General features: G+C 49.8%; 2 protein-coding genes and 1 non-coding gene across 3 annotated transcripts; all 3 read left to right on the top strand.

The window, feature by feature from the left end:
* Positions 1–1,166: 1,166 nt before the first annotated feature.
* Positions 1,167–10,620, top strand: FABP7 (fatty acid binding protein 7). The gene is made up of 4 exons (XM_029047717.2): positions 1,167–1,365; positions 3,316–3,488; positions 5,570–5,671; positions 10,261–10,620. Exons 1-4 carry the CDS (start codon positions 1,293–1,295, stop codon positions 10,309–10,311), a joined length of 399 nt encoding a protein of 132 aa, XP_028903550.1. The 5' UTR covers positions 1,167–1,292; the 3' UTR covers positions 10,312–10,620.
* Positions 10,621–19,617: 8,997 nt separating this feature from the next.
* On the top strand, positions 19,618–57,368 carry SMPDL3A (sphingomyelin phosphodiesterase acid like 3A; the record flags this gene model as incomplete). The annotated part of the gene is made up of 8 exons (XM_029046429.1): positions 19,618–19,684; positions 30,811–31,024; positions 31,973–32,117; positions 40,596–40,692; positions 47,129–47,307; positions 48,771–48,951; positions 54,471–54,595; positions 56,912–57,368. Coding segments are annotated over 8 exons (1,341 nt in total), but the record flags the coding sequence as incomplete, so codon positions are not given.
* A 12,186-nt stretch (positions 57,369–69,554) lies between these two features.
* On the top strand, positions 69,555–69,692 carry LOC114809277. The gene has a single exon (XR_003757065.1). It is a non-coding gene; the product is annotated as a small nucleolar RNA SNORA7 (small nucleolar RNA).
* The last annotated feature ends 1,430 nt before the right edge of the window (positions 69,693–71,122 follow it).

The following is a 71,122-nucleotide window of genomic DNA, read 5'->3' as shown; positions in this document are numbered from 1 at the left end:
CTTCTCTCTCCTTTTCCCTCTTCCCCTTCCCTCCCCTCTTCCTTGTCTCCCTGCCCCCTCTCCGTCCTGTCCAGCCTCCCGGCGGATCCTAGCTTTTCCCGGGAATAAGGGCTGCAGTGTTCCCAGTGGGCTACCTACTCTGCCTACCCGGTGGCCTGAGCCAAAAGCTAAGCGGCTTGAGTCTCTCAGTCCCCATCCCCCGACCCTCCCTCTGTTTTCTATATCTCCCCCCTTCCCTCCCCTCCCTCTTTCCATCTCTCCCTTCCCCCCACTCTGTCGCCTCTTTCCAAGCCTCCCGTCCCCTCTTCCCCATCCCCCCAACCCCACAGCACCCCTTCCCTCTCCCCCCTCTCCAAATTGTCTCTTTCCCCCACCCCCAACCCCACAGCCCCCATTCCCGCCTCCCCAAACTGTCGCTTTCCCCGTCCCCAACCATAAAGACCCCCATCCCTTCTGCCGCCTCCCCAAATTGTCGTTTTCCCCGTCCCCAACCATAAAGACCCCCATCCTCTCTCTCACCTCCCCAAATCGTCCCTTTGCCCATCCCCCAACCGTAACCCCCCCATCCCCTCTCCCCCTCTCCAAATTGTCCCTTTCCCCAATCCCCCGACCCTATAGACCCTCCCCCCCTTCCCCCTCAGATAGTCTCTTTCCCCATCCCCCAACCGTAAAGCCCCATCCCCTTCCCCCCCTCCCCAAGTTGTCCCTTTCCCCATCCCCCAACCCCACGGCCCTCTATCCCCTCTCCCCGTCCCTAAATTGTCCCTTTCCCCATCCCTCAACCCCACGGCTCTCCATCCCCTCTCCCCCTCCCCAAATTGTCCCTTTCCCCCCTCCCCGAGTTGTCCCTTTCCCCCTCCCCCAACCCCCCAGCCCCCCATCCCCTCTCCCCCTCCCCAAACAGTCCCTGTCCCCCACCCCCCAACCATAAAGCCCCATCCCCTCCCCAAAGTGTCCCTTTCCCCAACCCTAAAGCCCCCCCATCCCCTCTCCCCAAATTGTCCCTTTCCCCCCACCCCCATCCCTCCTGCCCAAACTCCCCCGATCTCCTAGCGAGCCGCGGGCGGGCGGGACGGAGGAGGGGGCGGAGTTTGCGGGGCCTGGTCCTCCCCCCCGGCCCGGCCCTCCGGCCCTCCGGTCCATAAGAAGGGCTGCCGGGGAGCGGAGCGGGCGGCCAAGCACCGTGTGAGAGACCCTCGCCGCCCGGAGCAGCCCCCCAGAGCCCCCAGAGCCCGCAGAGCCCGCACCGCGCAAGGCCAGAGCATCACCCCCGGGGAGGGAGGGCGTCGAGGATGGTGGAGGCTTTCTGCGCCAGCTGGAAGCTGACGGACAGCCACAACTTCGATGAGTACATGAAGGCTCTCGGTAGGTGCCCTGGCCGGGGGTGGGGGGGGTGGTGGGTGGGCGTGGCGACCCCCCCAGGCCCGAGCCCCCTCCCTCCCACCCCTATCCCCGGCCATCGACCCGCCGCCCTACACGCGGCCTAGCCCGCGGAGCCCGGCCTCTGATCCCGGCTCCGCCGGTTGGCCGCCGGGTCACCTTGGGCGAGCGCTGAACTGATGCCGGCGTCGTCATTATCATCACTTGTTATTATACGTGTTCCGGGACTCCCGCCACGCACGCGAGGGGGATTCCATCGCGCGTGACCGGGCGCACCCGTCGTACGCGGCCTAGCGGACGCAGCCCGGGCTCCCACCCCGGCTCCTCCGCTCGACGGCCGGGTCACCTTGGGCCCACGCTTAACTAATGCCGTCGTCGTTGTCGTCCTTCTTCTTATCCTACGTGTTCTGGGACTCCCGTCGTGCGTGTCCCGGGGATCCCGTCGTGCACGATCGGGCGCACCCGTCACACGGGGCGCGGCGGATGGAGCGCGGGCTCTAACGCCGGCTCGGCCGCCTGCGGCCGGGTCACCTTGGGCGACCGCTGAACCGATGCCGTTGTTCCCGTCATGGCTGTCCTGGGGATTCCATCGTGCGTGACCGGGCGCGCTCATCGCGCGGCCTAGCGGACGGAGCCCGGGCTCTGATCCCGGCTCGGCCTCTTGGCTCCCGGGTCACCTTGGGCAAGCTCTTAACTGATGCCGTCGTTATCTTTACTATTGTTATCATTATTATCATCATACGCCTTCTGGGACTCCCATCATGCGTGTCCCGGGGATTCGATCATGCGTGACCGGACACGCCCGTCGTACGTGGCGTGGCGGATAGGGCCCGGCCTCTAATCCCGGCTCTTCTACTCGTCTGCTGGGTCACCTTGGGTACATCGCTTAACTTCTCCGGGCCTCGATTCCCTCATCTGGAAAATGGGGATTGAGACTGTGAGCCCCGCGGGGGACAGGGACTGTATCCAACCCCTTTTGCTTATATCCACCCCATGGCTTAGTACAGTGCCTTGCACACAATAAGCGCTTTACTAATACCATTATTATTATTATTATTACACTTGTTCTGGGACTCCCATCATGCATGTTCCGGGGATTCCCATCACGCATTACCTGGCACACCCATCCTACGTGAGGGGGGCTCCCATCACGTGTGTCCTGGCACTCCGAGGGTGGGCTGCTCCACTCGAGGCCCCTCCCAGGAGTGTCCCGGCACACCTCCCGCATGTCCAAGAACACCGATCATGTATGTTCTGGGGTCCCATCGTCCGTGTTCTGGGGCTCCGAGGGCGAGCTGCTTCACGCGAGGCCCGTCCAGGCATAATCTTGGTACCTTCTTCGTGCATGTCCTGGCAAACCTAATAACGCATGTCCTGGCACACCCGTCGTGCATGTCTGACCACACCCATCGTGTATGATCCGGGGCTCCCATCATGCATGTTCTGGGGCTCCGAGGGCAGGCTGCTCCCCGTGAAACTCCTCCAGGCATAGTCCCGGCAAACCCACCATGCGAGTCCTGGAACACCCGTCGTGAATGTGCCGGAATCACGCAGGCTCTGGGATCAGACCCGTTGTTCTGGCTCTCGGCCTGCTCCCTGGTGGTTTTTACGTCGTGGAGGTCTTCATTCACTCTTTCAATCGTATTTATTGAGCGCTTACTGTGTGCAGAGCACTGTGCTAAGCGTTTGGAAAGTACAATTCGTCAATGCATAGAGACAATCCCTGCCCACAGCGGGCTTACAGTCTAGAGTGCGGGAGCCCCGGGGACCATTAGCCCAAGGAGAGGGTCGGGGATCGGGGTCGGGGATCGGGGTCGGGGTCAGGGCTGGGGTCGGTGGGTTGTCGGGGGCGATTCTCCCCGGGGCTGGAGCGGGACGGAGGGTGACGGGCTTGTGTCTACCCCCCCGCCCCCCGCCCCGACCCCGTGGGCCCAGGCGTGGGATTCGCCACGCGGCAGGTGGGGAACGTGACGAAGCCCACGGTGATCATCAGCCAGGACGGGGATCGGGTGGTCATCAAGACCCAGAGCACCTTCAAGAACACGGAGATCTGCTTCAAGCTGGGAGAGGAGTTCGAAGAGACCACGCCCGACGACAGGACCTGCAAGGTGCGCGACCGGCATATTTGTTTCTACCGATGCCTTTGTCTACTTGGATTGATGTCTGTCTCCCCACCTCTAGACTGTGAGCCCGTTGTGGGCAGGGATCATCTCTCTTTATTACTCTATTGTAGCTTCCCAGGTGCTTAGTACAGTGCTCTGAATGAATGGTTCTTCCCCACCAAGAACTGAGCCGAGCTTCTTGGGCATCCCTGCCCCCCTCAGTCTCTTCCTCACCTTCCCCCTCCTCCCACCTTACCTTATCTTCCTCCTCTCTCCTCTCTCCTTCCCCCCTTTCCACCTTCCCCTTCTCCTCCCCTTCTTCCCCCCCTCCCCTCCTTCCTCCTCTCCTCTTCTTCTTCCTCCGCTCCTTTCCTCCCCTTTTTCTTCCTCCCCCCCTCCCCCTTTTCCTCCTCTCCTCCCCCCCTTCCTCTTCTCCTCCCCTCCTTCCTCCTCTACTCTTCTTCCTCCTCTCCTTCCCTCCTTCTTCCACTTCTCCCCTCCTTCTCCCCTCCTTCTCCCTCTCCTCCCAACCTTCCCTCTCTTTCTCTCTTCCCCTTTTCCACTACCCCCTCTCTTCCCCACCTCCCCACTCTTCTCCTCTCCTTTCTCCTCTTCTCTCCCTCCTCTCATCCCCTCCTTTCCCCCTCCTCCCCTCCTCCCTCCTCTCTTCTTCCTCCTCTCCTCCCCACCTTCTCCCTCTCCTCCCTACCTTCCCCCCCTTCCCCTCATTTCCCCTCTCCTCCCCTCCTTCCTCTTCTCCTCTCATCCTTCCTCCTTTCCTCCCTCCCTTCCCTCCTTTTCCCTTCTCTTTCCCACCTTCTCCTGCTTGTTCCTACTTTCTTCTGTATTAAGAGAGGATCCCACTCTGATTCTCCAGCGTATCATTTTGTTTCTTATTTCCCGCAGGGATTCTGTGTTGTCTCTTTCCCCACACCATTTCCTCACTTCTCTCACCTGATCTGTTTTCGATCCTCAACATGGAAAAGTGAAGGGGCATCTTTCAGAGAAGCTGGGGCCAGAGCAGACGGGCCAGCAGAATCTTGCCCAATCTGACTTTGAATGCAGAAAGGCTTGAGGGCAAATACAAATTTTGTTGTTGTTGTTGTGGTTGTTGTTGTTTATTTTTCCTGGAATGAGATTTCCCTAGATTTCTTAGTTGAAGTAAATGTTAGTCTGGAATTCCACTGCTTTTAAATCTATGGGTCATGGTCACTAATAATAAGGACAAGCAAATTTAATCAAAAATTGATCTTTATTTGAGTAACAACAGTGCTCTCGGTGCCGGTCCAGACATCCTTATTAGTTGAAGCAGCACGGCGTGATGGATAAAGCACGGGCCTCGGAGTCAGAAGATCATGAGTTCTAATCCCGGCTCTGCCACGTGTCTGCTTGTGTGACCTTGGGCAAGCCACTTCATGTCTCTATGCCTCAGTTACCTCCTCTATAAAATGGGGATTGAGACTGTGAGCCCCACGTGGGACACGGACTGTATCCAATCTAATTTGCCTGCATCCGTCCCAGCGCTTAGTACAGTGCCTGGCTCATAGTAAGTGCTTAACAGATACCATCATTATTCTTATTGAAGGCTGTTTTTAATGATGCTTTACGGAAGAGATCACCTGAAGAACTCTCTTCCCTCCATTGAATAAGCACAGCAGTCCAACCTGTCCTGTCTTGTCTTATGCCGTCGAGTCGTTTCCGACCCGTGACGACTCCACGGACACATCTTTCCCAGAACGCCCACTTCCATCTGCAATTGTTCTGGTAGTGGATCCATACATTTTTCTTGGTAAAAATACGGAAGCGGTTTACCATAGCTGCCTTCCGCGCAGTACACTTGAGTCTCCGCCCTCGACTCTCTCCCGTGCCGCCGCTGCCCAGCACGGGTGAGTTTTGACCTGTAGCCGATGGCCTTCCCCTCGCCAGCCACTGGCCAAGCCAGGAAGGGAACGGACGGGCCTCTGCTCGACTCTCCCTCCCTGAGTCGAGACTGGTAGAGGACTGGAAACTCTCCAGGTGCCACCCTGAGAGGGGAAAGAGGTCTGTGCTAATACCATATTCATTGTGTATCTTTTGTTCCTCTACAGTCCGTGGTGACTTTGGATGGAAACAAACTAGTTCACGTGCAGAAATGGGATGGAAAAGAGACGAACTTTGTTAGAGAAATTAAGGATGGCAAAATGATTATGGTAAGTAAATGCGGGTTTGTAGCATAAGACGACCAGAAAGAGCCTCTCCTTATTCAAACATAAAAGCAACAATCTGTCGTTTTCACAGATGACAGAAAGTGGAAATTTTGCAGTTGGTTGTCGTTTCTAAAGCAGGCCAAATCAAAGATGTTTGGAGACCATCTACATCCTAGAGAATCGAGCACCTACCGTGTGCATAACTTACATATAGTAAGCGCTTAATGGATACCATCATCATCATCATTAGTACTAGACTCTTGCGAAAATACGATAGACTTAAAAGACATGATCCCTGCCCTCACCATCTAGTTGGGGTGGGGGTGGGAGTCGTGGGGAGTGAACAATTCCCCTCTTCAAAGCCCTGCTGAGAGCTCACCTCTTCCAGGAGGCCTTCCCAGCCTGAGCCCTCCCTTTCTCTCTGCTCCTCCTCCCCTCCCCATCGCCCCTACTCCCTCTCTCTGCTCTACCCCCTTCTCCTCCCCACAGCACTTGTGTATTTATGTACAGATTTATTATTCTATTTCATTAATGATGTGCATATATCTATAATTCTAGTTCTTTATACGTATCGATGCTATAGGTGCCTGCCTACCCATTTTGTTTTGTTTTCTCGTCTGTCTCCCCCCTTCTAGACTGTGAGCCCGTTGTTGGGTAGAGAGTGTCTCTATTTGTTGCTGAATTGCAGTTTCCAAGCTCTTAATACAGTGCTCTGCACACAGTAAGCGCTCAAAAAGTACGATTGAATAAATGAATGAATGAGAGACAGACACTAAAATGCATTATAGATGGAAAGAGGAAGCACATGGATGAGTACTTGAATAATAAAATATGTAAGCAATGTAATTAGCGCTCTGGGAGGTTGAGAGCATTACAGTGCCTAGGATGCAAACCGAAATAGGAAATTAATAGAAATTTTTAGAATAGATTGATCACAGATGAATTGTGAAGGAATGTGAGATCCTAAGAGAGCTCTCTGGCCATTCCAGTTGCTTGTCGTCCCCAGTAACCAGAGGGAAGAGACCGTTCATTCGTACCCTCACACTCAGACGTGGGCACCGCCCCTTTCCGAATCTGGAGCCGTCGTGGGCAGAGCTGGGTTTGATAGATGGAGGAGTGAAAGAAAAGGAAATATTTTACACCCCCTTCATCTCTACGGGACAACCACGAGTGCACCGGCTCTCTACAGCCTCAGGTCTCAGATCCTGAGATAATCACCCACCTTTCGCCCGGTGCTCGGTGGGGGCACCTTGGGCAAGTTCCTTCCCTTCTCAGTGCCTCAGTTACTTTATCTGTAAAATGGGGAGCACTGCATTAAGCACTTGGGAAGTACAATTCAGAAACAGATAGAGACAATCCCAACGACGGGCTCACAGTCTAGAAGGGGGGAGACAGATAACAAAACAAAACAAAACAAGTAGACAGGCGTCAATAGCTTCAATATAAATCAATAGAATTCTAGATATATGCATATCATTAATAAAATAAATAGAATAATAATTATGTAAATATATACACAGGTGCTGTGGGGAGGGGGGTAGAGCAGAGGGAGGGAGTTGGGGCGATGGGGAGGGGAGGAGGAGCAGACGGAAAGGGAGGGCTCAGTCTGGGAAGGCCTCCTGGAGGAGGTGCGCTCTCAGAAGGGCTTCGAAGAGGGGAAGAGAGTTAGTTTGGCGGAGGTGAGGAAGGAGGGCGTTCCAGGTCAGAGGTGGGACGTGGGCCAGGGGTCGACGGCGCGACGGGAGAGAATGAGGCCCAGTGAGGAGGTGAGTGGCGGCAGAAGAGCAGAGTGTGTGGGCTGGGCTGGAGAAGGAGAGAAGGGAGGAGAGGTCGGAGGGGGCAAGGGGATGGACAGCTCGGAAGCCAAGAGTGAGGCATTTTTGAGGACTTTCTGGGCGTAGGGCACTGTATTAAGCGCTTGGGAGAGTATGACACAACAATATAGCAGACACATCTAGAGATGGAAACTGTTAATCGGGCAGTTTCTCAGTCTAATTGGAAGGACTGTAAAAGGATGTAAGCTCATAGTCCCAGACATTTCCATCACATAGGCTTCCTCCAGTTGTTCTATCTAGCCTGCCCCAGAACCTTCCTTGATGGGTTGAAAACCCAGGTGGGCGATTTTTTCTGCTATCTGACCACCTGGCGTTGGGGAGACCATGAAGAACTTGACCTTTCGGTGCCCCACGAAGCCCCAGGCAGGGTTGACCGAAGTGGAGCTCTGTTCTAGGTGCTGAGAACAAGCAGTCAGATACCAGTCTAAAACGATCTGGGGGAACCTCTCGCCCACTGCTCCCAAGAGAATCGAAATTGCCAGCGGATCGCCAAGTTCTCATCCTCAACTAACCCCCCGATACCTTCAAAAGGAAGCACAGAGTCACAGCAACGGACTGTGTGGTTCTGGCAAAAGCGGAATCTCAATGAGTCAGAAGGACCTGGATTCTAGTCCTGGCTCCACCGCCTGTCTTCTGTGTGACCTTGGGCGAGTCGTTTCAGTTCTCCGTGGCTCAGTTACCTCATCTGTAAAATGGGGATTATGAGGGTGAGCCCCATGTGGGACAGGGACTGTGTCCAACCTGATTACCTTCTGTCTACTCCAATGCTTAGAACGGTGCCCGGCACATAGTAGGCGCTTAACAAATCGCTTAAAAAAAATCCTCTGGCAGCACTGTATTCGGGAACTGCTAATTCGAAGACCCGCATGCTCCACTACTTTTTCATTTTAGGAAATTGAGTAGAACAGATTCTGCATGCTCTGCTACTGGAGGGGACCACCTCAGTGCTCTGCAAGTGCTCAATAAATACTACTATAGATGCATGGGAATGCCAATCCTCTAGACTGTAAGCTTGTTGAGGAAAGGGGACGTGTCTGCCAACTCTGTTATATTGTACTCTCCCAAACTCTTGGGAGAGTGCTCTGCATACAGGAAGCATTCAATCAATATGTTTGATTGATGGGGGTGATATCTAGCAGGACAGTCATCCCACTGTCCTCTGTGGGCAGGTCACTTAACTTCTCTGTGCCTCAGTTACCTCAACCGTAAAAGGGGGATTAAGACCGTGAGCCTCACGTGGGACAACCTGATGACCCCGTATCTACCCCAGCGCTTAGAACAGTGCTCTGCACATAGTAAGCGCTTAGCAAATACCAACATTGTTGTTGGATAGTCTTGGCCTGGATGGACTGTGGGACTGACCTAGGACGGCCTCCCTCGAGTCCTGCGTTCTTATGTAGTATGTAAGCCCGCAGAATATAGGTATGTAGTATGTAGTATGAAGTCAACTTTCCCTGCCTAAGCCCTCCTTTCCTCTTCTCCTTCTGGCTTCCCAGTCACTCTGACATGCTCCCTTTGTTTGTCCCACCTCCCAGTCCCTCCTTTCCTCTTCTCCTTCTCTCTTCCCAGTCCCCCTCACTTGCTCCCTTTGTTTATCCTGCCTCCCAGCCTCTCAGCACTTGTGTATGGATCTGTCCTTTATTTTCTTACATTAATGTCTGTCCCCCCCCAGACCGTAAGCTCGCTTTGGGCAGGGAATGTGTGCGTTGTATTGTTATACTGTACTCTCCCCAGCGCTTAAGGTGGTGGTCTGCACACAGAAAGCACTCAATAAATACGATTGCTTGAATGACTCCCTGAATAATGATGATGATACTAACGATAATGATGTTATTTGTTAAACCCTTACTATGTGCCAGGAACTGTACTAAGCGCTGGGGTGGACAGTCAGAGGTCGTGGGTTCTAATCCCGCCTCCGCCACTTGTCTGCCGTGCGACTTTGGGCAAGTCGCTTCACTTCTCTGGGCCTCAGTTACCTCATCTGTAAAATGGGGATTAAGACTGTGAGCCGCATGTGGGACAACCTGATTACTTTGTATCTACCCCAGTGCTTAGAACAGTGCTGGCACATAGTAAGCGCTTAACAAATACCAACATTATCATACAAGCAAATCGGATTGGACATAGTCCCTGTTCCACCTGGGGTTCACAGTCTCAATCCCCATTTTACCGATGAGATAACTGAGACACAGAGAAATGAAGTGATTTGCCCAAGGTGACAAAATAGAAAGTGGTGAGGTTGGGACTAGAACCCTTGACCTTCTGAGCCCTAGACCTGTGCCGTATTCACTACGCCAGGCTGCTTCTCTTCAGTAATAATAATAATGGTATTTGCTAAGTGCTTACTATGTGCCAAGCACTGTTCTAAGCGCGGGGGTAGATACAGGGTAATAAGCTTGTCCCCCGTGGGGCTCACACTCTTAATCCCCATTTTACAATGAGGTAACTGAGGAACAGAGAAGCGAAGTGACTTGCCCAAGGTCACATAGCAGACAAGCGGCAGAGGCGGGATTAGAACCCACGTCCTCTGACCCCCAAGCCTGGGTTCTTTCCACTGAGCCAAGCGGAGAAGCAGAATGACCTAGTGGAAAGAACACAGTCCTGGGAGTAGGAGAGTCTGGATTTTAATCCTAGCTCCACCATTTTCTTTTTCATGGTATTTGTTGCAGCGCTTTCTAAATGTCCAGCACCGTTCTCTGTCCACTACGTCATGCGGCCTCAGCTGCGATTGAAATGATTGGGTTTATGTGTTTTCAGACACTCACCTTTGAAGACGTGGTCGCCATCCGTCACTATGAGAAGGCGTAGGAAGTGGCTGGAACCGTGTCGGGGTGAATTTCTGCCGGACGAGCTACGGTTCCCACAGAAGTGTCACCTGACGCTACCGACCCCAGGGGGGTCGGGCCCGCTGTCGTCGTGCAAGGCAAACTGAGGAGGGGCGGGGGGAATTTGGGGGAGTTCTATCACAAAAATTGGAAAACTCTTGATCTGCAATGTAGAGGGTGTTTTACAACTTTTTATCAAAATGAAGCACATCATATTTGTACAATTAAGGGGAATTTTTTTTACAATTTTTATGAATTCAAATTGAGCGAATAAAAAAACCTTTGACATCTGTGGGATTCTTTTTCTTTCTTTCTGAAGAAGACATCCATATGGTAGGAAAGCAGGTCATGGAGGTGGGTTATAGCACACACATTATTCTGATGGTGGTTTACATTTACATCCAGGAACATTTGTGTGGTATGTTTTCTTCTTTCTTTCTTTCTTTCTTCTTTCTTTCTTTCTTTCTTTCTTTCTTTCTTTCTTTCTTTCTTTCTTTCTTTCTTTCTTTCTTTCTTTCTTTCTTTCTTTCTTTCTTTCTTTCTTTCTTTCTTTCTTTCTTTCTTTCTTTCTTTCTTTCTTTCTTTCTTTCTTTCTTTCTTCCTTCCTTCCTTCCTTCCTTGCTTTCTCGCTTTCTCTCTCTCTCTCTCTCTTTCTCTCTTTCTCTCTCTCTCTCTTTCTCTCTTTCTCACTTTCTCTCTCTCTCTCTCTTTCTTTCTATTGTATTTATTGAGCACTTACTGTGTTCAGAGCACAGTACTAAGCGCTTGGGAGCGTCCAATATAACAACAAACAGACACATTTCCTGCCCGCAACAAGCTCCACTCCTGTCCGTACTTCACTCTGCTAACCCAGATCATTTTTGAACGAAAACATTTAGGACGTCACCCCAGTCCTCAAAAAAATCCGGTGGTTGCCCATCCACCCCCATCTCAAAGAAAAACTCCTCACCATTGGCTTTAAAGCTGTCCATCCCCTTGTCCCCTCCTACCTCACCTCCTTTCTCTCCTTCTGCAATCCAGCCCTCACACTTTGCTCCTCTACGGGCTTCCATCTGGCCTATCTCGCTGCTGACCCCCACCCATGTCCTGCCTCTGGCCTGGAACGCCTTCCCTCCTCAAATCCTCCAGATAATTACTCTCCTCCCCCTGCAAAGCTTTATCGAAGGCACATCTCCTCCAGGAGGCCTTCCCTGACTAAGTTCCCCTTTTCCTCTTCTCCCATTCCCTTCTGCGTCACCCTGACTTGTTCATTTTGCTCTTCCCCCCGCCCAGCCCCACAGCACTTTTGTACCTATCTGTAATTTATTTGTATTGATGTCTCCCTCCCTCCCTCTAGAGTGTGAGTTTGTTGTGGGCAGAGAACGTGTCTGATTGTTGTAGTATTGAACTCTCCCAAGTGCTTAGTACACTGCTCTGCACACCACAGACACTCAATAAATGAATCTGTGCTGAATAAATATGATTGACTGACTGTAAAATGGGGAATAAGTCCAACTCCCTCCTACCTAAACTGTGAGCCCCACATGGGACGGGGACTGTGTCCAACCTGATTACCGGGTATCTAGGCCAGTGCTTGGAATAGTCCTTGCCACATAGTAAGCGCTTAATAAATACCGTCATTATCATTATATATGGAAAGGTCCTCACTACACTGCTAAGCCCCCAACTGACACCTCATCTAGGCCTGGAATAATCAGAAAATTGTGCTTCGGATCAGGAAAGGCAGCCCAGTAATGTAAAGAAGCATAGACTTTTATCTGCCTCAAATCAGTCTTGTTAAGAGTGATTTATTTGTCTTTCGCAAAGTTAAAAAAACAAACAAATCTTACACTTTGGGCATCGAGTCCCCCTTCCAAACTCCTTTAAAAGAATAGGCAGCCCGATGCGGCTGAATTAGATCCTCAAGTTACAACACTGAAATAATAATGTTGGTATTTGTTAAGCGCTTACTATGTGCAGAGCACTGTTCTAAGCGCTGGGGTAGACATAGGGAAATCATGTTGTCCCACGTGGGGCTCACAGTCTTAATCCCCATTTTACAGATGAGGGAACTGAGGCCCAGAGAAGTTAAGTGACTTGCCCACAGTCACACAGCTGACAAGTGGCAGAGCTGGGAATGTTAAAGCGAAGGGGTGAGAAATTCACTTCAGAAAATACTGTGTGCACAAGACAATGAAACACAAAAGCAGGAGGGGCCGAGCAGAGATCTGAGAAGCCCAGGTTTCATGATAATTGTGGAAAAGACTTTAATCAACACAAAGCATGGTTTGGCTTGTAGGATTTGGGGTTAAGGTGACACTTGCTACTGAAAAGCCACTGATCCGTCTTCTGAGTCCATTTTGAAAATAAACATTCAAGCAGGTGACTATTCCGGTCACTTAGGCATAAAGGCTCCCGGGTACCATGGAAGGTGAATTGTTATGGGTGAAAAATACATTTTGACGTCAATGACCAGCCCCAACTTTAGAGAAAGAGCTTTACTTTAGAGAAAGTAAGGGAGAAAGAGTGGGAAAAGCAATTACTTTCTCCTAGGAGTATAAATACTCAAGCTAGAAGAAGAGACTGCTGATTATTTTTCATGTCCATAGTTACAGGCAAAAATAAAATATAGCTGGTAGGGTCCACAGTTCATTCATGCCTTCATTCAATCATATTTACTGAGCGCTGACTGTATGCAAAGCGCTGTACAAAGCATTTGGGAGAGTACAGTGTATCAATAAGGAGAAATGTTCCCTGCCCCCAAAGAGCTTATAGTCCAAAAGAGGGAGACAGATATTAATATAAGCAAATAAATTACATATTTGTACATAAAGGTCATGGGGCTGGAAAAGGGGATGTTTTAAAGGGAGCAAGTCAGGGTGAAGCAGAAGAGAGGGAAAGAGGAAAAGAAGGTTTAATCAGGGAAGGCCTCATGGAGGAGATGAGCCTTCAGTAATAATAATAATAATAATGTGGATATTTGTTAAGCGCTTACTATGTGCACAGCACTGTTCTAAGTGCTGGGGGAGATGCAGGGTAATCAGGTCGTTCCACGTGAGGCTCACAGTTAATCCCCATTTTACAGATGAGGTCACTGAGGCCCAGAGAAGTTAAGTGACCTGCCCACAGTCACACAGCCGACAAGTGGCAGAGCCGGGAGTCGAACCCACGGCCTCTGACTCCGAAGCCCGGGCTCTTTCCACTGAGCCACGCTGGGAGAGTCATCGACAACATGTGAAGTACTTACCTTTTTGTAGTCAATCAAACGACTGACGGGTGTTTATGAGAGGCCAAGGGAATTTCTGGATTTCTACATAACTAGCTGGCTTTTCTATAAAACATGACCTATTCCACCTGTGTTTTCCCTTCCAGAGCTCAGTACAGTGCTCGGCACCCAGTCGGCATTTAATAAATGCCGTTGGTGCTACTGGCAATCAGGGAATGTGACTGTTGTTATCTTGTACTCTTCCAAGCACTTAGGACAGTACTCTGCACACAGTAAGCACTCAATAAATACCAGTTATCATCTCTAAATCCCGTGGAGAAGCAGCCCGGGAGTCAGAAGGATCTGGGTTCTAATTCTGACTCCACCACTCTCCTGCGGAGTGACCTCTGTGCCTCAGTTCCCTCCTCTGTAATAATAATATTGGTATTTGTTAAGCGCTTACTATGTGCAGAGCACTGTTTTAAGCGCTGGGGTACATACAGGGTAATCAGGTTGTCTCACGTGAGGCTCACAGTCTTAATCCCCATTTTACAGATGAGGGAACTGAGGCATGGAGAAGTTAAGTGACTTGCCCACAGTCACACAGCTAAGTGGCAGAGCTGGGATTCGAACCCACGACCTCTGGCTCCCAAGCCCGTGCTCTTTCCACTGAGCCACGCTGCTTCTCTGTAAAATGGGGATTAAGACTGTGAGCCTTACAAGGGATATGGACTGTGCCCAACCTGATTGATTGTGTGCAGAGCATTCATTCATTCATTCAATCGTATTTATTGAGCGCTTACTACGTGCAGAGCACTGTACTAAGCGCTTGGAGTGTACAATTCGGCAACAGATAGAGACAATCCCCGCCCCACAATGGGCTCACAGTCTAAACGACCATATTAAGCGTTTGGAAGAGCACAATACATTGAATCTAGCCCAATGCTCAGTACATTCATTCCATAGTATTTATTGAGCGCTTACTATGTACAGAGCACTGTACTAAGCGATTAGGAATGTACAATGACTTGCACATAGTAAGCATTCAACAAATGCTATAAAAAAGCACTGGGTGCAGACTATTGCATTTCTCGGCCTGAAAATTCACTAGGGAGAGATGCTGCCAAAATTTCGGCCGTACCCTCGTGGGAAGAAGACAGATTTGTCGTCGCTAGCTTTAATCCCCATGGCAACCGGTGTATTTGGCTCAGATATGAGAGAGGAAGACTTATTTTGTCCCTCCCGGATGAAACGTGTGAAAAAGCGGGCTGTTCTAAAAGGTGGAGGCCGTGGATGGACAGGAGTTGAACCGAGATGGGTAGGTACTTTGTGAACTCCCAGGGTAAAAGCGGTGAGAGAGTAGCATTTCTCTCCCCAGCCCACTGGACACGGTCAGTGTGACGGTCACCCTCCGTCTAACGGGCAGGGATGGGTCGAGGCCTTTGCCACGATGAAATCCGCCCGACGGCTGGGACAGGTCTGAGGGATGTCTGAAAAACCAAGATGATTGAGCGGCGTGGCTAGGGAAGCAGCGTGGCTCAGTGGAAAGAGCACGGGCTTGGGAGTCCGAGGTCATGAGTTCGAATCCCGGCTCTGCCACTTGTCAGCCGTGTGACGGTGGGCGAGTCACTTCACTTCCCGGTGCCTCAGTTGCCTCATCTGTAAAATGGGGATTAAGTGTGAGCCTCACGTGGGACAACCTGATGACCCTGTATCTATCCCAGCGCTTAGAACAGTGCTCTGCACAGAGTAAGCGCTTAACAAATACCAACATTATTATTATTATTATTATTATTATGCTGTGAGCCCCATGAGGGACCAAGACTGTGTCCAACCTGATTAGCTCGTATCTACCTCAGTGCTTAGAATAGTGCTTGACACATAGTAAGCGCTTATTCATTCATTCAATAGTATTTATTGAGCATTTACTATATGCAGAGCACTGTACTAAGCGCTTGAAATGTACAAATCGGCAACAGATACAGTCCCTGCCCATTGACGGGCTTACAGTCTAATCATTCATTAGTACTCATTGAGTGCTTACTATATGCAGAGCACTGTACTCAGCGCTTGGAATCTACAATTCAGCAACAGATAGAGACAATCCCTGCCCAGTTATGGGCTCACAGTCTAAACGGGGGCTTAACATACACAATAATAATAATAATAATAATGATAATAATACTAAAGAGCAAGATTTCCAGAAGTAATGTGGCCTAGTGGAAAGAGTATTCATGAGCCTGGGAGTCAGAAGGATATGGATTCCAATCCCAGTTCCTCCACTTGTCTGCTGCGTGACCTTGGGCAAGCACTTAGCTTCTCTGTGCCTCAGTGACCTCATCTGTAAAATGGGGATTAAGACTGTGAGCCCCATGTAGGACAGAGATCGTGTCCAACCGGATTAGTCATATCCTCTAGATTGTAAGCGTGTTGTGGGCAGGGAATGTATCTGTTATATCATTACATTGCACTCTCCCAAGCGCTTAGTATAGTGCTCAATTAATACAATTGACTAACCGACCTACCGCAGCACTTAATATTCATTCATTCAATAGTATTCACTGAGCACTTACTATCTGCAGAGCACTGTGCCAGAGTGCTCGGCATGTAGTAGGTGCTTAATACACGCAAAAAAACTCCAAAGAACCCCAACAAAACTGGCTGTACTGAGCAGTGCATTTTGTCCACCAGCCCCCAAAATCTTTTACAGTCATTGATGACGGCGCTAAACTCTGCTGTGGGAAGGGGTAAAACATGGCCAGGTTAGTCATTTGAAGATAAAAAAAACAAAATCTTTGAAAGCTTATGCTTCTTACTAGTGAAATGTTGACTAGTTTTTAGTGAGCAGCAGCTGGGAAGTAGCTGGGGATTGCCATTTGCCCAAATGCAGCATGGCTTAATGGGAAGAGCCCTGGCCTGGGAGTCAGAGGACCTGGGTTCGAATCCCAGCACTGCCACTTGTCTGCTGTATGACTTTGGCCAAGTCGCTTCACTTCTCTGGGCCTCAGTTCCCTCATCTGTAAAATGGGCATCAAGACCGTGAGCCCCATGTGGGACAGGGACTGTGCCCAACCCGATTTGCTAGCATTCACCTTCGCACTTAGTACGATGCTTTGTAAATAATAAGTACTTAACAAATACCATAATTATTAATATTCAACCAAATTCATTTTCCTCAAGCATATAATAATGGCATCGGTTAACTGCTTACTATGTGCGAAGCACCGTTCTAAGCGCTAAGAATGAAAGTTCCTTGTAAATAGGGAACTTGTCTACCAACTCGATCACGTTGTCCTCTTCCAATCGCTTAGTACAGTAGGTGGTCAATAAATAGCATCAGTGATTGTGGAAAGAGCCCGGGCTTGGGAGTCAGAGGTCATGGGTTCTAATCTTGACCCTGCCACTTAGCTGTGTGACTTTGGGCGAGTCACTTCACTTCTCTGGGCCTCAGTCACCTCATCTGTAAAATGGGGATGAAGACCGTGAGTCCCACGGGGGACAACCTGATTACCTTGTATCCTCCTCAGCGCTTATTATTATTATTATTATTATTATGTGGCTATATGGGCGTATGCACTTTAGTATTCAATCAACTGTATTTTTTGTACTGAGTACGATCGATCGACTTACTGCACTGAGGACTTGGGTCAGTACCATATGACAATATAATAGAATGGGAAGACACATTCCCCGCCCACAACCAGCTTACAGTCGAGGGGAGGGAGACGGACGGTAATATAAATAAATGAATTGCAGCTATGTCTATAAGTGCCGTGGGGCTGAGAGAGGGGTGAATAAAGGGAGCGAATCAGGGCGATGTAAGAATAATAATAGTAATAATAATTTGGTATTTTTTAAGCCCTTGCAATGTGTCGAGCACTGTTCCAAGCTCTGGTTGGATAGAAGGTAATCAGGCTGTCCCATGTGGGGCTCACGGTTTTAATCCCCATTTTGCAGACGAATGGATGGTATTCGTTAAGCGCTTACTATGTGCCAAGCACCGTTCTAAGAGCTGGGGAGGAATACAAGGTAATCAGGTTGTCCCACGTGGGGTTTACAGTTTTATTCCCCATTTTCCAGGTGAGGGAACTGAGGCCCAGGGAAGTGAAGCGACCTGTCCAAAATCGCACAGCCGATCAGTGGCGGAGTCGGGATTAGAACCCACGACGTCTGACTCCCAGGCCCTGGCTCTTTCCACCGAGCCAAGATGTAGAAAGGAGTGGGAGAAGAGGAAAGGAGGGCTTAGTCAGGGAGGGCCTCTTGGAGGAGATGGGCCTTCAGTAAGTCTTGGGAGGCGGGAAGAGCGATCTTACGTCGTTTATTATAATAATGATGGTAATTAAGTGCCTACTCTGTGCCAAGCACTGTTCTGATAATAATAATGTTGGTATATGTTGAGGAGCGGCGCGGCTCAGTGGAAAGGGCCCGGGCTTGGGAGCCAGAGGTCATGGGTTCTAATCCCGGCTCCGCCACTCGGCAGCTGTGTGACTTTGGGCCAGTCGCTTCTGTGTGCTTCGGTTCCCTCATCTGTAAAATGGGGATCGAGACTGGGAGCCCCACGTGGCACCACCCGATTACCTTGTATTCCCCCCCAGCGCTTAGAACAGTGCTCGGCGCATAGTAAGCCCTTAAGAAGTACCATTCATGCGTCTCTAAGATGGGGATTAAAACAGGGAGCCCCACGTGGGACCACCTGATTCCCTTGATTACTATTATTATTAAGCGCTCACTAAAGGTCGCGCCCCTCTGCCGTCCAAGGCCTCGTCCCCAAACACCGGGCCCCGCTCCCCATCCCCGATGACGACGATGGCATTTGTTAAGCGCTTACTTTGTGCCAAGCACTGTTCTAAGCGCCGGTGGGGGGGGGGGGGTAGAAGGTAACCAGGTGGTCCCACTTGGCGCTCACAGTCTCAACCCCCTGATGCCGCCCCCCATCCCTGATCATGAGAAGCAGCGCGGCTCAGTGGCAAGAGCCCGGGCTTGGGAGTCAGAGGTCATGGGTTCTAATCCCGGCTCCGCCGCTTGCCGGCTGTGTGACCGTGGGCAAGTCACTTCACTCCTCTGTTCCTCAGCTCATCTGTAAACTGGGGATTAAAACTGTGAGCCCCCCGTGGGACCACCTGATCACCTTCTATCCCTGCAGCGCTCAGAACAGTGCTCTGCACAGAGTAAGCGCTTAACAGATACCACATTATTATTATTATGCCACTTGTCAGCTGTGTGACTGTGGGCAAGCCACTTCTCTCGGCCTCAGTGACCTCCTCTGTAAAATGGGGATGAAGACCGTGAGCCCCACGTGGGACCACCTGATGCCCCCGTGGCTCCGCCAGCGCTCAGAACGGTGCTCTGCACATAGTAAGCGCTTAACAGATACCACATTATTAATATTATGCCACTTAGCTGTGTGACTGTGGGCAAGTCACTTCTCTGGGCCTCAGTTCCCTCCTCTGTAATATGGGGATGAAGACCGTGAGCCCCACGTGGGACCACCTGATGCCCCCGTGTCTCCGCCAGCGCTCAGAACGGTGCTCTGCACATAGGAAGCGCTTAACAGATACCACATTATTATTATTATGCCACTTGTCAGCTGTGTGACTGTGGGCAAGCCACTTCTCTGGGCCTCAGTGACCTCCTCTGTAAAATGGGGATGAAGACCGTGAGCCCCACGTGGGACCACCTGATGCCCCCGTGGCTCCGCCAGCGCTCAGAACAGTGCTCTGCACATAGGAAGCGCTTAACAGATACCAACATTATTATTATTATTATTATTATTATTATTATCCCGCCCCCCCATCGCCGATCCCGCCCCCATCCCCGATCCCGCCCTCCACCCCCGATCCCGCCCCCGTCCCCGATCCCGCCCTCTGCCCCCTGTCCCGGGGCCTGCCCTTCCCGGCCCCCTCGTCCCGTCCCGTCCGGTCGGGTCCCCCCCCGCCCCCGTCCCCCGTGTGTGTCGGCGGGACCATGCGGCAGCGGGGAGCGCCGTCCGGGGGCCCGCCGCCCCCCTCGGTCCCGGCCCCGGCCCCGGTCCCGGTCCCGGTCCCGGTCCCGGCCCGGCCCCGCCTCCGGCTCCCCGGCCTCCCGCTCCTCCTCCTGCTCCTGCTGCCGCCGCCGCCGCCCACCGCCCACTGGCCCTCCGCTCACGCCGAGCCCCCCGCTGCCCCCGCCGCAGGTGAGGAGGCTCCCCCGGACCCCCAAGCCCGCACCCAGCTTGGGCCGCTCCGATCTGGCCCCGTCCCGTCCCGTCCGGCCCGGTCCCGTCCGGCCCTGTCCTGTCCCGCCCCCGATCCTGTCCGACCCTGTCCTGTCCGGTCCCGTCCTGCCCTGTCCTGACCGGCCCTGCCCCGTCCGGCCCGTCCGGCCCTGTCCCGTCCGGTCTTGTCCTCTCGGCCACGTCCTGCCCTGTCCTGTCCTGTCCTGTCCTGACCTGTCCTGTCCGTCCCTGTCCTGTCCGGCTCTGTCCCGCCCGGTCCTGTCCCGTCCTGTCCGGTCCTGTCCTGTCCTGTCTGTCCTGTCCGTCCCTGTCCTGTCCGGCTCTGTCCCGTCCGGTCCTGTCCTGTCCTGTCTGTCCTGTCTGTCCCTGTCCTGTCCGGCTCTGTCCCGTCCGGTCCTGTCCTGTCCTGTCTGTCCTGTCTGTCCCTGTCCTGTCCGACTCTGTCCTGTCCGGCTCTGTCCCGTCCGGTCCTGTCCTGTCTGACATGTCTGTCCCTGTCCTGTCCGACTCTGTCCTGTCCGGCTCTGTCCCGTCCGGTCCTGTCCTGTCTGTCCTGTCTGTCCCTGTCCTGTCCGACTCTGTCCTGTCCGGCTCTGTCCCGTCCGGTCCTGTCCTGTCCTGTCTGTCCTGTCTGTCCCTGTCCTGTCCGACTCTGTCCTGTCCGGCTCTGTCCCGTCCGGTCCTGTCCTGTCTGACATGTCTGTCCCTGTCCTGTCCGACTCTGTCCTGTCCGGCTCTGTCCCGTCCTGTCCTGTCCTGTCCTGCCCTGTCCTGTCTGTCCCTGTCCTGTCCGGCTCCGTCCTGTCCGACTCTGTCCTGTCCGGCTCTGTCCCGTCCGGTTCGGTCCTGTCTTGTCCTGTCCGGTCCTGACCTGCCCTGTCCCGATCTGCCCTGTCCGGTCCCTCCCGGGCCTGTCCTGTCCTGTCCGGCTCTGTCCTGTCCGGCCCTGTTCCGTCCCGTCCGGTCCTGCCCTGTCCGGCCCGGGATGGACTGGCCCTGTCCCGGGACCCCGGGAAGCCTCGGACCCCTTCAGCTGCGCCCTGGGCTCCTCATTTTCCGCCGGGGGTCGGGGAGGAGCCGGGGGGTGGGGAAGGTGGCCCCCTCCCTCCTCTGCTCGGTCGCCCCCTCCTCTGCCCTCCCCGCAGACCACCCCTGTTGGCTGGCCCCTCGCCACGGAGACCGTGACCGTCACGGCTGTCGGCCAGAATCCTAATCCCGCGACGACCCCTGCCGCTGCCCCGCCCAGGGACCCCCGGTCACCCCCTCCCCACCCTCATCCCCCTCGTTTCACCCCATTTCTTTGCAAAGAAGATGAGGGAGTGGTGGGCTTCCCCCTCCCTCTCCCCTTCCTCCCCCAGCGAGGACGTCCCTGGCTCTGACCTCTGATCCCCCCAAAGGAGATGATAATATAATAATAATCATGGTATTTGCTAAGCCCTTACTATGTGCCGGACACTGTACTAAGCACTGGAGCGGAGTCCAGCAGATCAGGTTGGACCCCCATCCCCGTCCCATATGGGGCTCACAGTCTTCATCCCCATTTTACAGATGAGGTAGCTAAGGCCCAGAGAAGTGAAGCGACTTGTCCAAGGTGACACGGCTGACGAGCGGCAGAGCCGGGATCAGAACCCAGGACCTTCTGACTCCCAGGTCCGCGCTCTATCCACCGCACCGTGCCTGCTTCTCCCCATTCATTCATTCAATGATATTTATTGAGCGCTTACTACGTGCAGAGCAGTGTACTAAGCGCTTGGAATGTACGAATCGGCAACAGATAGAGACGGTCCCTGCCCACTGATGGGCTTACAGTCTAATCGGGGAGACAGACGGACCAAAACGGAAACAATAGCAATAAATAGAATCGAGGGGATGTACATCTCATTAATAAAATAAATAGGGTAATGAAAATATTTACGATCGAGCGGACGAGCGCAGTGCTGAGGGGAGGGGAAGGGGGGGTGGAGGAGCAGAGGGAGATGGGGGGAAAAGAGGGCTTAGCTGAGGGGAGGTGAAGGGGGGGTAGAGGGGGGACAGAGGGAGCAGAAGGAAAAGGGGAAGCTGGGTCTGGGAAGGCCTCCTGGAGGAGGTGAGCTCTAAGTAGGGCTTTGAAGAGGGGAAGAGAATGAGTTTGGCGGAGGTGAGGAGGGAGGACGTTCCTGGACCGCGGGAGGACGTGGGCCGGGGGTCGACGGCGGGATGGGCGAGAACGGGGGACGGTGAGGTGGTGGGCAGGCGGAGGAGCGGAGCGTGCGGGGTGGGCGGTGGAAAGAGAGAAGGGAGGAGAGGTAGGAAAGGGCAAGGCGATGGACAGCCTTGAAGCCTATGCCAGGCCCCAGCCCCCGGCCGCTGCAGAAGAAAGTCCTCTTGGGTCCGGCCCTTACTGGGAGACGAGCAGGGAAGCCTGCGGCCCGGTGACTCGACCGGGGCCTCGGACCAGTTTCCCAACCGCGGTGGGAAACATGCGCTCGTTACTCCGCGGTGGGAAATTGCAGAAGCTATTTTGTGGAAGCTGGTTTCTTTCCGCCCCCGTCGTTATCTGGCTGCCGCCCTCCCTGAGGAAATAATAATAATAATCATTCATTCATTCATTCATTAGTTTTTATTGAGCGCTTACTATGTGCAGAGCACTGTACTAAGCGCTTGGAATGAACAATTTGGCAACAGATAGAGCCAATCCCTGCCCAGTGACGGGCTCACAGTCTAAATGGGGGAGACAGACAGCAGAGCAAAACAGAATAAAACAGAAATAAGACAACATTATCAAGATAAATAGAATCAAGGGGATGTATACCTCATTAACAAAATAAATGGGGTAATAAATAATAAATACAAACGAGCACAGTGCTGAGGGGAAGGGAGAGGAGCAGAGGGTGGGGGGAGCAGAGGGAAAGGGGGGCTCAGTCTGGGAAGGCCTCTTGGAGGAGGTGAGAATAATAGCAATGAAATAGTGGTATTTATTATTAGGGTATTTATTAAGTGCTTACTATGTGCCAAGCACTGGGTAGTTACCAGGTCATCAGGTTGTCCCACGTGGGCTCACACTTTTAATCCCCATTTTACAGATGAGGTAGCTAAGGGCACCGAGAAGTTGTGTGACTTGCCCAAGGCCACACAGCAGATGCGTGGTAGAGCTGGGATTAGAATGTGTGTCCTCAGACTCCCAAGCCCTTGCTCTTTCCACTAAGCCACGCCGTTTCTCTATTTGTTCAGTGCTTACTGTGTGCTGGGCACTGTACTAAGCGTTGGGGTTGGATACGATCCCTGTCTACGTGGGGCTCCCGGTCTTAATCCTCATTTTCCAGATGAGGGAACTGCGGCTCAGAGAAGTGAAGTGACTTTCTCCAGGTCATGCAACAGACAAGTGCTGGGGTCAGGATTAGAACCCATGTCCTTCTGACTTCCAGGCCTGTGTGCTGTCCACTAGACAACTCTGCAGTGGTCGGTCTTCCCATGCCTGGGACCAGAACCACTGCCCTCCTAAAATGCCCAGGAGGGCCCTACCACTCCATCCCCCCAGGGCTTGCCTGAACAACATAAAGAGCCCGGGAACCATTCATTCAATAGTATTTATTGAGCGCTTACTATGTGCAGAGCACTGTACTAAGCGCTTGGAATGTACAGTTCGGCAACAGATAGACATGCTGGGTTAAAATGGCAGCGGCCCAGGGGTGCCTTTTGAGGGCACTGTCCGGACAGTGCCGTGCCCTCAAGTCGAGGCCTGGCATCCCTTCTGCTTTCCCCCGGGATGCCCCAAACAGTGCGGCGTCCCATGCAGCTCCCTCTGCTCCCCTCCGCTCTCCTGGGGCTGTTCCCGTCCACCTCTCCCTCCTCTTCCCCAGTCTCCTGCCCCGACTCAGCCTATGAGCAGATTCTCCTCACCTTCCGTGAAGTTGTCTGGCTTGCTCTCGGTCCTTGGGGCAGGCGGCCCGGGAGAAGGTGGGGATTGGCTGTGAGCAGTTCACTCTCTAGAGGCTCAGATGATAGCCAGGACCTGTCCCTCTAAGCTGACGTGGTCTCTGTGGAGCCATTGGCCGGATAGTCCGGGCCCTGCCCCGTCCAGGAAGTGGCAAAGTAGCCCAGGCCAGTACATAGTGGCACATGTTTTGTCCCCCTCTTCCCCTCCCTCCCCCTCTCTGGGTGAGACGGGCCTCCTCGGTGGCTTCATAATAATAATGATGATGATGGTGCTTGCTACGCGCTTACTATGTGCCAAGCACTGAGGTAGATACAAGTTAACGAGGCTGGACCCAGGGGGGTTCACAGTCTTAATCGCCATTTACAGAAGCAGGACCGGAGGCCCAGAAAAGTGAACTGACTTGCCCAAGGTCACACAGCAGACAAGCGGCAGAGCGGGGATTAGAACTCGGGTCCTTCGGACTCCCAGACCCGGGCTCTTTCCACTAAGCCATGCTGCTTCCTGCAGCAGGGTTTTATCTCTGACCGGCTAGGAACTCCACGCTCGGGAATCTCGAGCCGGACTGGGCTCTAAGAGAAGGGATCATTCTTTCGTTCGTTCGGTCGTATTTATTCATTCATTCAATAGTATTTATTGAGCGCTTACTATGTGCAGAGCACTGTACTAAGCGCTTGGAATGACCAAGTCGGCAACAGATAGAGACGGTCCCTGCCCTCTGACGGGCTTACGGTCTAATCGGGGGAGACAGACAAGAACAGTGGCAATAAAATTTATTGAGCGCTTACTGTGTGCAGAGTACTGTACTAAGCGGTTGGGAAAGTACGATACAGCAATAAAGAGAGACAATCCCTGCCCACAGCGGGCCGCAGGTATCTTGGCAGACCCTTCTAGGATTAAAACCCAACCTTCTATTTCCACTCTGTCTTGTGGTAGTCCCAGAAAGTAGCATTAACGTCATTTTGGGGTCACCCCACCCCTCCCATAAAGCTTGGTCATGACTTGTTTCAGCCCCGCAAGCCTCAGGGGCTGGCAGTAAACTCACTGTAGGCCAGGAATGTGTCTGTTCTATTGTATTCTTTCATTTATTCATTCGTTCCATCGTATTTATGGAGCGCTTACTGTGTGCAGAGCACTGTGCTAAGCGCTTGGGAAGTACAGTTCAGCACCGGATTGACGATCCCTGCTCACAACGAGCTCGAAGTCTTAGAAGGGGGGAGACGGACATCAAAACAAGTAAACAGGCATCAACAGCATCAGTATAAAGAAATAGAATCAGAGACGTATATACACATCAGAACAGGTGAAACAGGAATTAATATAAATAAATAGAATTACGGATACGCGCATATATACACAAGTGCTGTGGGGCAGGGAGGGGACGTAGAGCCAAGGGAGCGAGTCGGGGTGAGGTGGGGGGAGAGGGGGAGCTGAGGAAAAGTCCAAGCACTCAGAGTGCTCCGCACACAGTAAGCGCACAGTAAATACGAGTGATTGACCGGCAGGTCCTTTTCGTGTCCCACCCAAGGGCCGGGATGTGTTTGGGATGACATGTTCCGAGGACGCCTAGAAACCGGGTCTGGATAGTCCTGGAAGACAGGTAGGCCTCCAGATGAATCTGGGTGTATTTAAGAAAGATAATTACAGTAATTCCATACTGAACCCCGGTTTTCTCATCGGTACAATGGGGATAATGAAAGTTACTCTCTCGTAATATTTCTGAGGCGTTCTTATATCTTTCAAGGAAACCCACCCACGCGGGTGTCTTCATACCTCTCATTAGTCAAATTACCCGAGGTGTCTCTTCCCTGAATCACCCAGCTCTTGAGCCACGGGTCAGGCGGATAGCAATTTCTCCTCACTTTCTGTGTGCTCTTGTGCTCGTGGGAAGGGATTTCTTTGAAGCCCAGGGTGAGGGGAGAGCCACCTGTTCTTGGAGCTTTCTAGTTCGTGTCCTTCACCCCTTCCAGGCAGACCCCCTCCTCTCCGTCCCTCACTCTTGGCTCTCCCGCTTGCAACCCGCTGCTCACGCCTTTTCCTCGTGTTGCAATACCATCTTCTCCTCCACTTCACTCAACCACTTCCCTCTCCTTCTGCAAATCTGACTCAAAAGCCTCCTCCTTCCCCTTGTCTTCTTCATTTTCATTCATTCATGCATTCAATCTTACTTATTGAGCACTTCACTTTCATTCATTCGTGCGTTCAATCTTATTTATTGAGCGCTTACTGTGGGCAGAGCACTGTACTAAGAGCTTGGGAGAGTACAATACAACAATAAACAGACACATTCCCTGCCCACAACGAGCTGAAGGCCTAGAGAGCGTGTACTCTCCCAAGCGCTTGTACTCTCCTACCTTCTCCTCTTCCAACTCATCTCTCCCTTCCCGGGCATGCCATTCCCTCATTCATTCGTTCAGTCAGATTTATTGAGCACTTACGGTGTGCAGAGCACTGTACTAAGCGCTTGGGAAAGTACAATACAACAATAAACAGTGACATTCCCTGCCCACAACCAGCTCACTGTCTAGAGTGGGGGAGATAGACATCGATACAAATAAATGAAATGACAGATGTGTACAGAAGTGCTCTGGGGCTGGGTGTGGGGAAGAGCGAAGGGGTAAATGAAATCACAGATACGTACGTAAGTGCTTCGGGGCTGGGTGTGGCGAAAAGCAAGAGGATAAATGAAATTACAGCTATGTCCAGAAGTGCTTTGAGGCTGGGAGACGGGGAGAGAAAAGGGAGCAAGTCAGGGTGCAGAGGAGAGTGAGAGATGAGGAAAAGAGGGGCTTAGTCTGGGAAGGCCCCTTCGATAAGGTTTTGAAGTGGGGGAGAGTGGTTGTCTGCCAGGTTTAGATTGGTTGTCTTTTCCCGAATTGTCCATTCTAAGCGCTCAGTAGAGTGCTCGGCACATAGTAAGCGCCCAATAAATACTATTGAATGAATGAATGAATTTAGAGGAGGGAGGGCGTTCCAGGCCAGAGGCAGGATGTGGGCGAGGGGTCGGCGGGGAGAATAACTGGCGGCTTTGAGGAGGGGGAGGGCGTTGCAGGCCAGAGGCGGGACGTGGGCCGGGGGTCGGCGGCGAGACGGGTGAGATGGAGGCACGGTGAGAAGGCTAGCATTAGAGGAGCGAAGTGTGCGGGCTGAGCTGTAGAAGGAGAGAAGCGAGGTGAGGTAGGAGGGGACCGCCTCAGCTCTCTTCTGTCATTATCTGTGAAATTGTTATAACTTATTTTTGTCATTATCTAGCATTGTTCTTCCTACTTAGACAGCGAGCCCCATGTGGGACAAGGACTGTGTTCGACCAGATTGACTTGTATCTACCCTAGGGCTTAGAACAATGCTCGGTTCATAATAATCACTTCACAGATACCATGAATAATAATAATGATAATTTTTTTCCATCCTCTCACCTTTAATTATTTGGGTTTTTATCATTTTTGTTAATTGGCGCTTTCAACGTCACCCTATCTACTCAACTAAAGTCGCTTGCTCCCCTCTCCTTTCACCCATCTGGTACCACTAACCCAAAGCCCTGGATCACCTCCACAGCCCTCTTCCTTCACTCCTGTGCACAAGGTTCAGAGCGCTGCTGGCAGAAATCCAGATTTCAGTCCGAACTTCCTCCACCTCGAATTCGTATTTGTCTGCTTTAATTCTTCCCCCTCCTCTTCCGGACTATATTTTTTGTCCATCCTTATTGACTCCCAGGCCCAGTGCCCTTGCCGGTTGCTTCAGACGTTTAACTCCCTCCTCAAACCCCTCGTCCTCCCACCTCCCCCATCTCTTGCCTCTAATGATGTGGCCACGAACTTAATTGAGAAAATTGAAACCATCAGGTCTGAGCTTCCTAAAATCTCCCCAGCTCCTCTCCAGTCCTTCCCTTCTCCTGCCCCGTCTTCAACTCTTCCGTGGTCATGGGTTCGAATCCCGGCTCTGCCACTTGTCAGCTGTGTGACTGTGGGCAAGTCACTACTTTTCTGTGCCTCAGTTCCCTCATCTGTAAAGTGGGGATTAAGACTGTGAGCCTCATGTGGGACAACCTGATTACCCTGTATCTGCCCCAGCACTAAGAATAGTGATTTGCACGTAGTAAGCGCTTAACAAATGCCAACATTATTATCTTTCCCAGCAGTACCTCTGGAGGAGATCTCCTGCCCTCTCTCAAAATCCACCCCCTCCATCTGCACCTGCGACCCCTTCCCTTCTCACCTTATCGAAGCACTAGCTTTCTCCCTTCCTCCTTCCCTGACTGCCATCTCCCACTGTTCATTCTCCAGTGGCTTTCCCCTCACTGTTTTAAAGCATGCCCATATCTCCCCTTCCTTGACCCCACGGCTCCCTCCAGTTATCATCCCGTGTCCTTCCTACCATTCCTCCCCAAACTCCTTGAGTGAGTTGTCTACATCCTCTGTCTCCAGTTCTTCTCCTCCAATTCTCATCTTGCCAAATCTAATGGCCTCTACTCCGTCCGATCTTCGATCGCTCAGCTGCCTTCGACATTGTAGACCACCCCCTTCTCCTGGATTCGTTATCCAACCTTGGCTTCTCTGACACTGTCCTCTCCTGGTTTTCCTCCTATCTCTCTGACCTATTTCATGGGCTCCTCCTCTGCCTCTTACCTCCTAACTGTGGGAGTCCCCCAAGACTCAGTTCTGGGTCCCCTTCTATTCTCCACCCACTCCCTTGGAGAAGTCATTCTCTCCCGTGGCTTCAGCTATCATCTCTATGTGGAGAGTTCCCAAATCGACATCTCCAGCCCTGCTCTCTCTCCTCTGCAGACCCTCGCTTCTTTCTGCCTTCGGGACATCTCTACTTAGATGTCCTGCCGACATCTCCAAATTTAACATCTCCAAAACGGAATTTCTTATCTTCCCACCAAAATCTGTCCTCCCTGAGACTTTCCTATCGCCGTAGACGGCACCACTATCCTCTCTGTCTCGCAAGCCCGTAGTCTTGGCGTTATCCTCGGCTCATCTCTCATTCAACACACATAGTTGATGTCAACGAAGCCCGTCAGTTCAAGCTAGAGACCTCTAAAATCTGCCATCTCCTCCCCATCCAAACTGCTATAATCCGAGCGCTTATTCTATCCGGCCTTCATTCCCGCCTCAGCCTCCTCGCTGACTGCCCAGCCGCCTGTCCCTTCCCCACTCCAGTTCGTGCGTCACTCTGCTGCCCGGATCATTTTTCCACAAAACCTTTCAGTCCATTTACCTCACTTCTCAAGAGTCTCCACTGGTTGCCCATCCACCTCCACATCAAACAGAAACCCCTTACTATTGGCTTGAAAGCAGTTAATCACCTTGTCCCCTCCTAATTTAGCTCCCTGCTTTCTTACTACAACTCAGCCTGCACACTTCGCGCCTCTAATGCCAGTCTACCCACTGTACCTCGATCTCGTCTGTCTCGCCGCCGACTACTCGCCCACGTCCCGCCTCTGGCCTGGAATGCCCTCCTTCCTCATATCTGACAGACGATCACTCTCCCCACCTTCAAAGCCTCATTGAAGGCACATCTCCTCCAAGCGGCCTTCCCCAACTAACCCCTCATTTTTCTTCTCCCACTCCCTTCTGTATTTCCCTTGTACTTGGATCTGTACCCTGTATGCACCCCTCCCTCATCCCCACAGCACTTAAGTACTTATCTAATTAATTCTATTAATTCATTTCTATTAACGCCTGCAAATTCGCCCTGGGCAGGGAACATGTGATCCAAATCTGTTATATTGTACTCTCCTAACTCTGCACCCAGTGAGCGCTCAATAAATCAACTGATGATTATAGTGGATAGAGCATTGGGCCGGGAGTCAGAAGGTCATGGGTTCTAATCCCGGCTCTGCCATTTGTCTGCTATGTGACTTTGGGCAAGTCACTTCACTTCTCTGGGCTTCAGTTCCTTCATCTGTAAAATGGGGATTGAGACTGTGAACCCCACTTGGGGCAGGGATTGTGTCCAACAAGATTTGCTTGCATCCACCCCAGCACTTAGTAGAGTGCCTGGCACTTGGTAAGTGCTTAACAGATACCATCATTATTATTAATATTATTATCTGCTTGTAGTCCCATTAGTCCCATTGAGAAGCAGCGTGGCGCAGTGGAAAGAGCACGGGCTTTGGAGTCAGGGCTCATGAGTTCGAATCCCAGCTCGGCCACTTGTCAGCTGTGTGACTGTGGGCAAGTCACTTAACTTCTCTGTGCCTCAGTTCCCTCATCTGTAAAATGGGGATTAAGACTGTGAGCCCCACGTGGGACAACCTGATTCCCCTGTGTTTACCCCAGCGCTTAGAACAGTGCTCTGCACATAGTAAGCGCTTAACAAATACCAACATTATTATTATTATTATTAGATTTTAAGCTCAGCGAGGGCAGGAATTATATCTCAAATGTCTTCTGGATAGTATTCAAGTGCCTAGTTTATTACTCTGCAGACACCAAGTATCCAGTAAGGTATTCCACAGTACTTGTTTTGATGTATATATATCCGTAATTCTATTTATTTATATTGCTGCCCATTTGCTGGTTTTGATCTCTGTCTGCCCCACTTCTAGACCATAACCCTGGTGTGGGCAGGGATTGCCTCCCTTTATTGCTGAATTGTACCTTCCAAGCGCTTAGTACAGTGCTCTGCACACGATAAGCGCTCAGTAAATACAACTGAATGAATAAGGTGCGCATCTAGTTCAGGGATCTGCACCTCACAGGTGCTCAGTCAATGCAGCTGTTAGCAGCTGATGCTAACCTCTTCCATCCAGAGCACTGACTAGTATCCCAGGTTGTGGTGTTGGGTTGGGGGAGAGTGAAAAAGGCCCAGATAGAAGAAGATCCTGCTTTCCCCACATTTCTCACCCCAGGAAGCAGTATTTCCTAGTGGAAAAACTATGGACCTGGGAGTGAGAGGATCTGAGAGTCTAATCCCAGCTTGCTGCGTGACTTTGGGCCGATCATTAAGCTTCTCCGTGCCTCAGTCCTTCCCTTCTCCTGCCCCAACTCTCCCATCTTTCCCAGCAGTCTCCTCAACTGTGAAATGGAGATTCTCCATCCTAGTTAGACCAGCAGGCCCGCGTGGGACGGGGACCCTGTCCGACCCGGTTATCATGTGAGAAGAGCGCTCGACGCATAGTGAGCGCTTAAGGAATACCCTGATTCTGATTCTCCCCTTCTGGCAGGTCAGTTCTGGCACGTCTCGGACTTGCACTTGGACCCCACGTACCACCTCACGGACGACCATACCAAAGTGTGTTCTTCGTCCAGGGGCGCCAACGCCTCCAACCCCGGGCCCTTCGGGGACATCCTGTGCGATTCTCCTTATCGCCTCATCTTGTCGGCCTTCAGTTTCATGAATCGCTCGGGCCAGCCGGCCTCCTTCATGATATGGACGGGGTGAGTGATCCCGCCCCGGCGACAATCCGCCGCGCTGCCCGGGCGACGTTTAGCCTGCTTCCCGGACATTCCCAAGCTCTCCTGGGAAATTTAATCGTGGAGAGTTTATCCCTGTTTCCCCTCTAGTGTGCAAGCTCCTTGTGGGCAGGGATTGTGTCTGTTCTATTGTACTCTCTCAGGCGCTTAGTACAGTGTTCTGCACACAATAAGCGCTCAATAAATACCACTAAATGATACTTTTCTAAAGCCCTTGAGGAAATGATATCAAAGAAAGGAGTAGTACTGCGCACAGTCATCAATCAATCGATGGTATTTATTGAGCGCTCACTAAGTGCAGAGCACTGTACCGAGCACTTTGGAGAGTACAATATAATGGAATTAGGGTTCCCTGCCTGTAACGATCTTACAGTCTAGGTGGGGAGACAGTCGCTAAAAAGGATAAGTAAGTAATTTAGAAGCTGCACAGTCTAGTGGGAAGAGCACGGGCTTGGGAGCCAGAGAACCCGGGCTCTAATTCCGGCTTCGCACTTGTCTGCTCGGTTGGGGCTCCTTGGGCAAGTCACTTCACTTCTCTGTCCCTCAGTTATCTCATTTTATAGTTGAGGAAACTGAGGCACAGAGAAGGGACGTGACTTTGAGCCCTATTGGGAATTAAGACCGTGAGCCCTATTGGGACAGGGACTGTGTCTGGGTCTGACCCAATTATCTTGCCTCTACCCCAGGGCTTAGTACAGTGCCTGGCACATAGTAAGCGCTTAACAGATACCACAATTATTATTATTATTACTATTACCATCAAAATTTATAATATGTCATTTAAAGATTTGGACAGAAGCGCTGTGGGGTTGGGAGTGGGACAGATATCAATTGCCCAGGGGTCACAGATCCAAAGTGAGATTGAATAATTGATGGATTGATTGATTGATTGATCGAACGGTGTCCTCCCAGGGACAGCCCTCCCCATGTGCCGGTGCAAGAACTGTCCACCAACACGGTCATCAGCGTCATTGCCAACATGACGGCCACCATCCGGAGCCTCTTTCCTGGCCTACAGGTGTTTCCCGCCTTGGGAAACCATGACTACTGGCCCCAGGTAAGTCAGGCAGCCAGCCAGTTGTATTTATTGAGCGCTTATTGTGTGCAGAGCACTGTACTAAGCACTTGGGAGAGTACACCATAACGATAAACAGACCCATTCCCTGCCCACGACGAGCTTACAGTCGAGAGGGGGAGACAGACATTAATATAAATGAATAAATTCCAGGTGTGGACGGAAATGCTGTGGGGCTGGGATGGTGGGGATGAATAAAGGGACCGAACCAGTGGGACGCAGAAGGGTGTGGGAGAGAGGAAAGGAGGGCTTAGTCAGGGAAGGCCTCTTAGTCTTCACTAAGGCTTTGAAGGTGGGGAGGGTAATTGTCTGTGACACGAGGCGGGAAGACTTTCCAGGCCAGAGGAAGGACGTGGGTGAGAGGTCGGAGGTGAGATGGAGGAGATCGAGGTACGGTGAGAAGGTTGGCATTAGAGGAGCGAAATGTGTGGGCTGGGTTGTAGTAGGAAAGTAGCGAGGTGAGGTAGGAGGGGGCAAGGCGATGGAGAGCTTTAAAGCCGACAGGAAGGAGTTTCTGTCTGATGAGTATTTAATCACGCTACTACTCGTAATAGTGATGCTTGGGAAGCACGTACTACGTGGCGGGCACTATACTAAGCACTGGGATAGATACAAAATAATGAGGTTGGACACAGTCCCTGTCCCACACGGGGCTCCCAATCATATCCCCATTTTACAGATGAGGAAACGGAGGCACAGAGAAGTGACAAGATGGGAGTTGTTAGAGGGCCCAGTGACCCACAGTAGACATCCCCGGCTCGTCCCATTGCTTAGAGTTTGGATCTGGGAGTCGGGAGACTTGGGATCGATATTTTCGGCCCGCGCTGGGACCTTGGGTGAGTCACTTAATCTCTCTGGGTCTCAGTGTCCTCATCCGTAAAATGGGGATCGTCGTACTTGCCCCTCGGGGAGGTAATGGGGGGGAAATGAGATCGCTGATGTGAAAGTCGTTTGTGCAAATAAAAGACTGAACCTGTTCAAGCTGTTGTTACTGTTGTAGTGCTTGTTTTGGAAAAGCCTAGTGAAGGCTGCAGTCGTGAGCATAGGGTAATGCTGTGTCTTCTGAGTCATTAGTTGAATGGAAGATAGCGCGGAGGCGGTTTCGCAAGGTTCCTTTTAAGGTTGGGAGAGGTAGGGAGCAACTTACCGTCTTCTCTATTCTCCCACTCTCTGTCTCCATCTCAGCCATTCGGTCATATTTATTGAGTGCTAACTCTGTGCAGAGCGCTGTACTAAGCACTTGGGAGACTACAGCATAGCAATCGACAGACACATTCCCCGGCCACGATGAGCTCACCGTCTGGAAATTCCCGTCTCCTTTCCCGTGACCTCCTGCCCCACCTGCCCTGCCCTCTGCTAGCCCTCCATGGAGGCTCTGTCTCTGTCTCCACTCGGCCCCATTTCCCGGGGCTCCAGCCGTGGCCAAGAGGTGACGGATTCCACGCCCCGCTTTCCGGAGCTGCACATCTCTAATTTAATTATTTCTATTAACGTCTGTCTCCCCCTCAAGACTGTAAGCTCGTTGTGGACAGGGAATGTGCCCGTTTATTGTTATGCTGTACTCTCCCAAGCGTTTAGTACAGTGCTTTGTACACAGTGAGCACTCGATCAGATCGACTGAATGAACGAATCAACGAGCTGGAGGGGCCGACCCAGGGGGGTGGGCCCCGGGGGGACTTCTGCGGACCACCACGCCCGTTCATAGCCAGGGTCCCCTTCGGCAAGCCTTTCATTCATTCAGTTCATTCAATCGTATTTACTGAGCACTTACTATATGCAGAGCACTGTGTTAAGTGCTGGGAAAGTACAATTCGGCAACGGAGACAATCCCTACCCAACAACAGGCTCACAGTTTACGCAGCCGGTCACCGCTATAGCAGCAGCAGCAGTGGGACAGTCAGTCCTCTGGATGCCCAACTCATTTATTTGGACTTCATCCGAACTACATCCTCTCCCCAGCCTCTTCTGCTGGAGGAGAAAAAGGGGAACCAGAGGCAGCGGGGCCTAGTGGACGGAGCACGGGCCCGGGAGTCAGTAGGACCTGGGTTCTAATCCTAGCCCCGCCACTTATCTGCTCGGAGACCTTGGGCAAGTCACTCTGCTTCTCTGGGCCTTAGTTACCGCAACTGTATAATGGGAATTAAGATGTGAGCCCCATGTGGGACGGGGACTCAGTTGAAACTGATTTGCTTATATCCACCCCAGCGCTTAGTACCTGGCGCATAGTAAGCGCTTAATAAATACGCCTATTATTACGGAACGAGGAAGGGGGTATAGAGGGGAGCAGGAAAGAGCCCATCTAGTTGCAACTTGAATAAACTAGCAGTGCCAACTGCCCTTCTTAAATCCAATCCCTAGCCTGTGAGCTCTCTGTGTGCAGGGCATGTGTTTGATTTATCTCGGATTGGAGTTCCCTTTCACACCCGTCAGCTTCCAGACTGCTTCGCCTGGAAGGTGTCCTAAACCAGCAGAGACCATTTACGAGGCAATGGGTGGGGCGGCTGTGCGCTTGTGTGCTGTGGTGTTCGTGTCCACACATTATATGTCACCTTCATTAAACAGTCGGTTTCTCAAACTACAGCACGCCTTCCATTCATTCCAGCTTAATTTCTGATGAAATCCTCCTTGCCCATCTCAATCTCTGATGAAATCTTCCTTGCCCATCTCAACAGACGGTGCTAGGCCCTTGCTTCCCAATCCACCCACCAGTGGTATTTATTGAGCGTTTTCCGAGTGCAGAGTCATGTAGGAAGCTCCCACGCCCTTTCGGTTTGTCCGCTAGTGATGCTGCTGCTCTAACCGGGGAGCCGATGGCCCTGGGCTGGGGGGGCAGAGCCATCCGCAGAGTCGGCTACGGAGGGCCCCGGTAGGAGCAGCCCAGAGAGCTGTTTATATCTGCTAGCCGCCCAGTGGGAGCCGAGCGGGGATCGACCGGGGACGGAAGGAATGAAAGCCGGTGATGTCGGAGAGCAGAGGGCGAGGCGAGGCTGCTAAAGGCTCATCAGGGACAAAGATCTCAGAGGAATCGATGAAAACCTCCCCTCCTGCTCTCCCATGGCAGAAAATGACCACGCCAAACACCCAGCAGGAACCACTTCACTCTCAGTTTCTGGGCCCGCGGGTAGAAGATCGTGACCCTCTGAATACCGACCCGGTGATTCCGCTGAAAAATCAGCCCAAGGTTTGGATGGTCTTCCCTGAAGTCCTCCCAAAACTACGACTTGGGGGATTTTTTTTTTTTTGATCATATTTATTGAGTATTTACTGTATACGAAACACTGTACTAAGTGCTTTTTTGATCATATTAATTGAGTATTTACTGTATGCAAAGCACTGTACTAAGCGCTTGGGCGAGTACAATAGACTGTGAGCCCATTGTCGGGCAGGGACCGTCTCTATCTGTTGCCGAACTGTACATTCCAAGAGCTTAGTACAGTGCTCTGCACACGGAAGCGCTCAATAAATATGAATGAATGAGTACAATATAACAAAGTTGGTAGATAGGCTCCCTGCCAGCGGTGAATTTACAGTCTAGAGAGGGAGATAGGCATGGATGTAAATAAATCAATTATGGATGTTACAAAAGTGCCGTGGGGTAAGGGTGCTAATCCGAACGCGAGGGTGACGCAGAAGGGAGTGGGAGAAGAGGAAAAGAGGGCTTAGACAGGCAAGGGTCCTTGGAGGAGACGAGCCCTCAGTAAGGCTTTGAAGTGGGAAAGGGTGATTGTCGGATATGAAGAGGGAAGGCAGTCCATTATCCACGCCATTCCCGGGTCAATCCCTTGGTCCATTCAACCCGGACCTTTTTTTTTTAAATTTAAAACCTTTTTGTTAATTATAATTCATAGTAATAATCATTATGTACTTGTTAAGCACTTACTATGTACCCAGCACTGTTCTAAGCACTGGGTTAGAGTTAATCGGGTTGGACACGGTCCCTGTCCCACATGGGACTCGTGGTCTAAGGAGGGGGGAGTAGGATTTAATCCCCATTTTACAGATGAGTAAACTGAGGCACAGAGAATTTCAGTGACTCACCCAACATCACATGGCAGACACATGGAAGAGCCGGGATTAGAACCCAGGTCCTCCGACTCCCAGGCCTGTGGTCTTTCCACTAAGCCTGGCGTTGTTCTAAGTGCTGGGGGAGGTACAAGAGGATCAGGTTGGCCACAGTCCATATAATAAAAATAATAATGATGATCGTATTTGTTAAGCGCTTACTATGTGCGAAGCACTGTTCTAAGCTCTCGGGGTGGGGGATGCAAGGTGATCAGGTTGTCCCACGTGGGGCTCACGGTCTTAATCCCCATTTTACAGATGAGGTAACTGAGGCACAGAGAAGTGAAGTGATCCCACATGGGGTTCTCAGTTTTAGTCCCCATTTTACGGATGAGGTAACCTGAGGCCCAGAGAAGTGAAATGACTTACCCAAGGTCACAGAGCAGGTCCGTGGCGGAACCGGGATCACAACCCATCTCCTCTGCCTCCCAGCCCGTGCTCTTTTCAGTAGGCCCTGGACATCCACCCCCCTGGACATCCACCCTCACGATTAGGGGTCGCCCACCCAATACCCCCAACTCTGTCTCCGGTGACCCAGAATTGATACTTGATCCATGGCTCTAACCAAACCCCTCTGTAAACTGTTGATATGTCCCCCCTTCCCGACTCGATAGGCTGTGTGGCCTAGAGGAAAGAGGATGGGCCTGGGAGTCAGAGAGCCTGGGTTCTAATCCCAGCTCCGCCCCTTGTCTGCTGTGTGACTTTGGGCAAATCACTGCACTTCTCTGTGCCTCAGTTACTTCATCTGTGAGCCCCACATGGGACAGGGCCTGTGTCCAACCTGATTAACTTGTAGCTGGTTATGGGGAGGGAACGTGTCTGCTAATTTTGTTGTATCGTACTCTCCCGGGCTCTTTCTACAGTGCTCTGCAAATATTAGCACTCAATAAATACCGTTGATCGTACTCTCCCGAGCTCTTTCTACGGTGCTCTGCCAATATTAGCACTCAATAAATACCGTTGATTGATCCATCTACCCAGTTCTTAGTACAGTGCCTGGCACACAGCAGGCGCTGAACAAACACCATTTGAAAAAAATTTCCTTGGGAGAACATCTCACACGCTCACCGCCCCCTTAGGGAAGAAGAGAAGCAGCAGTGGTGTCAAAGAGAGAACACGGGCCTGGGAGTCAGAAGGTCATGAGTTCTAATCCAGATTCTGCCACCTTTCTGCTGTGTGACCTCGGGCAAGTCACGTCACTTCTCTGGGCCTCAGCTACCTCATCTGTAATTGAGACTGTGAGCCCCACGCGGGGGCAGGGACTGTGTTCCACCCGACTTGCTTGTATCCGCCCCAGTGCTTAATTCAGTACCCGGTACAGAGTAAGCGCTTAATAGATACCACAATTATTATTAAGGGTCACTCAGTTGCACGTATTGAACACTTACTGGGTGCAGAGTAATAACAACGTTGGTATTTGTTAAGTGCTTACTATGTGCAGAGCACCGTTCTAAGCGCCGGGGGAGAGACAGGGTCATCGGGTTGTCCCACGTGAGGCTCACAGTCTTCATCCGCATTTTACGGATGAGGTCACTGAGGCCCAGAGAAGTGAAGTGACTTGCCCACAGTCACACAGCTGACAAGTGGCAGAGCGGGGATTCGAACCCATGACCTCTGACTCCCGAGCCCATGCTCTTTCCACTGAGCCACGCTGCTTCCGGCAGTGTACTATGCTACGCTGAGTACTCCCACAGAGTACTAGACTGAGTCCAGAGTACTATACTAAGAGAGTACAATAGAACAGGGTTGGTAGACCATTTCCCTGCCCACGAGGAGCTTACCATTTTACAGTCTAGCATTTTCCTTTTGAATCTGCCCCTCACAAGTTTCCACGGACACCCCTCTTTTAGGGAAAAAGGACTTGGGGTACAATCCTGTCTCCTCTCAGCCCGTGTCCTTCCCGGCTGAAGAAGGCCTATCTTTTTTAGCCTGTCTCCCGCTCCCTCCCACAGCAGATTTTGCCGCCATCAATGATGGCAGTGGATCAGGTACCATCCTGTAAGGAGCCTTTAATAATAATAATGTTGGTATTTGTTAAGCGCTTGCTATGTGCACAGCACCGTTCTAAGTGCTGGGGTAGATACAGGGTCATCAGGTTGTCCCACGTGAGGCTCACAGTTAGTCCCCATTTTACAGATGAGGTCACTGAGGCCCAGAGAAGTTATGTGACTCGCCCACAGTCACACAGCTGTCAAGTGGCAGAGCCGGGAGTCGAACCCATGACCTCTGACTCCGAAGCCCAGGCTCTTTCCACTGAGCCACGCCACTTCCCGTGGAAAGGTCACCTCACTCTGGAACTGTGTTTGGACTGTAAGCTCCTGGTGGGCAGGGAGCCTGTCTACCAACTCTGTCATATTGCCCTCTCCCAAGTGCTCAGTACAGAGCTCTGCACACGGCGCTCAATGATTACGATTGATTGATTGACTTTGTCTCTTGGAAAATGACCGGATCGATGAGGTGTTTGGTGCTGATGTGTGATCGCTCCATCAGTTGTATTTATTGAATGCTTACTGGGTGTAGAGTACTGTACTAAGCACTTGGGAGGGTACAATATAAGAGAGTTGGTAGACACATTCCCTGCCCACCAGGAGCTTACAGTCTAGGCAGAGTGTTATTTGGAGTCATTTCTGCTTTGCCTGGGCCATTCCCCTGAGAATTAAGCAAGTACTTGGATCTCAAGAACTTCCCTTTATGTGGAGGAGAACAAGGGTGAAATGCACTTCCTGTAAGTGAAAAGAGCCCCGGGCTTGGGAGTCAGAGGTCATGGGTTCGAATCCCGGCCCCTCCACTTGTCAGCCGTGGGACTTTGGGCAAGTCACTTCACTTCTCTGGGCCTCAGTTACCTCATCTGTAAAATGGAGATGACTGTGAGCCCCATGTGGGACAACCTGATTACCCTGTAGCTACCCCAGCGCTTAGGACAGTGCTCTGCACACAGTAAGTGCTCAACAAATACAATTGAATGAGTGAATAAAATGCTTGGCACATAGTAAGTGCTTAACAAATGCGATTATTATTATTATTCCTAGTGGAAATAGTCCTGCTTTCGATGGGGTCTGGATGAAGTCTAACCTTTCCGGAGAGCAGTAGTGTTTTTGTTTCACAGACATGGGTCCGTTTCCCCTTCCCCCTGGTCCCCCCCACCAAATCTGGATGTCTTAAAGCAGGAGTACCTAATCTGCTCTGGCCCTGTTGATTTTTATTTCCTTAATTTTGGTCGTTGGCAGTTAGGGAGTTACCTGCAACATTCAATCACTCAGCTGAACGAAGAACTCAAAAGGGGTACATTTCCTCAGGGAGATGAGGAGAATCGTCTCCGCTCTCACTTGAGATTCATCATCTCTTTAGAGCGTGGCCTAGTGGATCGAGCACGGGCCTGGAAGTCACAAGGACCTGGGTTCAAATCCCAGCTCTGCCACCTGTCTGCTGTGTGACTTTAGACAAGTCACTTCACTTCTCTGTACCTCATCTGTAAAATGGGGAGTAAAACTGTGAGCCCCATGTGGGACATGGACTGTGTCTGACCCATTTTGCTGGTGTCTATCCCGGTGCTTAATACAGTGCCTGGCACATAGTAAGTGCTTAACAAATACCTCTACTACTCTCTCTTCTTCTTCTCTCTCTCTTCCTTGCACACTAAGGGAATATATTAACCCCGTCTACTAGAACGTAATGACTGGAAGTCATTTTATTTGAAGGGGGTAAAACTTTATGCGGTACATCTGAAGGCACTCTAAAGAGAGCCGTGGGTTGCTTCGAGACTGTGAAAGCATAATTGGCACTTTGCATTTTTATAGTTCTCTCTCTTTTGGTCTTTTGGCTTTTTAGTGGATACAATAAAATCCGGGCTGAAGGGATTCAAGTGAGGATATTGTCAGAGGTGATGCTCATTTAGGTTTCAAATGATGCTCAAAAGAATGGGCGAGTTTTTATGAGAGAGAAGTACATATATATATATATATATATTTATAAATATATATATATATGTATATATTTAGCACTAGGGAAGATCTACAATAATCAGGTTGGGACATTGTCCCTTTCCCACTTGAGCCTCACAGTCTAAGTAAGAGGGAGTAGGATTTAATCCCCATTTACAGACGCGGTAATTTAGGCACAAAAAATGAAGGGATTTGCCCAAGGTCTCACAACAGACTAGTGACAGAACTGGTATTAGAAGCCAGGTCCTCTGATTCCCAGGCCTGAGCTCTTTCCACTAGGCCATGCTTGGGGAAAGGAAGGGAGAAGAGAGAGAGATAGAGGGAGGAGGAGAGGGAGAAAGAGAGGGAGAAGGAGGGAGAGAGAGAGCAAGAAAGATATTAAAACAAGAGAGGATTTGGTTTTTCTTCTCCATCAAACTGGACTCTAAAGAAGGTGTGTTATATTACGTTGTGTTAGGACCAACTGCCTATTTCTACCAGCGAAGTGTACAGTGCCGTAGCCAACTTCTGGAAGCCGTGGCTCTCTGAGGATGCGCTCCGGACCCTGCGCAAAGGTAAGATGGGGACCAGTAATGATGGTATTTGTTAAGCGATTACTATGTGCCCAGCACTGTTCTAAGCACTGAGTTAGCTACCAAGTAATCAGGTTATCTCACACGGGGCTCACAGTCTTAATTCCCATTTTACAGGTGAGGGAACTGAGACACAGAGAAGTGACTTTCCCAAAGCCACACAGCTGACAAGTGGCGGAGCCGGGATTAGAACCCATGACCTCTGACTCCCAAGCCCGGGCTCTTACCAGTAAGCCACGCGGCTGAACTAATGGAATGGGATCCACAGTTCCGCCCAGTTCTGTTTTGTGTAGTCTCCGCCCAGCCGGGTAAGGGCCCTGCTTTCTGGTCCATTGGCCAGCTTCCAGCCAGCTGGAGAGTGACTCGTTGCACGACCAGTTTGTCTTGTAGGGAACGTTTGCCCCTCCTTTCCCTTGCCCCCCGGCTGACTGACGTGGCTGTCGGGGCACGATGAGGTACAGCAAAACCCACTTTGACTGTGAAATTGCAAAGGAAATAGAAGAACAGCAGGGTGGGCTAATGGAAAGAGCACGGGCCCCGGAGTCAGAGGATCTGGGCTCTGATTCCGGCTCTGCTAGTTGCTTGTTCTGCGACCGTGGGCGAATCACTTCTCTGGGCCTCGGTTTCATAAACTGTAAAATGGGGGTTCCATGGTCTGTTCTCCCTCCTACGTAAACTGTGAGCCCCATGAGAGACAGGGGCTGTGGCAGACCTAATGAACTTGTACCTTACCCCCGTGTTTAGAACAGCTTTTGACACACAGTAAGTGCTTAACAAATATTATTTAAAAACAAAAAACGAAACAGAATGAAAAACCAATTAAATTAGCACGCCTTTGAAACATAGGATTGAAGTCACTTTACGCAAAGGTGTCCCAAGAGGCAATTCCCAATTCATCTCCGTCTGCGGGTCACTTATCCCATCGGTTGCTCTTTGACATTTCATTATTAGCCTGCTTTTATTATTGTAATTTGTAGCTACCTTTTTAATTGCTGGTGTATATTTGCAGTTATCTTCAGCTTCTCTCCCCTGTCAGTTTGTAAGCTCCTTCAGGGCAGTGACTGCATTTTTGCTTTTATCGTACGTCTCCCAAGTGTCATATAGAGTATATATATAGTATATAGAGTATATAGAGTAGGAGCCTCAGTGTAGTGTTTTCTACGCAGGAGTCATCCAGTACAGTGGCCTGAGTAGTTAGTAAGTGTCTAGGGATTGTATTTTGGAATAATAAGAATTGCGGTATTTGTTAAGCACTGGGAAGGAGCGTGGCTTAGTGGAAAGAGCCCCGGCTTGAACGTCAGAGGTAGTGGGTTCTAATCTCGGCTCTGTCGCTTATCAGCTGTGTGACTTTGAGCAAGTCACTTAACTTCTCTGTGCCTCAGTTACCTCATCTGTGAAATGGGGATTTAGTCGGTGAACTCTATGCGGTACAACCTGATTACCTTGTATCTACCCCAGTGCTTAAAACAGTGCTTGGCACATGGTAAGCGCTGACCAACCACCATTATTATTATTATTATTATTATTAAGCACTTACTATGTACCCAGCACTGTACTAATCGCTGGGGCAGATACAAGTTAATTGGGTCCCACACGGGGCTCAAAGTCTAAGTAGGAGGGAGAACAGGTATCGAATCCCCACTTTGCAGGCAAGGTAACTGAGGCCCAGAGAAGTGAAGCGACTTGCCCAAGATCACACAGCAGACCAGTAGTGGAGGAGCCAGGTTTGGAACCCAGGTCCTCTGACTCCCAGGCCCGTGTTCTTTCCACTAGGCCAAGCTGCTTTTCACTATCCTTCTCCAGGAGGCCTTCCCAGACTGAGCCCTCCCTTTCCCTCTGCTCCTTCTCCCCTCCCCATCGCCCCGACTCCCTCCCTCTGCTCTACCCTCTTCCCCTCCCCACAGCACTTGCGTATATTTGTACTTATTTATTGCTCTATTTATTTTAGTAATGATATGCATTTATCTATGGTTCCGTTTATCTCTTTTGATGGTAGTGATGCCTGTCTACTTGTTTTGTTTTGTTGTCTGTCTCCCCCTTCTAGACCGTGAGCCCGTCGTTGGGTAGGGATTGTCTCTATCTGTTGCTGAATTGTACTTTCCAAGCGCTTAGTACAGTGCTCTGCGCACAGTAAGCGCTCAATAAATACGATTGAATGAATGAATGAACTATCTACAGTAGATGCTTTGTGAGTAGTCGGTGCGTTTGAGAATGCTCTTTGCACAGATAATATCCGTAGACAGTAAGCCTTGTGCATACGATGTGCTCTATAGAGGGTTAGTACTAGTACCCGAAGCACTTATTTGAGCGCCCACTTGGCGTGGTACATTGTGCTAGGAGTTTGAAAAGAACAGAATAATGAAGTGATATATGTTCCAAACCCACTAGGCAAGACACGGCACGGCCTAGTGGAAAAAGCCCAGGCCTGGAAGTCAGGGTATCTAGGTTCTATTTCCAACACCACCATTTGTCTGCAGTGTGACCTTGGGCAAGTCACATAACTTGAGAAGCAGCGTGGCGCAGTGGAAAGAGCACGGGCTTTGGAGTCAGGGCTCATGAGTTCGAATCCCAGCTCTGCCACTTGTCAGCTGTGTGACTGTGGGCAAGTCACTTATCTTCTCTGTGCCTCAGTTCCCTCATCTGTAAAATGGGGATTAAGACTGTGAGCCCCACGTGGGACGACCTGATTCCCCTGTGTCTACCCCGGCGCTTAGAACGGTGCTCTGCACATAGTGAGCGCTTAACAAATACCAACATTATTATTATTATTAACTTCTCAGTGCCTCAGTCACCTCATCTGCAAAGTGGGGTTTAAGTCTGTGAGCCCAGTAATAATCATAATAATGGTATTTGTTAAACACTTGCTTTGTGCCAAGCACTCTATTGCCCTGGGGTGGATACAAGCCGATCGGCTGGACACAGTCCCTGTCCCACGTGGGGCTCACAGTCTTAATAATAATAATAATGATAATAATAATGTTGGTGTTTGTTAAGTGCTTACTATGTGTAGAGCACTGTTCTAAACACTGGAATAGATACAGGGTAATCAGGTGGTCCCACGCGAGGTTCACAGTTAATCCCCATTTTACAGATGAGGTAAATGAGGCACAGAGAAGTGAGGTGACTTGCCCACAGTCACACAGCTGACAAGTGGCAAAGCTGGGATTCGAACCCATGACCTCTGACTCCCAAGCCCGGGCTCTTTCCCCCGAGCCACGCTGTTTCTCTGCTTAATCCCTATTTTTTACAGATGAGGTAACTGAGGCCCAGAGCAGAGAAGTGACTTGCCCAAGGACACCCAGCAGACAAGTGGCGGAGCCAGGATCAGAACCCAGATCCTTCCGACTCCCAGGCTCATACTCTCATTCATTCATTCAATAGTATTTATTGAGCGCTTACTATGTGCAGAGCACTGTACTAAGCGCTTGGAATGAACAAGTCGGCAACAGATAGAGACGGTCCCTGCCCTTTGACGGGCTCACGGTCTAATCGGGGGAGACGGACAGACGAGAACGATGGCAATAAATCAAGGGGAAGAACATCTCGAAAAACAATGGCGACTAAATAGAATCAAGGCGATGTACATTTCATTAACAAAATAAATAGGGTAATGAAAATATATGCAGTTGAGCGGACGAGTACGGTGCTGAGGGGACGGGAAGGGAGAGGGGGTCAGTAGGCCATACTGCTTCTCTATGACCCTGTCCCTTTGAGGGACAGGGACTGTGGCCAAACGGATTATCTTGCATCTACCCCAGTGCTTAGTACAGTGCCTGACACATAGTATGCACTTAACAAATACCATAAAAGAAAGGAGTTTATATGCTACTGGAGGAAATAAACATATAAATATCAAGAACTAGAGAGGTCAAAAATAAATGAAGTAAACATATGGCCGTGAGCTCTAAGGAGGGTATAAATACATTTACAAAGGGCTAGAGGGGGCTGAAAGGATGATATGGCTCATGGGGCTGGGAAATTCATTCATTCAGTAGTGTTTATTGAGCGCTTACTATGTACAGAGCACTCTACTAAGCGCTTGGAATGTACAACTGGGGAAGGTTTGTTGGAGGAGGGAGTGGGATTTTAGGAAGGCTTTGATCCACCTGAGGCGGGGAGGAAGGGAATCCCAAGCCAGGCCAGGGAAGCAGCATGAGGGACAAGGATGGAGGAGCGACAGTTGAGAGGAAGGTACAGCTAGACGTTGAGAAGGAGCATGGCCTATGGAAAGGGCCTGGGACTCAGAAGCCTGGGTTCTAATCCTGCTCTGCCACTTGTCTGCTGTGTGACCTTAGGCAAGTCACTTCACTTCTCTGGGCCTCAGTTCTCCTGTTCTCCCTCCTACTTAGACTGTGAGCCCCATGCGAGACAGGGACTTTGTTCAGCCTAATAAACTTGCATCTACCCCAGGGTTTAGAATGGCATTTGGCACATAGTAAGCATTTAACAAATATCATAAAAAGGTTTGTCTTGGGAAGGACAAAGAGAACGGGTTAGGAGAAGTGGAAGAAGAAAAGTAGCATGGTATAATGGGAAGATCACAGGGCTGGGACTGAAGGGACCTGGGTTCTAATCCCTGCTCTGCCAATTGCTTGCTGGATGACCTTGGGCAAGCCACTTTACTTCTCTGTGCCTCAGTTCTACCATTCTCCCTCCTACTTAGACGGTGAGCCTCATGAGGGACAGGGACCGTGTCCGACCTCATTAACTCGTACCTAAACCCGGTGCTTAGAACAGCGTTTGACAAATAGTTATCATTTAAATACCATTTTTTAAAAAAGAGAGAGGAGAAAGGAAGGCAGCAGTCCTGTCCTGCCACTAAGTATATACTTAATGGCTACTGATGATGATGAGGATGGTGGTGACGCCGATCATGATGAAAGAAGTTTGGTTTGTAGAGCAGTTAATCTGAATGCGTGAGGAGACTGTAAAAGGTGCTGCCAGGCAATTGATCGGTAGTATTTATTGAGCGCTTACTGTGTGCAGAGCACTCTACTAAGCACTTGGGAGAGTACGGTATTATAACAGATACACTCCCTGCCCATAACGAGCTAAAAGTTTAGAGGGGAAGACAGGCACAGTATTGATTTCTCAATTCGGTTTCCATTTTGGCAGGGGTGGAAGTTTATTAAACTGAGTGTGTATTTCCATTATTGAGACATGTAAGTTTACTGTGGGCAGGGAATGTGTCTGTTTAATCGTCATATTGTATTCTGCCAGGCGCATAATACAATGTGCTGTACACAGTGAGCGCTCGACAAATACGACTGACGATTCGCCCCAGAAAGAGACCGCATAACATCTCGTTATGGTTTTAGGAAGTGAGGAGTACTGCGAATTGGCTGATTCTGTTTGGCGGTTTGGTAATTCATGCTTTCCTGGCATTGAGGGGGAAGCAGAGAGCAGCGCACATCTCCTTTCCCAGAAAAGCACCTCCCTCTCCCAAACTCAAAGACCTTCTCATCACCCCTCTAGGCAATACGATATTTGAGCTTGGCATTCGGCAGCTCTTTTCTTAAACCCCGGGTTCATCTTAGAGCACCACAGCCTGAAGGGATGGGGCCAAGTTGGAGGGCATTCAGAAGAGAGCAAGGAAGATGTCTAAAGGGTAGAAAAATAACTCCTTTCCCAACCACACCATCCTCCCCAGCCACCTCACCATTCGTCAGTCACTCGTCTCGACTATTTGCTGTGTACAGAGCACTGCCGGGGGAGTGCAATAGAGTTATCCGCTTGAGGGCTATTTATTCTCTCCCCTTTTAGTCATATCTATTCCCTCAACTACCATTTGTCATTTCATTCTCTCTCTTTTTTTTAATGGCATTTGTTAAGCGCTTACTATGTGCCAGGTACCGTACTGAGCACTGGGGTTGATAATGAGAATGGCACTTGTTAAGCGCTTACTATTTTCTAAGCACTGGGGTAGATACAAGCTAATCAGGCTGGACAAATCCCTGTCCCACATCGGGTTCACACCCTTAATCTCCGTTTTTTTACAGACGAGGTAACTGAGGCCCAAGGTCACACAGCAGTGCGTGGCGGAGCCAGGATCAGAACTCAGGATCTTTTGACTCCCAGGCCCCTGCTGTATCCACTAAATCACGTAGATCCAAGCCAATCAGATTGGACACAGTCCCTGTCCCACGTGGGGCTCACAGTCTTAATCCCCGTTGTACAGCTGAATGAACTGAGGCCTAGAGAGGTTAATTGACTTGCCCAAGGTCACACAGCAGATGAGTGCTGGACGTTTCTTATTTCGCACTGTTTCCTAAGCCTCTAATCTAGCCTGATACATTGTATCCCATACATTGCTCTGCACACCAAAGGTACTCAGGACATATTGTGAGACAGATTTTAAAGTCTGAATTCTCTGCCATCCCTTGGTCCTCCAGATGTTTGTTGGAATTTGCTTTTCCAGGTGGCTTCTACTCACAGACCCTTCCGTCCAACCTCAGCCTTCACCCCCTCCGGATAATCAGTTTAAATACGAATCTATACTACAGTCCCAATGCTGTGACCCTGAACTTGACCGACCCGGCTCACCAATTTGAGTGGCTGGAGGAGACGTTACAAGGCTCCCGGCAGAAGAAGGAAAAGGTAAGATTGTGTCTCCGTGGCTCCAGAGGGGTTTATCGTGACGTCAAGGAGCGCGTTCACGAATACTCCACGCTGTCCACACGGCAGGTGGGAGGGAGAGAGGGGTGTAGTCTTGCGTTTTGCTGCTGGCAGGGATGTCTTGAAAATCTTTCCCGCAGCTCACTGTGGGCAGGGATGTGTCCGTTTATTGTTATATTGTACTGTCCCATGCGCTTAGGACGGCTTTGCAAATAGTAAGCACTCAATAAAATGACTGACTGAATGAATGAATATACTATGATCAAGTAAATCAATCATCAGTGGTATTTATTGAGTACTTACTATGTGGAAAATACTTTACAGGACACCTGGGAGAGTAAGGTATAACAGAGTTGGTAAGAATGTTCCCTGCCCTTGAGTTTACAGTGTAGAATGGACATTGATATAAATGAATAAGTAAAAAAAAAAGACCACCCCACTCGGTTAACCTTAGTGCCCAACTTGAAATCGTTGAGAAGCAGTGTGGCCTAATGGATAGAGCACAGGCCTGGAAGTCAGATTCTAATCCTGGCTCTGCCACTTGTCTGCTTTGTGACCTTGGGCGAGTCTCTTCACTCCTCTGGGCTGTGAAATGAGGATTAAGACTGTGAGCCCCATGTGGGCAAGGGACTGAATCCAGCCTGATTACGTTGTATCTACCCCAGCGCTTAGAACAGTGCCTGATGCATAGTAAGTGTAAGCAAACACTTCTCACTCTTGGCTTCAGAGCTGTCCATCCCCTTGCCCCCTCCTACCTCACCTCCCTTCTCTCCTTCTCCAGCCCAGCCCCCACACTCCGCTCCTCTGCCTCCACTAACCTTCTCACTGGGCCTCGTTCTTACTGTTCCCCCGTCGACCCCTGGCCCACGTCCCTCCCACTGACCCCTGGAATGCCCTCCCTCCTCACATCCGCCAAACTAACTCTCTTCCCCTACTGAGAGCTCACCTCCTCCAGGAGGCCTTCCCAGACTGAGCCCTCCCTTTCCCTCTGCTCTTCCCCCCTCCCCACTCCACAGCACCTGTGTATATATGTATAATTATTATTCTATTTCTTTTATTAATGATGTGTATATATCTATAATTCTATTCACTTATATTGATACTATTGATGCCTATTCACTTGTTTTGATGTCTGTCTCCCCACTTCTAGACTTGTGAGCCCATTGTCGGGTGGGGATTGTCTCTATCTGTTGCCGAATTGTACTTTCCAAGCGCTTAGTACAGTGCTCTGCACACAGTAAGCACTCAATGCATACGATTGAATGAATGAAATACTTTATGAATTATCGTTATTTTGTAGATTTGTATTTTCTCCACACCGAGCAGAGAGCCTGGGGAACCCCAAAGAGCGCCGTTTTAATTCCTTCTCAGTTAGCACCCGGCTCCAGCCAGAAGCAGGTGGGAGGAAATGTTCAGCCGTCCTCACTTGCCATTTGTACCCGCAGGTGTACGTAATAGCTCACGTCCCGGTGGGCTATCTCCCGTACGTAAGCAACACCACGGCCATGAGGGAGTATTACAACGAACGACTGGTGTCCACGTTCCGCAAATACAGCGATGTCATTTTGGGACAGTTCTATGGCCACACCCACCGGGATAGCCTCATGGTCCTGGCGGACGATCAAGGTAGCGGGCGGGGGGAAGAAAAACGCTTGTCTGGTCGTGCCTTTTTTTACTTTTCTTTTCCTAATGGTATTTGTTAAGCGCTTACGATTTTTTCCCGGCGCTGTACTAACTGCTGGGTAGATACAAGGTAATCAGGTTAATAATAACGATGGTATTTGTTAAGCCCTTACTCTGTGTCACCCCTAATCCTCTCATCCGTGACCCCTCGCTCACGCTCTTCCCCACTTTTTTTAATGGTATTTGTTAAGCACTTACTATATGCCAGGTCTAGTATTTAAGCGCGGGGGGGAGATAGATCTATTTGCTCTTCCCCCATATCCCCAGCCCACAGCACTTATGTTTGTGTATATATATTCTATTTATAAATATTGTCGTCTTATGCTGTCGGGTCGTTTCCCACCCACAGCGATACCACGGACACATCTCTCCCCAGAACGCCCCGCTCTCCATCTGCATTCGTTCTGGTAGTGGATCCATACAATTTTCTTGATAAAAATCTGGAAGTGGTTTACCACTGTCACTTGCCACATGGTAAACTTGAGTCTGCCCGCGACTCTCTCCCATGCCGCCGCTGCCCAGCACGGGTGAGTTTCGACTTATAGCAGATTGCCTTCCACTCGCTAGCCATGGCCCAATCTGAGTAATGGAATAGACCTCTGCTTGACTCTCCCTTCCATAGCCGAGACTGGTATAGAGTACTGGAAATTCTCCGGGTGTGACCCTGAGAAGGATATTTATATATATTAATACATATATAGAATTCTATTTATTGATATTGATACCTGTTTATTTATATTGATGTCCATCTCCCCCGCTCTAGACTGTGAATCCATTGTGGGCAGGGATTGTCTCTCTTTATTTCTGTATTGTACTTTTCAAGCGCTCTGTACAGTGGTCTGCACATAGTGAGTTCTCAATAAACGCGATTGAGTGAATGAATGAATACAAGCTAATCAGGTTGGACCCAGTCCCTGGCCCACATGGGGCTCACAGTCTTAATCTCCATTTCGCAGAGAAGGTCACCGAGGCACACATAATTAAAGTGAGTTGCCCGAGGCCACCCAGCAGACAAGTGGCTGAGTTGGGATTAGACTGCAGGTCCTTCCGACTCCCAGGCTTGTGATCTGTCCACTAAACCATGCTGCTCCATGTCTCACATGCAGCTCACCCTCTTAATCCCCATTTTACAGTTGAGGGAACTGAGACATTGAGAAGTGAGGTGACGGGCCCAGGGTCGTACAGCAGACGAGTGGAGGAGCCGAGATTAGAACCCAAGTCCTCCGACTCCCAGGCCGGTGCTCTGTCCATTAGGCCACAGTGTTTCTCAGGTAGGGCGGAGTGGAAGCCCTCACCATCCGTCATCCAGCCAATCCGGGGTCATCGCTCCCTCTATGGCGTGGACACAGGTCGACTCTCTATTGAGAGCTCCCAACTCCCCAGAGAAATGGCTTCACTTTAGCAGGTCTAGGCCTGTGTCCTCTCAATCAACTCAGCAAAAGCCCTCAGAGCCCCTGCAGATCTAAATTCACATTCTATTAGTGGTTCTGCGACACTCACCTTCCCGTTTGGCGGTGGTGTTGCCGACAGCTGCTTCCCTGGATACATTTGCCCTCCATGAACTCCTTTTTAATAATAATAGTAAGAATAATAATGGTATTTGTTAAGCACTAACTATGTGTCAAGAGTGATACTAAGCGCTGGGGTGGATACAAGTAAATTGGGTTGGACACAGTCCCTGTCCCACGTGGGCTCACAGTCTTAATGTGCATTTTACAGATGAGGTAACTGAGGCCCGGAGAAGTGAAGTAAGTGAAGTAACTTGCCCAAATTCACACAGCAGATGTGTGGCAGAGCCGGGATTAGAACCCATGACCTTCCGAGTCCCAGCCCTTGTCTCTATCCATTATGTCACGCTGCTTCTCTATTTCTATTCCTGTCTCTTTTTCAATATAAAGCCCTTTTTAGAGCTGTCATTTAAATGTCTCTTTAAAACCAATTACCCTCAATCAATCAGCAGTATTCATTGAGTCCCTGGGTTTTTTTTAATGCTATTTGTTAAATTAATATATGTCAAGCCCTGTTCTAAGCGCTAGGATAGATACAAATCAGTCGGGTCTGACACAATCCCTGTTTCACATGGTCTCACAGTCTAAGGAGGAGGGAGAACAGGTATTGAATCCAGTTTTACCATCGAGGAAGCTGAGGCACAGAGAATGTAAGTGATTTTCCCCAGGTCACACAGCAGGCAAGAAGCAGAACTGGGATTAGAACCCACATCCTCTGACTCTCAGTCTTGTGCTATTTCCACTGGGCCTCGCTGCTTCTCTTGTGTGCGGGGTTCTGGCAGATTTGAAGAGGAGGGAGTTCCAGGCAGGGAACGGAGAGTGAGCTAGGACAAGGAGGAGGGAGCGTTTGGGAGAGAGATATCGAGGGATCCGGAGAGTAGCGTGTGAAGAGAACTGATGTGTGAGATCCCCAAGTGCTTAGAACAGTTCTCTACCCAGAGGAAGTGCTCAATAAATGCGATGGATTGATTGACTGAGATGGACAGAACCATCAAGTCGGTGATCGGGAGTTTTAGCTCGATGAGGAGAGAAGTTGGGCGATGATAAAGACTTCTGAGTAATGAGGAGATGGGGCTTTTGAGAAGTGAAGCAACGAGCCAAGCAACAGTTGGGTGTAATGATCTGGGCAGTATTATTATTATTACTTTTATTATTATTATACTTGTTAGGCACTTGCCATGTGCCAAGCACTGTTCTAAGTGCTGGGAGGGATACAAGTTAATCAGGTTGGATGCAGTCCCTGTCCCACATGGCACTCACACTCTTAACCCCCATTTTCCAGATGAAGTAACTGAGGCCCAGAGAAGTGAAACGACTTGCCCCAGGTTGCACAGCGGACAGGTGGCGGAGCCGGGATTAGAACCTAGGTCCTCCTTCTGATCCCCAAACTCGTACTGTAACCACTAAGCCCTATTGTGGGGTGTAGAGGGCGGAGGACAGATTCTGGAGACTGTGGGGAGAAGTGAAGAGGCTGTTGCCCTCTTCTAGTTATGAGCTGACAAAATCTTGCACGAGACCGGAAGCTGTTGGAGCAGAACGAGGAAGTGTTTGGGGGAAGAACCAGCAGGATTTAGCAATTAGTAAAATGGGAGGAGCTGAGAGGCGGTGAATTTCACTCTAGCTGGGCCTAGGACAGTGGGCCTAGGACAACACTATCCCTTCGATCCCAACTGTTTTTTCAATGGTAGTTGTTAAGCACTTAGTACACGCCAGGCCCTGTGCTAAGCACTGGGGTAGATACAGGCTAATCAGTATGGATGCAGTCCATGTCCCATGCGGGGCTCACAGTCTTTAATCCCTACTGAGTGCTCACCTCCTCCAGGAATCCTGCCCAGACTGACCCCCCTTTTCCTCTGCTCCTCCTCCCCTCCCCATCACTCCGACCCCCTCCCTCTGCCCTACCCCCTTCCCCGCCCCACAGCACTTGTGTATATTAGTACATATTTATTATTCTATTCATTTTATTAATGATGTGTATATATCTGTAATTCTAATTATTTTGACGGTAGTGATGCCTGTCTACTTGTTTCGTTTTGTTGTCCGTCTCCCCGTTCTAGACCGTAAACCCGTTGCTGGGTAGGGATTGTCACTATCTGTTGCCGAAGTGTAATTTCCAAGCACTTAGTACGGTGCTCTGCGCACAGTAAGCGCTCAATAAATACGATTGAATGAATGAATGAATATTCATAGATGAAGTAAGTGAAGCACAGAGAAGTGAACTGACTTGTCCAAGGTCATACAGCAGACAAGTGACAGGTGGAATTAGAATCCGGGTCCTTCTGACTTCCAGGCCGTGCCCTATCCACTAGGGAACATGCTGCTTCTCTAATCGTTTGGCTAGATCTGAACAAAGAGGTCGGCATGTCTGTTTAGACAAGAGTTCTCTTTGTCATTTCTTCTGTTTCTGATTAACGTTAACAGTTTCCCAAGGGCCATTTACCAGTCCAGTTAATCCTGGCTTCAGTGACCTGGCCATTTTTCTTCCCACTGGGGAGAAACTAGGGGACAAAGTCCTCTGGTATCTTTTCTTCAGTCCATCTCCTCGGTGGCTGAATCTTGTCCTACTGGGCTTTAATTAGCTCTTGTCAGTCCAAAGTCTTTCCTTGCTCAGCAAACAGGTCTACAGTCAGAAGTGTGGCATCAGGAAAATTCTCATTTTCAAGGAAGAAGTTTCAGGTTTCAGCTATTTCTGGTGAAACTCAATCAGTAAGCGGCAAGTGAGATGATCTGGTTCTTCTCAAGCCAAAATGATTTGCCCACCCTATTCTCTTCCTGGCCACTCTTCCAGATCTTTCACTTGTTTCATCTTGGTTTAGTTCTGGTGGAAAAATAAAAGAATTTTCCCCCTCCTTTTCACCTAAATTCTTGCTGTAGTGTGTCTATATGTTCAGTGACTCCCAGGCTCTCCAGTCGCTAATAACGGGAAGCTATTGGAAAGTGACCTATTACTCTGGCATTGTTCAGGTAGGAACTCGCAAGCTAGAAGTAATGAGGTCTAGTGGAAAATGGTCTAGGAGCCAGGGGACTTGGGTTCTAATCCCAGCTCCACCTTTTGCTATGCTGCGTGGCCTCGGGTAACTTCTCTATGGTTCGGTTTCCTCGTCTGTAAAATGGGGATTCGGTATCTGTTCTCCTGCTCCCCTAGTCTGTGAGCACCTTGTGATACAGAAACCGTGTCTGAACTGATGATCTCATATCTACCCCACTACTTAGTATAGTGTTTGGAAAATAGTAAGTGCTTAACAAGTATTATAATTGTTATTAATATCAATGTTAAGCTAGGACCAAAGCCCTGTGTGATGTTTAAAAACAGATTGTGGCTGCGTGAAGACAAGAGGTACATGATCAAGACTCTTGATCAAATACTTGAACAAGTACTCATCAAGTTCTTTTGTCCATATCTGTAATTTATTTATTTACTTGTATTAATGTCTGTTTCCCTCTCTAGAATGTAAACTCGTTGTGGGCAGAGAATGGATCTGTTGTTATATTGTAGTCGCCCAAGCACTTAGTACATTACTTTGCAGTAATAATATTGATGGCATTTGTTAGACGCTTACTATGTGCCAGGCACTGTACTAAGTGCTGGGGTAGATAGAAGCTTAATCAGGTTGATCACAGTCCCTGTCCTACACAGTCTTAATGCCCATTTACAGTTGTCGTAACTGAGGCACAGAGAACTGAAGGGACTTGCCCAAGGTCACACAGCAGACAAATGGCAGAGCCGGAATTAGAACCCAGGTCCTTCTGACGCCCGTGTTTTACCCACTGGGCCATGCTGCTCCCAGTAAGTGCTTAATAAATACGATTGAATGAAAGACTCAGGTTTATTGAAACATTTGGACACTGTAACTTAATGTGTATGTTAGGACAGTGCTCTGCACATAGTAAGCGCTCAATAAATACCATCGGTTGATTGGTTGTATGTGAGTATTTGTGTGTTTCTTCAACCAGGAAGGCCCGTGAATTCCCTGTTCGTGGCCCCTGCGGTCACCCCAGTGAAGACCGTGTTCGAAAGGCAGACCAACAACCCGGGCGTCAGGCTGTACCAGTATGATCTTCTGGATTACAGCCTGCTGGTGAGTTGTTTCACATCAAATGAACGACCTGACCCTTCCACGTGCCTTGGCACACTTCACCATGCTAATCTGGGTGCTTCTAAAGACGGAGATTCTTGGCTGTCTTGTAATTAACCTGGGGAAGAAATAACGGTTGCTTAGGGTAGCAAGTATTTGTTGTGAGAAATTCTTTTAGGCACTAATGAGTGAATGTGTGGAGGAAACTAGAGACCTTAAAGGGACGGGATCGGCAAAAATTTCATGCTTTTTCTTCTTCTTGCCGATTTACGTGGGGAACAGGGTCTCTTTGTGGGGAGAAAACGTTTCCAGTCTAGGAAGTGCGGGCTTCGGTGGCTTAGGGAAGAGATCGTGGCTCCTGGCTGACCTTATCTTATCCTTACCTTCCCAGCAAAATCTGTCCTCCCCCTGACTTTCCCGTCACTGCAGACGGCACCACCATCCTCCCTGTCTCACAAGCCTTGGTGTTATCCTCGACTCATCTCTCTCATTCAACACACATATTGAAATCTGTCACCAAATCCCGTCAGTTCAAACTTCCCATTTCCCAAATCTGATCTCTCCTCCCCATCCAAACGGCTACCACTTTAATCCAAACGCCTATCCTACGCAGCCTTGATTACCGCATTCGGCCTCCTTGCTGACCTCCCTGTCTCCTGTCTCTCCGCACTCCATTCCATACTTCGCTCTGCTGCTCAGATCATTTTTCTACAGAACCGTTCAAGCCATGTTTCCCCGCTCCTCAAGAACCTCCAGCGGTTGCCCATCCACGTCCGCATCAAACAAAAACTCCTCACCATCGACTTCAAAACCGTCCATCGCCTCTCCCCCTCCTACCTCATCTCGCTACTCTCCTACTCCAACCCAGCCCTCACACTTCACTCCTCTAATGCTAACCTTCTCAGTCTGTTGATCTCATCTATCTCTCCCCCAACCTCTCACCCCCGGTCTGCCTCTGGCCCGGAATGCCCTCCGTCTTCATTCTTTCATTCCGTCGTACTTATTGAGCACTTACTGTGGGCAGAGCACTGTACTGAGCGCTTGGGAAAGTACAATACAACAATAAACAGTGACATTCCCTGCCCACGATGTGCTTGCAGTCTAGATGGGAGGAGACAGACATCAATCAAGATAAATAAAGTTACAGATACGTGCATAAGTGCTGCAGGGTTGGGAAAAACCCTTTGCAGGGGGGAAAAGCAAAGGGACCAAGTCAGGATGACACAGAAGGGAGCGGAACAGACAATTCACATCTGACAGAAATAAACTCTCCCTCACTTCGAAGTCTTATCGAAGGCACGTCTCCTCCAAGAGGCCTTCCCGGACTACACCCTCTTTACCTTTTCTCCCACTCCTTTCTGCATCATCCTGACTTTCTCCCTATATTCATCCCCCTTCCTAGCCCACAGCACTTACGTCCATACCTGTAAGTTATTTCTATTAGCGTCTGTCTCCCCCTTTAGACTCTAAGCTCACTGTGGGCAGGGAATGTTCCCGTTTATTGTTATATTGTACTCTCCCAAGCATTTAGTACAGTGCTCTGCACACCATATGTGCTCAATACATTGACTGACCGAATGACTGACTGCCCTGAGCTATAGAGACGACGCTAAAAAGCGGCTCGGAGAGAGCATTCCTCCCTCACTGACTCCTACCCCAGAGTTTCCCTTTGGGCCAGATGCTGGAGCTGAGGTCCCCCCCCCCCAAGTTGGGGTTAAGAGACTGGGGAGGGGCACCGTACCCCAAAAATCCACTTGCAGAGCCCTTCTGGAAACAAACAAGTGGTTTTGGCCCATAAAGATTGCCAAATGGTATGCCACTGCAAAGGAAGAGCTTTTACAGGGGAGAATTTGAGTTGGGCTTTGTATTAAACTGGAGCCGTCAGCCTTCTCCTCACTGGGCCTCGGCTGTGGATCCGAATCTAGGTGAGAACTAGAACCAACCACTGAGTAAAAGAGCAGCGAGATTTAGTGGAAAGAGCACAGGTCTGGGAGTAGGAGGACCTGGGTTCTAATTCTGGCTCTGCCACTTGTCTGCCATGTGACCTCGGGCAACTCACTTCACTTCTCTGTGCCTCAGTTCCCTCATCTGTCAATTCAATTCCTGTTCTCCATCCTACTTAGACTACCAGCCCCATGTAGGGCCTGGTTATCTTGTATCCACCCCAGCGCTTAGTATGGTGCTGGGTACATAATAAAACACTTACCAAACACCAGAATAATTATCATTATTATTAAGAGTGATGTCAGCTCCCTATTGGATGACCTCCTCTCGGCGTGAACTTCATAGAGAAGCCAAACTCTGCCTGCTTTATTGCAGGACCTCTGGCAGTATTATCTGAACCTGACCGAGGCCAACCTGAAGGAAGAATCCAACTGGAAACTGGAATACATCCTGACTAAAGCGTACGGCGTCAAAGACCTGCATCCCCAAAGCCTGCACGGCTTGGCTAAGCAGTTTGCCCGCCTGGACAGCAAGCAGTTCCAAAAATACTACAATTACGTCTTCGTGAGTTACAACAGCAGCGAGGTTTGCAGTGGAGAGTGTAAGACGAGACAAGTGTGTGCGATCCTGAATCTCGATCGGACTTCCTACACGGAGTGCATCGGGCGGGGGGAGAGGCCTGGTCAAGACCCTCAGGCTGACCAGTAGGGGTTTCCCCCTCGACCTCCATTGGCTCCTCCAACTTGACGCTTCTCTGCTCTGTATTTGCCGAGTACCCAGCACAGTGCCCCGGTACCAAGTGGGCATTCAATAAATACACCTGTTACTACTGCTCCTGCTCCTAGTTTCGACCTCTGTGACACAGCCTCGTGTTATTGCTCAGGGATCGGGGAGGGTGGCTGGGGGAGATGATTTGCGAATGACCGAAATGCCCAAGCGAAGGGAGAAGGAAGGATGAGTGGGAAGGACCCAGGTCGGGATCCGAGTCCTACTCAAGCCTCCGTTTCCCATTCTCCCTGCCTCTAGACTGTAAGCTCACCGTGGGCAGGGGCCGGGTCTACCGACTCGGTTCTAATGATGTGCTCTCCCCAAGGCTTAGTACAGTGCTCTGCACACAGTAAGGGCTCAGTAAATGCCACGGGTTGATTGATTACCCTCTAGACTGTAAGCTCGTTGTGCGCAGGGAATGTGTCTGTTTATTGTTATACTGTGCTCTTCCAACCACTGAGTACAGTGCTCTGCATAAAGGAAGCTCTCAATAAATAGGATTGAATGAATGAAAATGAATGAAGAATTGATTGATCTGGTCTGTAAAATAGAGACAGCATTTCTAGTACTTCCATGGCTCTGGGGGTCGAATGAGACCGGGGAAGGGACCCTCCTTTGAGTCTGCAAGAAGGGCCTGGGTCATTTAAGGCAGAATTATTTTTCCTGAGTTCTGGTAATAGTGTGATCGGTTAAGCCCTATGTGCCAGCCACTGTACTAAGCACTGGGGTGGATCCAAGCACATCAGGTTGGACGCGGTCCCCGTCCCAATTAACAGTGTCAATTCCCATTTTAGAGATGAGGCAACTGAGGCACAGAGAAGTGAAGTGACTTGCCCAAGGTCATCCAGCAGACAGGTGGCGGAGCTGGAATTAGGAGCCATGACCTGACTCCCAGGCCCGTGTTTTATCCACTAAGCCATGCCGCTTCTAAAATAATGATTATATTTGTTAAGTGGTATTTGCCGAGCACTGTTCTAAGCGCTGTGATAGGTTATGAGGTTGGATGCAGTCCCTAGCCCACGCGGGGCTCACAGTCTTTATCCGCATTTTACAGATGACGCCCTGGTTCGTGTGGGCTTGTTAGCTTTCTGGCATTGCATAATGGTGGCTCTGTGGGAGGAAGCGGTTATCGTCCGTTTTCCTGGAAGGGGGATTATGTGTAAGTAGAGGGGCAAAGTCCTGTTCACTCACACTGCCAAGAAAAGCAAGTCGTGCAAGTCCTCCTTGGCATCATTTTTACCTGCTAATTGGCTCCCTCTAATTGTCTCCTGGTGTTCCCGTGTTATTTAAATGGGCGTTAAAAATCGACTTCCTTTGGGATTTGCGGCTGTGAAAGCAACCCCAGCTGGTGGTTTGGGCCTGGGGCTAAGATGGAGAATTGGAAATATCTCCCAGGTCCTCCACTGACACCCGGAACCTTGAGCAAGGCACAGCCTCCTAATGTAACGTCGGTATTTGTTAAGCGCTTACTATGTGCCGAGCACTGTTCTAAGCGCTGGGGTAGACACAGGGGAATCAGGTTGTCCCACGTGGGGCTCACAGTCTTCATCCCCATTTTACAGATGAGGTAACTGAGGCACCGAGAAGTGAAGTGACTCGCCCACAGTCACACAGCTGGCAAGTGGCCGAGCCGGGATTCGAACTCATGACCTCTGACTCCAAAGCCCGTGCTCTTTCCACTGAGCCACACTGCTTCTCTTGTACCCCTTCTGGCGTCTGCCACGTGGGGAGGGGGATTTCCCCCATCGTGTGAAGGATAATGCTAATAATTAGGGTACTTGCTAAGTGCTTCCTATGGGCCAACCACTGTTCTAAGCCCTGGGGTAGATACAACAATGTGGACTAGTGGAAAGAGCAGGGGCTTGGGAGTCAGAGGTCGTGGGTTCTAATCCCGGCTCCGCCACTTGTCTGCTCTGTGACCTTGGGCAAACCACTTCACTTCTCTGTGCCTCAGTTCCCTCATCTGTAAAATGGGGATTAAGACCGTGAGCCCTGTGTGGGACAACTTGATTAGCTTGTATCTATCCCAGTGCTTAGAACAGTGCTTAGCACATAATAAGCACTTAACAAATATGACAAGTTAATCAGTTTGGACATAGTCCCTGTCCCACGTGCGGCTCACGGTCTCAATCCCCATTTTATAATAATGATAAAAATAATGATGATATTTTAGGGCTTACTCTGTGCCAAATACTGTTCTAAGCGCTGGGGTAGATACAAGATAATCAGGTTATCCCACATGGGGCTCACATCTTAGTCCCCATTTCAGCTGAGGTATCTGAGGCACAGAGAAATGAAATGACTTGCCCAAAGTCACCCAGCAGACAAGTGGTGGAGTCGGAATTAAAGCCCATGACCTTCTAAATCACAGGCCCGTGCTCTATCCACCACGCCATGCTGCTTCTCAATATAATATATAATCATATTACATTCTCATGCAATTACCGTGGGCTGGGAATGTGTTATATTGTTGTGTGGTACTCTCCCAAGCACCTAGTACAGTGCGCTACACCGCATAAGTGCACACCCCGCACGCTCCGCTCCTCCGCCGCTCACCTCCTCACCGTCCCCCGTTCTCGCCCGTCCCGCCGTCTACCCCTGGGCCACGTCCTCCCGCGGTCCCGGAACGCCCTGCCTCCTCACCTCCGCCAAACTAACTCTCTTTCCCTCTTTAAAGTCCTACTCCTCCAAGAGGCCTTCCTAGACTGAGCTTCCCCTTTTCCCTCTGCTCCCTCTCTACTCTTCCTTCCCCTCCCCTGAGCTAAGCCCCCTTTCCCCCCTTTCTCTCTGCTCTTTCCCCTCCCCTTTCCCCTCCCCTCAGCACTGTGCTCATTTGTCTATATTTTTATTACCCTGTTTATTTTGTTAATGAGGTGTACATCCCCTTGATTCTATTTATCGTGATTACGTTGTCCTGTTTTTGTCCGTCGGTCTTCCCCGATTAGACTGGAAGCCCATCAGTGGGCAGGGATTGTCTCTATCTGTTGCCGAATTGTCCATTTCCAAGCGCTTAGTACAGTGCTCTGCACATAGTAAGCGCTCAAGAAATACTATTGAACGAATGAATAGTAAGTGCTCAATAAATACAATTGATTGACTGATAGAGAAGCAAGATGGCAACGAGCACAGACTTAGGAGTCAGAGGATCTTGTTCTAATCCCAGCTCGGCAATTTTCCTGTAACTTAGTTATGGGCAGGGAACACGGTCTGCTAATTCTGTTGTATTATACCCTCCCAAGCGCTTAGTGCTGTGCTCTGTAAATAGTAAGCTCGCAATCGGTCAATAAATCAGCGCTCAGAACAGTGTTTGGCACATAGTAAGCCCTTAACATACCATTATTATTAGTATAATTACGATTGATTGATGAGACCTTGGACAAGTCACCTTTTCTATGCTTGTTTCCTCATCTGCGGAATCGGGTTCTGTACCCGATCTCACTCGTACTTAATCTGTGAGCCCCATGTGGAACAACGACTGTGCCTGACCTGCTTATCTTGTATCTACTCCAGCGCTTAGAACAGTGCTTGGCACATAGGAAGCACTTGAATACGTAATTATTGTTGGACCATCGTACGAGAAGCAGCGTGGCTCGGTGGAAAGAGTCCGGGCTTGGGAGTCAGAGGTCATGGGTTCGAATCCCGGCTCTGCCACTCGTTAGCTGTGTGCCTGTGGGCAAGTCACTTCACTTCTCTGTGCCTCAGTTCCCTCATCTGTAAAATGGGGATTAACTGTGAGCCTCACGTGGGACAACCTGATTCCCCTGTATCTACCCCAGCGCTTAGAACAGTGCTCTGGACATGGTAAGCGCTTAACAAATACCAACATTTATTTATTTTATTTTTATACTAGTAATCATAATAATGATGGTATTTCTTAAACACTATGTGCCAAGCACTGTTCTAAGGGCTGGGTAGATACAAGGGAATTAGGTTGTCCCACATGGGGCTCACAGTCTCAGTCCCCATTTTACAGATAAGGTAACTGAGGCACAGAGATCGTCTCTATCTGTTGCCGAATTGTACATTCGAAGCTCTTAATACAGTGCTCTGCACATAATAAGTGCTCAGTAAATACTACTGAATGAATGAAGTGGCTTGCTCACGGCCGCACGGCAGACAAGTGGCAGAGCCGGGATTCGAACCCACGAGTTGTATAATGACCATTGCCCTGTACAGTCCATCCTCCCAGGAGTCTTCTTCGAACAGGTCCACTGGGACTCTTGGAAAAAATCAGGTGAGTTCCCCACAAATATTTTTTTATAATATTGGTTGACCGCTTACTGTATGCCAGGCACTGTGCTAATCGCTGGGGTGGATATAAGCAGACTGAGTTGGACACAGTCCCTGTCCCACATGGGGATCACAGTCTCAATCCTACTTTTACAGATGAGGGAACTGCGGTCCAGAGAAGTGAAGTGACTAACCCAAGGTCACACAGCCGACAAGTGGAGGAGCCGGGATTAGAGCCCGTGACCTTCTGACTCCCAGGCCCGAGCTCCGTCTACTACACCGTGCCGCTTCTCTAACGCCCGTGCTTGAGCCCCTGCAACTGTGGCCTCTGAATATATAAAGAAAATGTTTATGAGTCTCGGCTGGCCAACATTTCATTTGGTGGGGAAATGCAAAAATCCCAGAGAAAAGGTACATTTTTGCCACCCAGTGGACCTTCGAGGAACTTTATTGACGGTCGGAAAGGCTCTGGGATTTAAATTTGAGAGTCACCACGCAACTGGCCAAAATAGAAAGTTGTTGTGGGCTGGATCTTTTCATTCATTCAATAGCATTTATTGAGCGCTGTACTAAGCGCTTGGAACGTACAAGTCGGCAACAGATAGAGACGGTCCCTGCCCTTTGATGGGCTTACGGTCTAATCGGGGGAGACGCCAGACGAGAACAATGGCAATAGAGTCGAGGGGAAGAACATCTCATAGAAACAATGGCAAATAAATAGAATCAGGGTGATGTACAGCTCATTAAACAAAATAAATAGGGTGATGAAGATATAGACAGTCGAGCGGCGAGTACAGTGCTGAGGGGATGGGACGGGAGACGGGGAGAAGGAGAGGGAAAGCGGGGAGAAGAAGGTTTAGCTGCGGAGAGCTGAAGGGGGTTAGAGGGAGCAGAGGGAAGAAAGGGGGGAGCTCAGTCTGGGAAGGCCTCTTGGAGGAGGTGAGTTTTAAGTAGGGATTTGAAGAGGGGAAGAGAATCAGATTGGCTGAGGTGAGGAGGGAGGGCGTTCCGGGACCGCGGGAGGACGTGACCCGGGGGTCGACGGCGGGACGGGCGAGACCGAGGGACGGCGAGGAGGTGGGCGGTAGAAAGAGAGAAGGGAGGAGAGGTAGGAAGGGGCGAGGTGACGGAGAGCCTCGAAGCCTAGAGTGAGAAGTTTTTGTTTGGAGCGGAGGTCGATGGGCAACCACTGGAGGTGTTTAAGAAGGGGAGGGACATGCCCAGACATGCCCATGGCCTGGGCCAGTTCCGCACACCACGGTTTACTCCCCAGGCATTTGATATTCACCCCATCCTCAGCCCCATTGTACTTATGTATCTACAAACGCTCTTGTATTGTAAAAATGATGGTATTTGTTAAGCGCTTACTATGCTTCAAGCACCGTTCTGGACGCTGGGGTTCTCTGGACACTGGGGTTCCTCTCAAGCAAACAGCCCAACACTATCAATGCCGCGAGAAGCGGTGTGGCTAGTGGAGAGGGCATGGGCCCGGAAGTCAGAGCACCTTGGATCTAGTCCCAGCTCTGCCGCTTCATCATCAGTGCTATTCATCCAACGCTCGTCTGCGGGGTGACCTTGGACAAGTCGCTTAACTTTTCTGTGCCTCGGTTACCTCAGTGGTAAAATGGGGCTTGACCGTGAGTCCCACGAGGGACCTGGACTGTGTCCAACCCTGTTTAGCTTGTATCTATTTCAGCACTTAGTACAGAGTCTGCCACATAGTAAGTTCTTTACAAAAAACATTAAAAAAAAGACTCCACCAAAGCAAAACTGCTCGTGTCTCCAACCCACTGCTCACACCTTTCCCTTGGCATGGATCACCCACTCTCCTCCACTCGGCCAAACCGAGGCCCTTCTTTCTTTCAAAGTCCTATTTAAATAGGTCACCCTGAGGAGGTGATTAACACTCCAGTTTTCTCAGATATATCATCCCACCCGTTAGCACATTTTTATCTTGTTATTGGCTTATTTTTGTGCTGTTTACACCTAATCTCTCATTCTTCCTGTTGCCAATTTATCAGTGTATATATTCTATCTCCCCTCTTAGATTGTAAGATCCTCAAGATAGGGATTTTGTCTGTCCCTTCTTTTGTATGTTTCTGTGGTGCCTAGTACAGTGTTCTGCATACAGCAGACATTCACTGAATACCGTTGATGCTGACAGTGATATCTGTAAAAACGATTCCGGATATTACGCTTCAGTAGCAAAGCTGAATGATTTCTATAAAATGTGAACATAGATGTTCATGTGCATGATGAGGATGACAATGACATTTGGACATGTGTTTAGCACGTAATAATAATGATAATAATTCATTCAATCAATCACATTTATTGAGCATTTACTGTGTGCAGAGCATTGTACTAAGAGCTTGGAAAGTACAATTCAGCAACAGAGAGACAATCTCTGCCCACAACGGGCTCACAGTCTAGAAGGGGGGAGACAGACATCAGAACAAGTAAACAGGCATTTAATATAAATGAATAGAATTATAGATATGTACATATATACACAAGTGCTGTGGGGTGGGGAGTGGGGGTAGAGCAAATGGAGCGAGTCAAGGCGATGGAGAGGGGAAAGAGACCTGAGGAAAACGGGGGGCTCAGTCTGGGAAGGCCTCCTGGAGGAGGTGAGCTCTCAGTAGGGCTGTGAAGGGAAGTAGCACACTACTGTGTGCTAGTTTGGTGGATGTGAGGAGGGAGGGCATTCCAGGCCACAGGTAGGATGTGGGCCAGGGGTGGACCTGGGACAGGTGGGAACGAGGCCCAGTGAGGAGGTTAGCGGCGGCAAAGGAGCAGAGCGTGCGGACTGGGCTGGAGGAGGAGAGAAGGGAGGTGAGGTAAGGGGGCAAGGAGATGGACAGCTTGGAAGCCAAGAGTGAGGAGTTTTTGCTTCGTGCAAAGGTTCATTCATTCAATAGTATTTATTGAGCGCTTACTATGTGCAGAACACTGTACTAAGCGCTTGGAATGAACAAGTCGGCAACAGATAGAGACGGGCCCTGCCGTTTGACGGGCTTACGGTCTGATCGGGGGAGACGGACAGGCGAGAACGATGGCGATAAAAGGTTGATAGGCAACCACTGGAGGTTTCTGAGGAGGGGAGTGATAGGCCCAGAGTATTTCTGTAGAAAGGTAATCTAGGCAGCAGAGTGAAGTATAGACTGAAGTGGGGAGAGACAGGAGGGTGGGAGATCATAAAGAGGTTGATGCAGTAATCCAGTCGGGATACGATGAGAGATTGTACCAACAAGGTAGCGGTTTGGATGGAGAGGAAGGGGCGGATCTTGGCGATGTTGCGAAGGTGAGACCGGCAGGTTTTGGTGACGGATTGGATGTGTGGACTGAATGAGAGAGCGGAGTCAAGGATGACGCCAAGCTTGCGGGCTCGTGAGACGGGAGAGATGGTAGTGCCGGCTACAGGGAAGGGAAAGTCAGGGAGACAAGGTAAGCAGATTGGACTCAGCCTCTACCGCACGTGGGGTTCAAAGTGTAAGGGGGAGGGAAAACAGGTGTATCAAATCCCCATTTTATAGATGAGGTAACTGAGGCATAGAGAAGTTAAGTGATTTGCCCAAGGTCGTACAGCAGGCAAGTGGTAGCACTGGGATAAGGACCCGAGTCTTTTGACTCCCAGTTCTATCCTCCTTTCCGGAGGCCACACTGCTCTCCTTCTGTGACAACACACCTACCCTCTGCTGAACAGCGTGCTTGGTGCTGCGGGAAGACGAGGGTGGAGTATGTCGAACTGTGCTGTGTACAAGCAGGAGCATTAGAGAAACAGCACGGCTTAGTGGAAAGAGCGCGGGCTTGGGAGTCACAGGTCGTGGGTTTTAATCCCGGCTCCCCCACTTGTCAGCTGTGTGATTTAGGGCAAGTCTCTTGACTTCTCTGTGCCTCAGTTACCTCATCTGTAAAATGGGGATTAAGAGTGTGAGCCCCACTTGGGACAACTCGATTAACTTGTATCTACCCCAGAGTTTAGAACCGTACTTGGCACATAGAGCTTAACAAATACCATTATTATTATTATAAGGAGAGATTGCGTGTGGTTTTTGAGTCTAATATGTGACTCAACATCTTTCACATCATGCACCTGGAAAGACTGCTCCTTGTATTTACTCCCCACAGGACTAGACACCATTTTCCTTCCTCTGTTTTATCATCCCAGTCCTCATCTGTAAAATGGTAATTGAGACTGTGAGCCCCATGTGGGACAGGGACTGTGTCTAACCCCGTTTGCTTGTTTCTAACCCAGTGCTTGGTACAGTGCCTGGCACGCGGGAAGCACTTAACAAATACCAAAATTATTATTTTTATCTATATGATTTGAGTGCTTGGTTCTCACCCCAGCCCCATAGCACTTATGTACGTATCCATGGTTTATTTATATTAATGTCTGTCTTCCCCTCTACACTCTAAGCTCGTTGTGTATTGCTATTGCAGCTCTGTTGGATTGTACTCTCCCAAGTGGTTAGCATAGTGCTCTGTATAGGGTTAGCTCTCAGTAAATAATAATAATAATGTTGGTATTTGTTAAGTGCTTACTATGTGCAGAGCACTGTTCTAAGCGCTGGGGTAGATACAGGGGAATCAGGTTGTCCCACGTGAGGCTCACAGTCTTAATTCCCGTTTTACAGATGAGGGAACTGAGGCGCAGAGAAGCTAAGTGACTTGCCCACAGTCACCCAGCTGACAAGGGGCAGAGCCGGGATTCGAACCCATGACCTCTGACTCCCAAGCCTGGACTCTTTCCACTGAGCCACGCTGCTTCCCTAAATACCATTAATTGATTACAGTGAGCAGAAGAAGCAGCGTGGCTGAGTGACTAGAGCACAGGTTCTAGTCTCGGTTCTGTCACTTGTCTGCTGCGTGACCTGGGAGAGTCACTTCACTTCTCTGTGCCTCAGTTACTTCACCTGTAAAATGGGGATTGAGACTGTGAGCCCCATGTGGGACAGGAACTGTACCCAACTCTACTGCCTTGTATTTACCCTAGCACTTAGAAGTGGGGCTCTAGACTGTATGCTCATGGTGGGCAGAGAATTTCTGTTACGTTGTTGGTTTTACTCTCCCAAGCGCTTAGTACAGTGCCCTGCATACAGTAGGGGCTCAATAAATACAATTGATTGATGGATCGGCACTTAGTGCTCAACAAATATCACAAAAAACAAATACACAAACAAATACCATTAATTGATTACGGTAAGCTCTCGTTAGATCCGACTGCTGTTGATCAAGCAAAACTGTGTAGTATAGATATCTTAAACACACCACAACTGTAATATGAGGAAGTGAGAAGAATTCGATTCAAAGGGGCTTTACACAAGGGGCTGGGTCGGGTAGGAGAGAATAAACTTCGGCACTATATGATTAGACTTTTAAACAGCTCAGCTCATTACTAGCGAGATGTATTTTCGAGGACTCCTGCAAAATCCTTTCTCACGTCTCACAGCCGCTGAAAGCATCATTCCGGCATTGGTCTCCGGGACAGCGCCCAAATTGTGCTCAGAACAATGGCTAGCATGCCGGGGAGGATATTTCTATAGTATTCGTCTGTCTTCTTTCCCACCGAGCAAGCAAATGGCTGCCGAGATGCCTGAGAGAGCCATAGCAACCGGCCTCCGTAGATTCCGTTCAGTGTAGAAATGATTCATTATCTATTTCCTCCCGATCTAGCGGCTTTTGGCTGGAGCCGCCCTCCGCCCCTGGTAGGGTTAACGTTTCTACTGCAATCCTTCAGGAAGGTTGAGCTTGAGGCCACCGGTTAGGCAGAATGAAAGCATCTGGGGCTCGCTCTTCAGAAATAGGATTACCCCGAGGGTCAATCTGGAATTGGTGGATTCTTCCAGGCCACGTCAGGTGATCACACGGACTCGGAAACAGGGAATGGTGGAGGAAGGGGCTTCTTAGAGAGACCACGATCAAGGACAGTCTCCAGGATTTATCGGGACACAGATCAGCTTAAATCGCACTAGGGACACTACAGAGCAGCGTGGCTTAGTATATAGAGCAGGGGCCTGGGAGTCAAAAGGATCTGGGTTCTAATCCCGGCTCTGCCACGCATCTGCTGTGTGACCTCGGGCGAGTTACCTCATTTCTCAGGCCTCAGTTCCCTCATCTGTTAAATGGGGATTAAGAGCGTGAGCCCCATGTGGGACAGGGACTGTGTCCAACCCGATTAACTTGCATCTACCCCAGTGCTCAGAACAGTGCTTGGCACATAATAAGTGCTTAAAAAATACCATAATAGTTATTATCATTATTATTAATAATAAAAGTGACTCCTAAATGACAGTTTCCTGCTTCCAACTCTCACAGATATCATTCATTCAATCATATTTATTGAGCACTTAGAGTGTGCAAAACAATGTACTAAATACTTGGGGGAGTACAATATAACAATAAACAGACACGTTCCCTGTCCACAATGAGCTTACAGTCTAGACGGGGGAGACGGACGTGAGCATGAATAAATAAATTGCAAATACGTGTTTAACATCAGGTACTGATGGATATATTGTACACCCATAAGCAGTTGGTACAGTGCTCTGCACACAGTAAAGACTCAATCAATGCCATTGATTGATTGATTGCGGTGGGCGTTTCCTGATTTACCATTCATAAGTGATTTTGAAGGAGATCTCACTGACTCTGGCCTCTCACTCCATATCCACTCGGAAAAATGGAAGCCAAGGATATTTGTGGAGTCTCCAAGCTTCCGCGGGATGGGCACAACACTGTAGACTTTGCAAAATGAACGGAGAATTAAGTCTTTGCACCCAGCGTGTGTTTAGGAAGGAGTCTTAAGTGTTAGGGATCCAATTTCCTAGTGAATTTAGGATCCTCGGGAGAGCTGATTTGAAGCGAACAAAAGGCCGGTGGGACTGTTTAGAAACCTGGAGTTTTGGGGCTATTGGTAGTGATTGGCCTGAAGACTGTTAGTCCAAGGTAGTTGGAGATCAATCAAATATGCATTTATCGAGTTCTTACTGTGTGCAGAGCACTATCCTAAGCACTTGGTGAAACATCGTGGCTTAGCGGAAAGAGCCCGGGTCTGCGAGTCAGAGGACCAGGGTTCTAATCTCTGCTCTGCTGCTTACGTGCTGTGTGACCTTGGGCAAGTCATTTCACTTCCTCTGTGCCTCAGTTCCCTCATCTGCAAAGTGGGGATTTAATACCCCTTCTACTTAGACTGTGAGCTCCATGTGGGACCTACGTATCTTGAATCTTCCCCAGAGCTTAGTACAGTACATGGCATATAGTAAGCACTTAACAAATACTATTATGCTGCTGCTGCTGATGATGATCTGATCTTGCAGGGTTCTCTTGAAAGATGGTGGATAAAGAGGCGAGGTATGATCTAAGCCCTGGTCTCCCCTGTCACAAATCACCACAGAAGTGTTCAGTCTGATTAGCTTGTCTCTACCTCAGCTCTTAGAACAGTGCTTGACACAAAGTAAGCAACTAACAAATGCCATCATTATTATTTTTTTATTATTATTGAGTGGCAATCTATTACCTGTGAGACTCTCCAAGTGTCCAAAATGAGCAATTTGGATAAGATTGAAACTGTTGGGCTACTGGGTTAGATCCCAAATTCTGCTTCACATATGTATAGACTTACCTATGGAGAAGCAGCATGGCCTGGTGGAAAGACCACAGGCCTGGGAGTCAGAGGAACTGGGTCTAATAATGACTCTTTTTCTACTTGCCTGCTGTGTGACCTTGAGCAAGTCACTTCCCTGTGCCTCAGTGTTCTTACCTTTAAATGAGGATTCAATACCTGATCTCCCTCCTGCTTAAACTGTGACCCCCATAAGGGACAGGGATTGTGTCCAGCCTGATTTACTTGTAATCAATCAATCAAACCTATTTATTGAATGCTTACTGTGTATTAAGCACTTGGGAAAGTACAATCTAACAGAGTTGGTAGACAAATTCCCTTCTCACGATGAATTTGCAGTCTAGATGGACATTAATATAAATAAATAAATTATGGATGTGTACATAAGAACGGTGCCTCTCAGGGTGGCACCTGCAGAGTTTCCAGTCCTCTACCAGTCTCGGCTATGGGAGGGAGAGTCAAGCAGAGGCCTGTCCATTCCCTTCCTAGCTTGGCCAGTGGCTAGCGAGGGGAAGGCAACCTGCTACAAGTCATAACTCACCCGTGCTGGGCAGCAGCAGTACGAGAGAGAGTCGAGGGCGCAGACTCGAGTTGACTGCGCAGAAGGAGGCAATGGTAAACCACTTCCAGATTTTTCCCAAGAAAGATCTATGGATCCGCTCCCAGAACGATTGCAGATGGAGAACGGGCCGTTCTGGAAGAGATGTGTCCGTGGCGTCGCTATGGGTCGGAAACGACTCGACGGCATAAGACAAGCCTTAAGAGCTGTAGGAATGAGTGTGGGCTGAGTATAGGATGCAAATCCAAGCGCAAGGATGATGCAGAGGGAGGGGGAGAAGGAGAAGTGAGGGCTCAGTCAGGGAAGGCCACCTGGAGGAGGTGTGCCTTAATAAGGCTTTGAAGATAAGTAGAGTGATCGACTGTCGGATATGAAGGGAAAAGAAGTTCCAGGCCAAAGGAACTGCTTGTACAGTGCTTGGCACATAGTAAACACTTAAAACAAATCACAATCATTATGTGCCTTGAGTTCTTTATGTTCAGCAGACTTCAGTTTTCAGAGACATCAGCTGAACGGTTTCCTTAATTTCTACACTTCCGAAAGTATGAAAGGTACATTTAGTGAGGGGGTCTTTGGGAAAATCAGTCTCCCATCCTCTCTTTTCTATGTGAATTGAATTTTCTACTTTTACCCCAGTGATGTAGATAATCGATTCATTGGATAATGATTGATTGGATAATGGATTGATTGATTGATTGTCATTCCCTCTTACTATATGAAGCCCATTTGGCTGATTCATAATGCAGGGTATCACTCATCCGTCCTTCTGTGTTCTGTCTTCAGAAATCCCTGACTGTATGGGACGCTATCTTATTTGGAGAATCAACAGTGGCTTGTTTATTTGGTATTCCCGGTGGAAATGCGATTTCAAACCTGACTGTTCAGAAGATGTTTTCCCACACAGGGTTTCCTGCTATCACGGGGGACCTCCATTCCCCCCAGGCCTGTGTCAGCGAGCTAGAAATGAAATCCACAGTGGAGCCGCACAATGCATCCTTTTGTTTCGGAGTCCTCCCTACCCTTTTTCACACCTCCTTTGCCAGAAAAATGTAATTTTTTTCCCTCTGCCGAAGAGGCTGGTTAGAAGCAAGTTAAGTGCCTCCTCCTCCAAGAGGTCTTCCTTCATTAATCTTCCCTCTAGACTGTAAACTCCGTGTGGGCAGGGAACGAGTTTACCAGCTCTGTTGTATTGAACTCTCCCAAGTGCTTAGTATGGTGCCCTGCACAAAGTAAGGACTCGATTCATTCATTCATTCAATCGAATTTATTAAGTGCTCATGTATATGGTTGATTGATAATAATGATAATAAGAAAAATTATGGTATTCGTTAAGCACTTATTATGTACCAGACACTGTAGTAAGTACTGGGGTGAATCCAAGCACAGTCCCTGTCCCACGTAG

The sequence above is a fragment of the Ornithorhynchus anatinus genome, chromosome 2 (genome assembly GCF_004115215.2).
Source record: "Ornithorhynchus anatinus isolate Pmale09 chromosome 2, mOrnAna1.pri.v4, whole genome shotgun sequence".
Lineage (NCBI taxonomy): Eukaryota > Metazoa > Chordata > Mammalia > Monotremata > Ornithorhynchidae > Ornithorhynchus > Ornithorhynchus anatinus.
The sequence above is the reverse complement of the archived record's forward strand: the minus strand, read 5'-3'. Positions and strand labels throughout refer to the sequence as shown.

Coding starts and splice junctions, on each gene's coding strand:
- FABP7 (XM_029047717.2), top strand. CDS start 1,293: ATGGTGGAGGCTTTCTGCGCCAGCTGGAAGCTGACGGACAGCCACAAC. Junction 1,366..3,315: donor TGAGTACATGAAGGCTCTCG/GTAGGTGCCCTG, acceptor CCGTGGGCCCAG/GCGTGGGATTCGCCACGCGG. Junction 3,489..5,569: donor CCGACGACAGGACCTGCAAG/GTGCGCGACCGG, acceptor GTTCCTCTACAG/TCCGTGGTGACTTTGGATGG.